At 40.0% G+C, this 72,089-nt stretch overlaps 1 protein-coding gene and 2 long non-coding RNA genes across 7 annotated transcripts; 2 read left to right on the top strand and 1 right to left on the bottom strand.

Moving 5' to 3' along the window:
* Positions 1-9,220: 9,220 nt before the first annotated feature.
* LOC112588295 (uncharacterized) lies at positions 9,221-13,746 on the bottom strand. Its single transcript, XR_003112745.1, has 5 exons — positions 13,651-13,746; positions 13,363-13,522; positions 13,110-13,243; positions 12,482-12,810; positions 9,221-9,445 (listed from the first exon to the last, which is right to left on the bottom strand). It is a non-coding gene; the product is annotated as an uncharacterized LOC112588295 (long non-coding RNA).
* A 102-nt stretch (positions 13,747-13,848) lies between these two features.
* LOC112588296 (uncharacterized) lies at positions 13,849-14,222 on the top strand. The gene is made up of 2 exons (XR_003112746.1): positions 13,849-14,018; positions 14,103-14,222. It is a non-coding gene; the product is annotated as an uncharacterized LOC112588296 (long non-coding RNA).
* A 32,500-nt stretch (positions 14,223-46,722) lies between these two features.
* On the top strand, positions 46,723-70,843 carry LOC105192557 (UDP-glucuronosyltransferase 2A3). Of its 5 annotated transcripts, none has more exons than XM_025297767.1 (6): positions 46,723-46,741; positions 51,931-52,464; positions 65,534-65,950; positions 66,811-67,042; positions 67,656-67,884; positions 70,276-70,570. In XM_025297767.1, the coding sequence occupies exons 2-6, from the start codon at positions 52,060-52,062 to the stop codon at positions 70,568-70,570; spliced, it is 1,578 nt and encodes a 525-aa protein (XP_025153552.1). In that variant the 5' UTR covers positions 46,723-46,741; positions 51,931-52,059. The 5 variants fall into 5 exon arrangements, with proteins under 5 accessions (XP_025153552.1, XP_019695684.2, XP_025153550.1 ...); XM_019840125.2 differs by lacking the exon at positions 46,723-46,741 and adding an exon at positions 50,550-50,642; XM_025297765.1 differs by lacking the exon at positions 46,723-46,741 and adding an exon at positions 50,552-50,666.
* The last annotated feature ends 1,246 nt before the right edge of the window (positions 70,844-72,089 follow it).

A 72,089-nucleotide genomic window follows, 5' to 3' on the forward strand; every position in this document is an offset into this window, starting at 1 on the left:
ATACGGTGGATGGAGCAGCAGTTCGTAGCCCAATTCGACCAATTTGACCGTGGCGAGGGCGGAGGTGTGAGCCGGTACGTTGTCATGGTGGAAGAGCACTTTTTTCTTCGCCAAATGGGGCCGTTTTTTCTGCAATTCGGCGTCGAATCGGCCCAATAATTCGGCATAGTACAGCCCTGTGACCGTTTTGCCCTTCTCCAGGTAGTCGATGTAGATCACACCTTGTGAATCCCAGAAAACGGTGGCCATCACCTTTCCGGCCGGTCTTCGCCTTCTTCGGAGCACGTTCGCCGGGTGAAGTCCACTGTTTCGACTGTTCCTTGGTCTCTGGTGTGTACCAGTGGATCAATGTTTCGTCGACGGTCACGAAACGACGCAGAAACTCCTTCGGATTGCGCTTAAACAGCGTCAAACACTGCTCTGAAGTGGTCTCACGGTTGCGCTTGTTGTCCGGAGTGAGCAAACGCGGCACCCATCGCGCCGACAGCTTTCTCATGCCCAAAATTTCATGCAGGATATGACCCACGCGGTCTTTTGAGATGCCTACTGTCTCAGCTATCTCGCGCACCTTCAATCGGCGGTCTGCCAATACGAGATCGTGGATTTTTGTCATGTTATCCTCCGTGGTAGCCGTTTTCGGGGCACCTGGGCGTGGCTCATCAAAAACCGACGTGCGACCACGTTGAAACTCGTTAAATCAATTTTTGACGGTCGCCATCGAAGGAGAAGAGTCACCGTACACAGCATCCAAGCGCTCTTTGATTTCGCTGCGCGATTTCCCTTCCAAAAACAAGAATCGAATCACCGACCGATATTGCTCTTTTTCCATTTTTCTAAAATCTGCGGACACACCCGCTTCCACACGCGGTCAAAACAAAATTACGAGTCCGATTCGACTGAAATTTCGACAGTAGCCGTTTACGAGAATGTACTACACGATAGTAAATTTCTCTTGCGATAGTGGCGCCATCGGGCGGTGAGGCTAAGTACTTATCGGACCGCCCTCGTATATTAATTTATGTTAAACATTAATTGACATGCACGTACTTATATATGTACACACATGCGCATGCGCGCACGCGCGCTCACGCACACAATACGCGCGCATACACACGTACACACACACGCACGCACACACAGACAAACACGCGCACACGCACACGCGCACACACACGCATACATTGTCATAGAGAGCAAGGTAAGCGAGCAGAGAAAGAGAGAAAGAAAATACAGTACAAAATCTTATATGTACTTATGTCTAACATACTATTATTAAAATTACTATTAATATTACCGTTATTATTAACACGCTGACGCTCAATTACTGTCAATTATGTATACAATTTATATTAAACGTACTATTATAGTAACTTTTTGCGCATATTTCATTTAAATAAAAGGAAAAAAATTAAAAACATCTACTTCCAGCGACTCTTGTATTCATTCGACATCGATTCGCACCTATCAAGAGACACGGCAGTGTCTCGCGCCAAGTGCACACGATAACGACACGACGTGCATGGGCCGCGGGACCGGCCGTGTATCTTTACACGAAGCACTTAGTTGATAGGAGGCAAGATTATTGTACTACCCAAACGGCTAATCTGATCGAATTCTAAGTGCGCTCAATGGATTCTTTAGGGTCGACTTACATAACAAAACTGTCTTTACTTTTGTCGTACGTGCACTGTAAGTCGAAATATTTTAGTTAAAGTACGAAATCGTGAAAAACTATCACGTCCGAAATTCGTCGTCAAAATGTCCAGTTCCATCAGACCTGTATAGGTGGCGACTATGAACACGCTTGTCGCTCATCTGAGCCCGCGGTCATGTCGATCGATGCTTAACCTAACTTTTTTGACAGTTGGATGTCGCTTATCTTATCCAAATGTATTCTACATGTATTCCAGGGATTACAAACTCCTCGTATTTTAGTGGTGACGGAAGTGATTAGTTCGTTTATTCTTTCGGTACGTAGGCCGAGGGCAGCACAGTCGGTTCCCCACTACCACTCGTCGGATGCCATATTGGATACTTACTGTTTACTAGTTTTCTGGAGCAGTAGGAATTTTGTGCATTTTGTGCGATAGCAAGTGATAGCAAGTGATCATTAATTTAGTGAGAGGTGTTTATTTTGAGATTAGTTACAGGTTATTTACGGGTTATTTACAGGTTATTTTCAGGTTATTTACAGGTTATTTACAGGAAGAAGAGCCGAGCAAGGAGAGAGAGCGTGTGGAGATAAAATATTTCTATTTCTGTAAGTAAATATTTATATGTAAATATATAAATCGGTTTAAATTATTTCACAACGTTGTTCGTTGATCTTTCCTAAGGTCTCAGATAGCACAAATGTTTTAAACACATTTGATTTATATTAAAAGACATATTAAAAGCAAGACGTCTCTTTTTTATACGCTTTTAGACGTATCTTATTGTAGGTCGATTTAAGAGTGAATGTATGAATGCTTATGTGCAGTGATGCACATATATGGTGCAGGTTGTTAGTGCATCAAATTTTTTTAACTACACCAGGTATATGGCAGAAGAGTACCTGACAGTCCGCAATTTGCAAGTGGGACGGGAAAAATTTGATGCATAAAATTTATTGTAATTATTTTTCATTAAACTGTATAAATAATTTCATTAAACTACATATATATACAGGGTCATCGAAAAGTATCGGACTCCCCTAATATCTTCAGTTAGAATGCATTTTGGAGAAAATGTCCAAGAGCAAAGTTGTATGGTTTCAAGCGGGAAGTAAGATGATGACCTTGACTTTGACCTTAACCATGTCCTTCAAGGTCATTTCAAAGTCAATCTTATTTTTTTTAATAGAACTCCCAACATTTTATTACATATTCTCATAGCTTATCTCGAGAGCTTTCCAAAACATTATAATAAAATATTTTTTCATTAAATACTTTTTGAGTTATAAAGATTTGAAGTTAACAATTTGTTAAGTGGTGTGTGATTCCGGCCAGTTAAAGCAAGAGTGGTGTGTGATTCCGACCAGTTAAGGCAAGAGTGGTGTGTGATTCCGACCAGTTAAAGCAAGAGTGGTGTGTGATTCCGTCCAGTTAAGGCAAGAGTGGTGTGTGATTCCGGCCAGTTAAGGCAAGAGTGGTGTGTGATTCCGGCCAGTTAAGACAAGAGTGGTGTGTGATTCCGGCCAGTTAAGGCAAGAGTGGTGTGTGATTCCGACCAGTTAAGGCAAGAATGATGTGTGATTCCGACCAGTTAAGGCAAGAGTGGTGTGTGATTCCGACCAGTTAAGGCGAATTTCATTCCAATTGGTCAGCTTGGGCAAAATATTCAATTGTACCAAACAATTCACAACAAATGTTCAAATTGTTGCCCTTCAACAGCCTGACAATGTGCCAATCTGTTATAAACAGCTGAAACCGCATTCCGGAACGTTTCCGGCGGTATTAGTTCTATCTCTCGAGTTATTCTCCCTCTTAAATCATCTAAATCTTAAGGCTTGGTGGCATAAACTTTACTTTTTAAGTAACCCCACAAAAAAAGTCAAGTAGGGTCAAATCCGGAGACCGAGGTGGCCACTCAACCCCTAATATGACCCCTACACCCTATCCACCTGTCCTGAAAGACCTCATTCAAATATTGACGGACAATGACACCATAATGAGGTGGAGCTCCATCCTGTTGGAAATAAATTTCATCCATATTTCCACCAGCTATGTCTCGAATAGCTGGAACAATTTGTTCGCGAAGCATGACTGTGTACGTCTTGTGCATGACTTGTGCTGTCAAATTGCCTTCAATGAAGAAAAGGCCAATTGGTCTACCATTAAGAATACCAGCCCATACGTTAACTTTTTGTGGATATTGGGTATAATTGTCTCTTCCAGTGAGAATTAACGTCACTCCAGTATCTACAATTGTGTCTATTTACATTTCTAGTCAGTTCAAATGTTGCCTCATCAGAAAAAACAATATTATTAAGTAATAGAGGATCGTCGACAATCATCTCCATCATAAGATCACAAAATTCGATGCGTCTATCAAAATTGTCTTCGGATAACTCTTGAACCAAATGGAGTTTGTATCGATGCCATTTATTCAATTTCAGAATTTTACTGACAGATGCATGACCGATTTCGTGTTCTTGTGCAACGCGATTGATGGAGATGAGATTGATGGGGACTTTCAACGAAAGACTGTAAAACATCTAATGCCTTATCATTATTTGTTGCTGTTTTACGTCTACCAGATCTTGGGCGGCTTTTAACACTACCAATGTCCTCGAAACGTTGAATAGTATGGATTACAGTACTTTTGGAGATCTTATTATTTTCATTCCGAAAATTTCATTAAATAATCGCGTTACTGTTTTATACCCTCTTTGTTGATCTCCCCATCCTCGCATCATTAACAGTGTTATTCGATCTCTTTCAGAAAGCTCCGCCATTCTTAATTAGAGCAAAGAAGAATTAATCAGGTAAGTGATAGGAAATTGATCTAAATAATTAAGTAGAGAAAAATATTAATTATTAAGTGTTAGTCCTACTATCGATTTGTTTATTTCAACCAGCACTAGCAAAAAGCTCGTTGAGCAACTGAAAATCTAATAGATCAATTAATAATATTTACGAAAAAATTCTGGGCTATTGGAAACAAAATGAAGATGTTTGGGACAATCAATTGAAGCGCAATGGCTTCGTTTGTTACAGAAACAATTTTTGGGGCTGTTCATTTACGCCCACGAGGTGACTGCTACTCGCTAAGAAGAAGACAGCACTACATCAAAGATTCAAATCAGTGATCCGCATTGTTTGCTCAAGAGCTTGTATTACTATTGGTGTCTGCGAGAGTGAGACAATAAAGATCGGCCCCGCCAACGTTTTCGGGCAGATTCCCGCTAACGCCTTCGGACATCACGCATTCGAGCAGCTTCTCGCGATCACCTTCGGGCAGTTTTCCGCCATAGCCTACTAGCATAACCGCTTGAAGCCGTACAACTTTGCTTTTGGACATTTTTCCAAAATGCATTCTTACTGAAAATATTAGAGGGAGCCGATACTTTTCGATTAATGTATTTTCTTTAAACTAGACCAATTAATTGGTCTCATTATTTCGCCCAAAAAAGTATTAAGGTTATGATTACTGAAAACTAAATAATATTTTACAAGATATTTTACATTTTGTGTCAAAACATTGTTAACTTCAAACCTTTATAACTCAAAAAGTACTTAATGAAAAAATGTTTTATTATAGTGTTTTGGGAAGCTCTCGAGATAAGCTATGAGAATATGCAATAAAATGTTGGGAGTTCCATTTTAAAAAATAAGGTTGACCTTATTTTTTTAAATAGAACTCCCAACATTTCATTCATTTTTGCTAGTGCTGGTTGAAATAAACAAATCGGTAGTAGGACCAACACTTAATAATTAGTATTTTTCTCTACTTAATTATTTAGATCAATTTCCTATCACTTACCTGATTAATTCTTCTTTGCTCTAATTAAGAATGGCGAAGCTTTCTGAAATGACCTTGAAGGACATGGTTAAGGTCAAAGTGAAGGTCATCATCTTACTCCCCGCTTGAAACCATACAACTTTGCTATTGGACATTTTCTCCAAAATGCATTTTAACTGAAGATATTAGGGGGGTCCGATACTTTTCGATGACCCTGTATATATATATATACCATTGTACCTAAAAAAATATATATGCATAATACGTTTATAAAACGAAAATTGTATACTGTTTATTTTAATAAAATTTACGAACCCTATTATACACACATACACACAGCACAAAAAATATATATATATTGAGTTGAATAATAAGTAATTTCTTTGTTTTCAGGTACAATGGAATAATTGTATGTTTATGTATATTTTATTATGTATATTTTTTTAAATGGAACTCCCAACATTTTATTGCATATTCTCATAGCTTATCTCGAGAGCTTCCCAAAACACTATAATAAAACATTTTTTCATTAAGTACTTTTTGAGTTATAAAGGTTTGAAGTTAACAATGTTTTGACATAAAATGTAAAATATCTTGTAAAATATTATTTAGTTTTCAGTAATCATAACCTTAATACTTTTTTGCGCGAAATAATGAGACCAATTAATTGGTCTGGTTTAAAGAAAATACATTAATCGAAAAGTATCGGCTCCCCCTAATATTTTCAGTAAGAATGCATTATCATTATAATTTCATGAAACAATGTATGCGATATATTGAATTATTGGGTTCCTCACAAAGTCCTTGCGTTCATTAACATCGTTGATTCATGTTAATTCTTTGTATAAAATTAAATTTTGAAAATCACTGAAAAACTGCAATGACTTTTTGAACAACCCAATATCATCTACCATCTCTCGTATACATTGCTTCATGAAATTATAACAACATACAAGTATTGTTTAATTTTACCAAAAAAATACAAAACTAGTTCCCAGATAGTACCAAATCTTCAGAGAATGTTCTTAGAACGTTCTTAGGATGTATGAATGTCCTTAGAACGTTCTTAAAACATCCTTTCAAGATTTGTGCTATATGAGTTATTACACGCTTAATATATATATATATATATATATATTAAGTTATATATATATATATATATGTTACATCCTGTAGATTTAATTAGCAAACATTCTTTCTTCTCGCGGATTTATATTCTCCTAATATAACTATAATAGGAATATATACATATATAAATATAAATTAGGAAACAGACCCATCTGGCGAACAGCCGTCGCGCCAAATGAAAGGCGATTCGGGAAAATTCCATAACAGGAAACAGTGCCCTATTGTAAAAATCTACGTCTTCGTTTAAAGTTTATATCTGGGTAGTGTTCGCCAAGTGTGTCCGTCGTCCTAGCTATAAAAATTTGAAACTCCGCGCTAACAAACCTTCAGTAAAACAAAGCAACTCAGAGCATTCCTGCTCTAAAACTTGAAACTTACATCTTCCCAATCCAAAACCATATGAGCCCTATCAGTCAACCAATAAAGCCTACTTCACTGATAGTCGTAAAATATGACCTCAGCCTTTGATTTACGGCATTTTGATTTTTCCAGCCGGCCACTTGTATACATTTCTCTATCTCAAGAATCCACCACCTCCACGCTTGTCGCGCCTAATTCATTCAGCCAATCATATCATATCCACCTAAAACTATGAGACACCCACGCTCCACCCTTTAGCCCTTCCATATTCATATCTCCAAAAACTAACTGTCTCCTTCCACGATGTCTTTTAACTTCGCTAATGGCTAAGACTTTTTCCCACTACTGTCAACCAGGACCAATAATAAAAATTAGTAACAAAATCTTTAACTTCATTTGGTTCTCTTTAGGGCTTCACCCCTCCCTAAAAGGGCCATCTCTCTACCCACCCTGATAGCTTCTGTCTCCGATCATTGATATAAAAACCGCGGTAATCCGCCTCCGCGCCACTACTCTGAGAGACAGAAGAACACGGAAACGAAAAAGCTCATACTCGCACTCTCATGCAGATATTCAAAACTCAGATATTCAGAACTCGGATATTCAGATCTTGAGCATTAGGACTCAGATTCAAATCTTCATAATTCCAGTTCATTCAAATATTTAGTATTCAAATATTCAAGAATTTGGATTTTGGAAAAAGTGCGGGCTTCCTCTTTATATAAGTGAACGACTATTTGGTGCCTCAATCGGAATACGAATATTGGAAACGAGAACACCTACGCAGATCTGCGCCATTCTCACTTCTGCTTGTGTCAACTCATCCTGAATCAGTAGTAAGTTTCATTTTCCTTACTTTATCTTCCTACTTCTATTTTATTTATTCCACCCTTGAACTTCCTATTCATATTCGTTCCCTTTCCCATCCCTTTCTTTTTCCATTTCATACACTCATACACACACACATACTCTCATTCATCTAAGTATAATTGTCATGTTCAAACCATTCAATTACATAATTTTGGGTCTCTATTCATCTTAATAAACCTGTAAAAATTCAATCCGCACCGTTATATCCTATTATTAATAAATTTGTTAATTCAAACCGTGCCGTTATATAATCTTGTCATCTTTATTTTAATAAATCTGTTAATAGTTATTATCACCCATTAATTTCAAAATCACCCCACCTTCCAACAGTCAACTCATGGTCCCCGGTAAAGGGACTCGCGTCCTTGACCGAAAAACGGACCGCTCGTCGTACGTCGGTGTCCGAGTAAAGGGACCCGTCGGGTCCCTGACCCGTTCACTGGCACGCGGTTACGAACGAGGTTCGCCTTACTCGCGAACGGAAAGTTGCGCTCCTCTTCTAGGACGTAACATATATATATATATATATATATAGTGCTGCGCCCGTGTCTTTGGGGGACATGATATCCCCACGCTCCTGGGAGTGGACTGCAAAAGAATCGAGCAGAGATTGTTTGATAGCTGTTGTTGTCAAGGAGGTTGTTTAATAAATAAAAGAAGAAGAGATGAGAGAGAGTCGCCCGAGTCTTGTCAAGACGAACGGACGTATTAAAATAAAGCTTCTTTCGTTTTGTTAATTCCGTGTTATTTTTCTTGCGCAAGGGCGCAACAATATATATATATATATAAGGCCTGTTCTTTTTCGCTGCACTGTTGCACTGATGCAATAAGTTAGAGTGAGAAATATATATTTGTTTTACTCTAACTTATTGCATCAGTGCAGCAATGCAGTGAAAAAGAACAGGCCTTATATTTATATATCAGTATACTGGATTTAAATGTAGCGCGTTTCCCCACTCTGTATCACGTGATCTATTTTATTTCCACCAGTTCCGGTACGTATCATGGTGGCGCTCCAAAAACCCGTCGCTTAAGGCCATTGCACGTACAAAAGTTTTAGTCGTAACCGTAAGTCCGTAAGCAAATTGACCAATCACGATTCGTATATTTCGAGATGCTGGATTGTGATTGGTCAATTTGCTTACGGTCTTACGGTTACGACTAAAATTTTTTTACGTGCAATGGCCTTTAGTGTACCTCAAGGGAAAGTACGGACATTGATCCTGTGGCGGCCGGGATGTTTTGGTCCGGGAAACCGGAAATTTAGTTATATGCGCGGAATGTTGAAATTCTACTAAAAGAGATATCAAGCAAGATATTTATATTTAATTTTGATGACTTATAAATAACATTAATGTTATTATAATTGTGAGATAGAGGACTTGTAAAATTGAAGTAGAAATATAATAGAGTTATTATTTTATATATAAAAAAATATTATTCGTACATGATCATAATATAATTTCACAAATAGTAAAGTAATAACTTAATGACATCGTCTTGATATTGGAAACGTCAAGAAAACGTCATAAAATATAATAAAAAAAATTTTTTTTCTTTTGCTGTCGTACCGTATCTTAAACCTTCTCCGACAATATTTGTAGCTGTCAGAAATTTTTTCCTGTAAGTTACTCCATTCTATTTCCTGTAATAAAGAAAGTATTTCATAGTCTCTTCCCTTCAGATCTATTAGGTTGTTCGGAAAGTTCGTTTCAAATTTCGCGCGCTCCACATTTCTATGTAATCAGTAAGAACGAGGGCGCTCTAAACGATTTTATGTTTGTCAACAAACATTCCCGGATCTATGAGCCCGCTAAGGAAACTTCGCAGATCTTCCTAAGTGCAACTATTTCGTCAGAAATCAGTTTGAAAAATGGAGAACCAAAAAGTCCATTTTCGTCATGTGATGCTATATTGCTTTAAACGTGGCTTCACGGCTTCGCAGACCCTGAATGAGATGTTCTCAGTATATGGAGATGCCTGCGTCACTCACCAGACAGTTCGAAAATGGTATCGAAGATTCGAAACTGGCGATTTCAACATGGAAGATCAAGCTCGCTCAGGCCGGCCTCAGGAGGTTGATAAAACGCTTCTTATGGATCTCTTGCACGAAAATCCTCGAGTGACAGTTAGAGAACTCGCCGACACTCTGCACAAGTCTGTTTCCACCGTGCATGACCATCTGAAGAAGCTAGGATTCTCAAGTCGACTGGATGTGTGGGTGCCACACGAAATGAATGAACGGCAGTTGCTGGAACGTGTGAACGTCTGCGATATGCTGCTTCAACGGCACCAAAAAGAACCGTTCTTGAAGAGGATCATAACAGGCGATGAAAGTTGGATCCTAAACAATTATGTTAGCCGCAAGAGGTCGTGGGGAACCAGCGACGCGTCTACGCAAACAGTGGCCAAGCCGGGGCTTCGCGCGAAAAAGGTTCGTCTGAGTATCTGGTGGGATTTTAAGGGCGTGGTATATTATGAGCTTCTTCAACCAAACGAAACTATCAACGCGGCGAAGTACAGCCTTCAACTGGACGAACTGAAGACTGCCATCGCACGGAAGCGCCCTGAATTGGCCAACAGGCATGGAATTGTTTTCCATCATGATAACGCCAGACCTCACATCGCAATGTCTATCCGTAGGAAGCTGTTAGACTTCGAATGGGACGTTCTTCCTCATCCTCCATATTCTCCCGACCTTGCCCCATCTGACTACTATCTATTTCTTTCTTTAAAAAATTTTCTTCGGGACAAGAAATTCGAGTCTTTGAAAGTCCTCAAAAGTCATCTTGATAAATTCTTCGCCAATAAGAAACCTTTATTTTGGAGCAAAGGCATCATGCAGCTTCCTCAAATATGGGCCAAGGTCGTTGAACAAAACGGTACATATTAGCTTCAATAAAGTTACTCTTTGTGTAAAATATTGCGCTCTTAATTTATTTCAAAAATTTGAAACGAACTTTCCGAACAACCTAATATTATATTATTCACGTAGAATCCACAAAATCACATGGATTTCACATGAACACAACGTTCCTGTTTTCATGGGTATTGACTCTATAATAATGAAGCGGATTCATTGATAATACTTAAAATAAAAATTTCTTAATAATGAAAGTTAAATAATATTTAATGATAACGATAAATACAAATAATATTATATAATATACAGGGTGTTATAAAAGTCCCGGAAGAGCAGAATAACTCGAAAAATATGAGTCCTAGAAAAAATACGAAGTACTGAGTTTTTATGATTTTTTTCCTGACTATCTGACGGTGACCTTGGATTTGACCTTGAAGGTCATTTCAAGGACAGGTCAATTTTTTTAAACGGGACCCCATACTTTTGACCCCAGAAATGAAAAGAGTGGAAAATTTTACGTTCGGATATGACCTTGAATACTGCCAAATTTGACCTCTGAAGGTCACATAAAGGTCTAAGCTTGTTTTAGGCTGAAAACGCGAATATCTTCGAAAATGCACCTGCTAGGGAGCAATGTTACGCATAAGAATAAGAATGTAGAGGTCAACGAGGGAACCGAATCCGACGTCGGATTTCGCAAATTCAAGATAGCCGATTCAAGATAGCGGTCGATATTTAAGAATAACAAAAATTGGATTTCGTTTAAGGAGTTTTTGAAGTCGTTTCTAAAATCGAATCCGACGTTGGATTTTACAAATTCAAGATGACCGATCCAAAATGGCGCCCGATATTGAGGAATTACCAACAATCGGAGTGTGACCTCGTACGTAACGTAAAATCTCACTCTTCACATTATGGGGGGGGGTAAAAGTATGTTTCTAGCCTAAAAAAATTAATTGACCTTGATACGACTGACACATAATCTTAAGAACAAGGTCAAGGTTGAAAACGTCATATCCGAACGTAAAATTTTTCAATCTTGACACTTTTAGGTCAAAAGTATGGATTTTCAGTCCTAAAAAAGTCCGGTTTGACCTTAATAATAATCTTAACTCATGAGAATAAAGGCAAGGTCACAGCTGAATGTCTTTCATTGACCTCTACATTCTTATTCTTATGCGTAACATTGCTCCCTAGCAAGTGCATTTTCGAAGATATTCGCGTTTTCAGCCTAAAACAAGCTTAGACCTTTATGTGACCTTCAGAGGTCAAATTTGGCAGTGTTCAAGGTCATATCCGAACTTAAAATTTTCCGCTCTTTTCATTTCTGGGGTCAAAAGTATGGGGTCCCGTTTAAAAAAATTGACCTGACCTTGAAATGACCTTCAAGGTCATTGTCAAGGTCAAATCCAAAGTCACCGTCAGATAGTCAGGAAAAAAATCATAAAAACTCAGTACTTCGCATTTTTTCTAAGACTCATATTTTTCGAGTTATTCTGCTCTTCCGGGACTTTTATAACATCCTGTATATTATAAACATGCCATATGAACATATAATATAAATATCTTTTCAAAGACACCAGGTAAAACCTTAAAATGTTCTAAATGACGAGTTAGAGTTCGAAGAGAAGGCAATGGGAAATTATTTCGGAGTAATTGTTCATACCCATGCGATCTACAAACAAATTTTAAACGATAAGCCTTGATTAATATGTTGTTACACCAACGCGGCATTTTTTTATAAGCATTAGTTAAAACTTTAATTTGATCTTCATTAAATAGCTTATTTAACATTTTTATATCTGTCCTTGTTCTTACTTCCTGCTGTAGTTTCTTCAACTTAATTTTCAAGTCCTGCAATTGTTTCATCATTTCTTCTTTGCTTTTTTCACTTTGAAATAAACGTTTTTCTAATTTTTCTAATCTTTTTTCATATTTTGGAATTGTTTTGGAATTACTTAACGTCAACGGTTGAGTAGATTGAATTTCAGTCTCAATTTCAGTTTGTATATTTTCATCTTCTTGTTTCATACTGTTATTTTGCTCCGATATCTTTGTTGTATCTATTGTTGATTCCAATATTTCGTTTGTATTTGTATTCCCTTGATTTACACTTGTTGATAAACTCTTTTCCTCGATAGATAGTTCTTAAAAAACAAATAGCATATTATTGTTCATCTGTTATAAATAAACATATTGCTTATATATAAATAATGTTATATATATTATATATAGATAATGGAAAATATTCCACTACTTTTATATTAACGTCACACATTTTACATTTAACTGTATTATGGCTTTTAAGGCTCATCCACGATAACTGTAAAAATATGGCTGTAAGATTGTAACGTAGGCTGTCAGCAAATAAAAAGAATTTATTTCGCATCTTACAGCTTTACAGCCATATTCTTAAGTCATTGTAGATAAATCTTTAATTGTATACCTTGCTGACATTTTTTTTATTACATCTATTCGAATTTGAGTATCTTCCCCAAATAGTGTTCGTACAGCTTTTCATTTTAACTTTTTTTTGCCATCGACTCTCATTGTTTCCCACTGATCATCAGCAAAATGAAACTATGCGAAGAACAACATAAAGTAAATAGGTATTGAATATAGAAACAAAGAAATTGTGTATATATTAAAACAGACAACATAATTATATTGTATATATATTAACAGACAACATAACATACCTCACACAAACGTGAATCCTTTCTCGGCTGCCAGTTACTTCGACCTATATTTCTTATCCACAACATTTGCATTTCCCTTTCTTGTGGAAAAGAACACATTTTAATTCCCTTGGTTGATGTACTCTTACAATTTTTTGCAATACATTTAGGCATTTTTATGCTATAATAAAGAACAGATTATATAACTTACACCTACACGTATATTTACACAATATATTGCTACATATATTTTTATATTATCTATTTTATAAAAATATTAATCACAATATATAAAACACAAAAACTCACTTTTCTTTTAACACACTTCCACTATGTATACTTCTTTTTCTTTTTCTATAGCAGCGAACATAAATGCCATTGGCCGGTTATAGACGACATATAACCAGGCTTGATAAACTCTTATGGGAAAATTCTGACCAGTGTTTTAACGCCATCTAAAAGATAACCCCCAGGAAATGTGAACTACGATGCCAAAAATTCAATATGGCGTCTGTTATAAGACTGGTGCATGTATATGTTACTTATGTTCGCTGAACGCAGCCAACTATATTTCTACAATAAATATTTGAACGTTGTTTAACACTTCTTGTAATTAAAGGAATCTTTTTATGTGTGGTCATCGTCGCTCGCTCCAAACTACCATATATACGGTGAAGGTAAAGACATATTAACACGCTTGTTATTTAGACGTAAGTATTTGTTACGTTACTTTTTATTTGTAGCATCGAAAATGTTTTCAGCGTACGTTGCGTCATAGATTTTAAAAGAACGTCCCTCTAAGATATTTGAGCATAGATATGGGGAGGACATGTTGTGTTCCTGGATGCAAGTCTGGGAAAGAAGTGCCTTCACATCGATTTCCCAAAGATCCTGAAAGATGCTCAAAATGGGTACAAAGTTTGAAATTGAAACATTTAGAAAATTATCCAAGCAATGAGATACAAAAAAATAAAGTGTGCCATAAACATTTTCGTCCAGAAGACTATAGTCCATGTTTGCATAAACGTGTGTTATTAAATGTTGCGGTTCCTGTATTGTTTATACATAATACAAATATAGATGCTTGGTGTACACATATCAACATTTTATGTAAAAAGATAACAACAAATAGCGATAATTATATGTATAAAGCAGCAATGCGAATATCAACAAAATATGGAAAAAAAACAGTGAAAAAAAATAAAATAAAGAATGAGTATACATTGTTTTAAATTGTTTATTTTTTTAAAATTGCTTTTTAGTTATTCATTTTGTTCCAAATCCAATAAATTGATTAAAATTTAAATATAAAATTAAATATACTAAAACGAATAAGAGCTCATCTTTATCGATCGGTAAGTTACTTTGCTACGTAGTTCATATATTATTGGGGGTCATCTTTTAGATGGCGTTAAAACACTGGTCAGAAATTTTACATGGAAGTTTAACAACCCTGCATATAACTTTAATCGTAATCAATTGATCCTTTAGCTCATATTTCTTGCTTCTCCGCCTGTTACCTGGCAATGTGCACGGAACTTTACCGGAAGCAGACCCAAACATGGCAGAACCAATCAAAACGCTGACATACGGTGCCGTACTCTCCCTTGAAGTACAGTACCGTCGCTCGGTTTCTAAGAAAGGAGTTTGTACCCCCTGATGTATTCATACGTTAATTGCAGAAAGTATGAGTTATATTTATTATTATTATCCAAGAAATATTATTCTGTTATTGTTACAGTTGCATTTAAAGTAATTAAATATGTGTACTAAAAACTTACAGACAGAAAATTACTTTTAACCTTCTAACGTAACAGCACTACACAATGGATACTTATTATTTATTGATAAACTTGCTATCACCATTACTAATTCTACAAAAATTACTTGTTACCACTCTAGTAATTTAAAGAGTGAATGAGCTTTTATTTTAGTAAGTAGTGAATTTGTATCAGTGATAGTGAGTAACCACTGCATAATGTTGTTACGTTATAGAAGATTGAAAGTTATTTTTTGTCTATAATTATTTAATAAAGACATTAGTCACTTTAAATGCAACTGTAACTATAACTTAATTATATTTCTTGGTTAATAGTATAATATAATTAAAACTTTTATGGTTATAAATGCATGTAGAATATAAATGAGGTAAGCGATATTAACCTGTCAAGAACAAGATCTTCAAAATTTGCTATCGCCACTACTAATTCTGTAAGAACTACTTGTCACCACTCTAATAATTTGAGGAGTATTATGGGAAGTATTGAGTTGATATCGATGAGATTTTTATCAAGTTTTAAAGATTCTGTTCTTGACAGATTGATGTCGCTTACTTTATGCACATACAGGGTTCTCAAAAAGTCTTCGAACGATAAAATATCTCGAAAACAATCAGTTTTTGCAAAAAATGTTTCAGGCAAAAGTTGTAAAGTTTAAAATGATCTATTTACTGATCTTATCAGTTTGACTTTGGCTAGCGTCAACAAGGTCAGGGCAAAGTCACTTTGAATTTTTTAAGTGGAACGCCTTACTTTTTTTGGTATATTCTTATAACATATTTCCAAAACACTACAACGCGCGCGCGCGTGTGTGTGTAAAACGCACGCGCACATACACACACACATACACACACACACGTACGCACGCACGCGCGCACGCACACACACAGATACGCATGCCCGCGCACAGAGGTGTAAATCCGATCGTGCAACCTCTACGCGGTACACCTTGGGTAATGCTAATGCCGACGGTACTGTAACTTTGAAGCTTCATAACTCGGGATGTACTTAACAAAAAAATACTTTGTTGCAGTGTTTTGGAAAGCTCTTGAAATATGTTATAAGAATATGCCAAAAAAAGTAGGGCATTCCATTTGAAAAGTTCAAGGTGACTTTGCCCTGACCTTGTTGACGCTAGCCAAGGTCAAACTGATAAGATCAGTAAATAAATCATTTTAAATCTTACAACTTTTGCCTGAAACATTTTTTCCAAAAACTGATTGTTTTCGAGATATTTTATCGTTCGTAGACTTTTTGAGAATCCTGTATATTCTATGTACATTTACAAGGTAATCACAAGTTTTAATTATATTATATTTCTTGGTTAATAGTATAATATAATTAAAACTTTTATGGTTATAAATGCATGTAGAATACAAATGTATAAGGTAAGCTATATCGACTTGTGTTCGCGAGTCCGCTTGGAAGTATGAAAAACAAAGAAAAAAAAAAGGTAAACGACGTTCAACGAATATTTTCGTATCGCTGCCGTGTTATGATGTTTTGGGATAGCAGACAGAAGAAACCTTGAAAAAGCGACTCAATTCCAAAATAAACAGCCGAAGCATTACGTCCAAATTTGTTCGATCGCTCTATTGTACTTGGAACATTGTTGATCTCAGCGAGGTAACGACACGGCTGAATCTTCTGGAAGTTCGACATCCAAGCTCGTGCCTAGACTGACACGAGACATTGGCGGCGAGAAAGAGAGGAGCTATACAGGGTGTTTGATAGCTGATCATGCAGACGAAAGTTGGAGATAGATTGGGTGTAGCCGAGAAGAAAAGACATATACCATAATGTCAAATTGGCAATAGTTACCGAGTTATTAATTAAAACATGTGAGCCAACGAGCACGTAGAGAGCGGAGGGCGGCCGCAGTAAGCACGTAGACATTTGATACAGGCGGAGTCAGTGAGTGGCGGTAGACCAGCGCGCGCGGCGAGGGGCAACGTAAGCGACAAGAGGCGATCGCGCGCGACGAGGAGCGAGCGAGCTTTTTCTTTATAGCTTTTTCCTTATAGTTCGCTCGCTCTTCGTCGTTCGCGCTCGCTCGCTCTTCGTCGTTCGCGCTCGCTCGCTCTTCGTCGCGCTCGCTCGCCTCTTGTCGCTTGCGCTCGCTCGCTCCTCGTCGTTCGCGCTCGCTCGCTCCTCGTCGTTCGCGCTCGTTCGCTCCTCGTCGCGCGCGTTCGCCTCTTGTTGTTTACGTTGCCTCTCGCAGCGCGCGCTCGCCTACCGCCACTCGCTGGCTCCGCCTGTATCAAATGTCTATATGTCTTACTGCGGTCGCCCTCCGCTCTCTACGCGCTCGTTGGCTCACATGTTTTAATTAATAACTCGATAACTATTGGCAATTTGACATTGTGGTACATGACTTTTTTTCTCGGTTACACCCAATCTATCTCCAACTTTCGTCTGCATGATCAGCTATCAAACACCCTGTATATATACAGGGTGTCTCATAACTAATCTGGCAGAGCTCGTGGAGACATAGAGCGGGTTAAGACAAATATAAAAGTCCCATGCCGTTTTGTGAGATTCGCAATAATTATCGAGTTATTAATGACAGAAATTAGAGGAATGAGCGCGCACCGAGACGTTATGGGAGGAGCATCTAGCCGCTCAGGCTAGAGAGCACTGGCCAGTCGACAAAGGAACTGTTGCCAGCACGCGGCGAGGGGAAGGACAACGCACCAATGTTTATGTCCTTACCTCGCCGCTCCTACATCCTGCCGCACCGCGTCTATGCTCGCGTCGAAATGGCTACTGAATATTCGCGATTACAATTACGAGATTATTTTATGAGGTACCACATACAGCTCATATTGAATTATAAAGTTCAAGGTTCAAAAGTTCTTTGATCAAAGAAAACATCGAAAAGGAGAAAGCGATTGAGAACGATGAGATCTACAGAAATTCTCATTGTTTTCTATCGCAATCTATCGTTTTGCTGCATCGGATCCGAAAGAAATGATATCGCGTAAAGACAGAGTACGATGAACACTTTTCATCGTATTCTATTGTACTCTATCGTTAGGAGAATATTTAATTGTTAGAGTATGATAGAATTCGCGTAGAGACTCATCGTGTCCTATCGTTTTATTCAAGTCTACACGGAAAATATGTTTGGTTGAATGAACCAATTTTCTGACGAAATGAGAGAGAGAGAGAGAGAGAGAGAGAGAGAGAGAGAGAACGATTAAGAAATTTCGATTGAAAATAGCACAATTTTGTTTAAGTTAACCATAAACCTTGATGAATTAGATTCAGTGTTAATATTTTCAGTTAATATGTCTCTGTATCGTTCATATTTCATTTGCAAGCTGTATCATGGATCAAACATTTTTATCATATATCATGCATAAATTCATGCATGTTGTCTTATATCGTAATTCTTGTCAGTGGTATATTAACGACATAAGAAACTGAAAGTTCTGTATCGTACAATTGCGAAAAGAGGACCATCGTTGTCAATGGTGCACCAACGATACTCGGCATAAAATTGATTCCTAGGTATAATCGCGATACAACGCAAATCCGAGTGTGTTATTTTGACACGCATAAATGTATGATTGATTGACGCTTTCTTTACACGTTTCTTGTCGTTGAATCGTGCAAAAAAAACATTTTATAGTTAAATATTTCACGCATCTCCCTAATTTTTTAATAAGATACTTACCGAAGGAGAACATAAAGAATCAATCGTTAATTCACAATTCCTAAAGTTAAAAATGACACGAAACGACAAGAAAATCCGATGCGATAAATAATAAACTTCCGAAAGGGCAATTATTTTATTTATTTTATTTCAGGGTAGTACAAAAACTATCATTTCACTTAAAAATAAAACGCGCCAAGCTATCTACCGAACAAGGTGGTGGCGACCGGTAAGTCGCGGCGCGATCGACCTCGCGCTATTCGGCGACGAAACAACCTGTCAAAAATAAGATCTTCAAAACTTGCTATCACCACTACTAATTCTGAAAGAACTACTTGTCACCACTTTGATAATTTGAGGAGTATTATAGGAAGTATTGAGTTGATGTCGATGAGATTTTTATCAAGTTTTGAAGATCCTATTCTTGACAGGTTAATGTCGCTTACTTTGTGCACATGTATTCTATGTGCATTTACAAGGTAATCACCAGTTTTAATAATATTATACTATTAATTAAAAATTTTGTGGTTTACTTGTGAAACATTTTTTTTTAGTCACGCAGGGGAAATCCATCATGGATACCCCCGCCCCTTGGGGGGGCGGGGGTTATGTCGGACTCCTACCGACCAAAACCCCTGCGGGATGTCTACCTGTCGGACCGGTGAAGGGGAGTCAGGGGAACTACTCCCGTATTCCCTCCCCAACCTCCCGGCCCCAGGGCTCCAAACTGGGAGCCCCTCGCCCTTGAACCTCGCTCCCCCTTTCCCCGTTCCGGGGAAATTAGTGGGAGGGCGAGGTTCCCGGCGGGTTGCACCGCCAGTTGCCCTTCTGGTTTCTTCTGAGGAGAGGGGGGCCATCCACCCTCCCTCCTTACCCCCCTCCGTTTATCGGAGGGGGAGGATTTTGGGGGAGTGGTCCCAGCCCCAACTGGGGTGCTACTTCCCCCTTTCCCTACCTTTTCGACCGCTCGGGGGGGCAGGGATTCCCTCCTTACTCCCCCCCGCGGCCGGAGGCGGGCCCGAGGCGGCCAAGGAAGTTCCCCGCCCCTGTGGGCGAGTACCCTCTTCTCGGCCGACGTTACCTCGAGCCCGCTGCCGATCATCCCCCCCTCCCCCCGGGGAGCGTTGGCCCCGGCGTCGCCTTCCGCGACGCTTTCCTGGCCGACGCACAGTCGGAAAAGGTCGGAAAAGGCATAAAAACGGCAAAAACTGTGGGAAACTTTCATTTTGAGCAGGATACTTGAAAAAAGTAGGTTTTAATAGGATTTTGAACCTCTGAGTCGATCTAGACTATAGCCAAGTTTATACGAACAACCGGTTTTAAGTTATAGCTTTTATTTCAATATAAAGACGGGTGATAGAGGAAAAATAACACCAAAAAGGGTTTAAATAATTAAAACTACTTTTTATTAATAGTATATTGTTCGGAACTAGCCCGAACTTATGATAGCTCCGGAGAGCTGGCTGGAAGTACGGGATCGCAGAGCGACGTCCGCCTGCGTCTAGGCTCGCTCGAGTCCGCTCGGTGACCGTCCGGTCGTCCTGATCAAAGGCCGGGGCCTCGTAAGGCGACCACAGACCCTGCTGATCAGGCAACGTCGCGCGCCGACTGGGCCATGCCCAGGGACGGCGGCGAGAACAAGAGAGAAGAAGCACGCGCACGTGCCGACATAAAGTGACACGCAGTGTAAACGCAATGGACGCAATAAACGCAGTAGTAACGCAGAAGAGAATAACGCAGAAGAACCTAAACGTAGCTATATACAAGCGAAACAACGTCGTTTACGCAAGTCCCGCAGGACACACGTCCGTGACGTCAATGGTGCGCGGCACCCGAAGCACGCCAAGGACGTGCAACGAAACGACCTCCGTCGTTTCGGATGGCCTGCCCTTCCGGGCGTAACGGCCAATAGCCAGCCACGGTCCCGAGGACGCGTGGAAATGGAGCGCCGAGAGCTCCGGCTCGCAGGACGACCAAGTCGCTCCTGCGAGAAAGCCAAGTTCCCAATGGACACTTGGACGAAGGAGCGCGAACGCTCTAGGACTGCGACCGAGCCGCTCCAAAACCGCCAAGGCCCCCTACGGACACTTGGGCAATAAGGGAGCTCGAAGCTCCGAGGAGACGGTCGAGTCGCTCCTAAGATCACGGCAACGCCGTGAGCCCGAGATCACAAAACGAGATTCGAACCATTAGCCTCAGCCCAGCAGGGTGTATCGGCGCCACCTTCAACTCAGCAGAGTATATAGAGCAGTGATTCGAATCTGAAACGAAATACCGATCGCCCTAGGAAGCCTAGAAAGCGCGTCGGTAATCACCAGTACACGATGCACTAACGCGTAGCACTACTTGCTACCTAAACTGGCCAGGCAGAAGACAAGGCAAGGCAAGGACCAGGCATCGCGCGCCTGGTTATATATCCGGGCGGTCGAATCTTGCCCGCGGGCAGCGGAATCGCGAGCCGCGCCGTGTAGCGGCCGCGGTTGGACCTAGTGGGGGTCCCGCGCGCTCGCTCGCGAGAACCCGAGTCCCCCGCCGCCAGCGAGAACGCCCCGGGCACCAGGCCGCCCGCCTTGCAGCGTTGACTCGCACCGACTTTCCGTACGGCATCACGTGCCGTACGGAACATATATAAAAAAATATATATATAGAAAATGAAAAACAAAGAAGATATAATGAAACACTAAAACAATCCACTGTGTAAAAAATAAATCAAATGAAGAAATTGGTGAAGATGAAGGGATTATTTTAATATAAAAGATTTTTAGAGTCATCATGAAGCTCTAATTTGTTTTTTGTTTTTGGTTCGGCACGAAATGTATTTATGTATGGATCTGACGAAACTGTGAAGAAATTGAAAACATCTTCATTTGTGTTTATTCTGGTATTTTTCCGGGAGTGTTCTCGTCGATACAATCGATAATCTTTGTTTCTTGCTTCTTGGGCCTCTTCTGTTAGCATTCCTATGGGTAATGTAGATGCAGAAATTATGGTACCTCCATGCCACAAAATCTTGTGCACAGTGTTCGGCATGTAGTACCACTTATATAGCTCTACGTACAAACGCAGTTTCCCGGCAGTAATTTTCAAACTTCAGTGGATCTATTGCAGCTCCGCTATTTATAGTGTCTAGGATGATTCCGAATCTGTGGATTAAGTCTTTGTTCACACCAGTAATTTCAGAAGTGATGGCAGGATCCTTCAAAAATCTGCGTGATGTGTTTCCATCGTTGGTGGTACCCATTCCTTGCTTCACCACATCAATGTTGAGTCCCAAAATTCGTTTGAATTTTCCTTGAATTTCTTTCTTTGCATTTTCTTTCACTTCCTTTGTTTTGTTACTGCTCCTCCATTTTTCAAAGCCCATATTGTACGCAATGTGCAGTATGCACTCCATGAATTTGATGCGTGCGTGCAGTGGTGAGAGGCCAAGTTGAATTGCTTCTTCATAAACGGGTTTACTTTCTAACAGTTTTAAGTCATTCATTTCTGTGGATTTAGCTTTACAGATAGGACAAACTGCCATGGACGCTGTGTCCATGAGAGCTTGTGCCACCTTGCCATCGATCATGGACAGAACTAGCGTATGAGTCACTGTAATTGTTTTATCATTGAAATTAAGTACTGTGTCCTTTAAATTCGAAATTTCATATTTCATCCTGTTCACTTCCTCTCTTATGATATCGGGTGTTTCTGTTACAAATGTAAATCGAATCGGTCTGCAGAATCGTGTAGATGATGGTCTCGGATTATCCCAAACAAGCGATTTAGTATCTGTCAAACGTAAGGGTACGAGAGATATCAGGAACATATTCGCATCGGTCGCGCCTTCATTTTCAAAAGTCTGCTTAAATGTATTGTGCCCTGAGGAGCCATCACACTCCCATTTGGATAAGAGTACGAACTGGTCGCCCATTGAGTCCAAATCACTTTCGGATTTCGTAAGGAAAATCCGTTCAATAGTGTGGTCAAGCAACGCTTGCAACTTCACTGTGGCAGAAGTTTCCGAAACTCATACGTAGGGTCATACGTAGGGAAAATATCGCTCCCTAGTTCTTTCGATGATTGCCTAAGTACGGTATAATCATGTTTTGACAAAGAAGCATCTATTAGTAGGGCCAAAGCTCTTTTGGGAGAGTATGAGACAGTTGGACTTTGGCATTTCTTCGACGCAGCAATTAAGAGTTCTTTTGACACATTGTCAAGAAGTTGTCTAATTTTATGACGTTTGGTTCGTTCGGAGCATTCCTCAAAGGATTTTTCAGGACGATCACCCTGCGCGGAATTGCATGGTTCGACAAGTGTGATAGAGAAGATGTGTTTGCGAGCCAATCCTGGTATTTTTTACGAAAAGTGTTTTTATTCCGACCAGCCTCTTGCCACCTTCTACGAAAACGGGGCACAAATGTATGGCTTAAATAACTTTTTATTTCCTGTAGGTGAGCGGAGTTGAACTGAGGATTACAAGATTTTATTGTCGCAATGCATTTTTCAACGTCATACTTGCTGTCTACTACATGGGCTGAAAAGTCTTTGGCCTGACATATAGATGGCGCCACAAACTAAAAATCCTTATATTTCCTATAGAGTACCAACCTTAACTTAGATGCTGTAAAAATTTCATGATATTTCGTTGACTCGTGTACAAGTTATAGCTTTCGAAGTGACGTTACCTCTGAATTTATCTTTACTATGGAAAAAAGTGAATTTCGTGTTTTGATTAAACATTACTTCCTGATGGGAAAAAACACTGTTGAAGCAAAGGCATGGCTTGATAAATGTTACGGCACATCTGCCCCACCGAATTCAACCATCAAATATTGGTTTGCTGAGTTTCGTCGTAACCGTACGAGCACAAATGATGCACCACGTTCAGGAAGGCCAAATGAGGCAGTTACTCCAGAAAACATCCAGAAAATCAGTGAAATCGTGTTGAATAACCGCAAAATGAAATTGAGTGAGCTAGCTAACATCATAGGCATCTCAAAGGAACGCGTTGGTCATATCATTCATGAATATTTACACATGAAAAAGCTTTGCGCGCGTTGGGTGCCGCGTTTTTTGACAATTGAGCAAAAAGCGGAACATGTTCGACTTTCAAAGCAAAATCTGGCCCTGTTTAACCGCAATAAGAAGGAGTTTTTGCGTCGATTTGTCACAATGGATGAAACATGGATCCATCACTACACACCGGAGTCCAATCGGCAGTCAGCGGAGTGGTTATGGTGAAAGTCGTCCGAAGCGCCCGAAGACACAACAATCAGCCGGCAAGGTTTTGGCCAGTATTTTTTGGGATGCGCATAACATAATATTCATTGATTATCTTGAACAAAATTATCTTGGTAAAACTATCAATAAAGAATATTACTGTAAATTATTGGATCGATTGGACGACGAGGTCAAGGTCAAACAGTCACATTTGGCAAAGAAAAAAATTTTGTTTCACCAAGACAATGCTCCAGCTCACTCGGCTCGCGATACGACTGATAAATTAAAGAAATTGCGCTATGAATTGGTCCCGCATCCCCCGTATTCTCCAGATCTGGCCCCCAGCGACTATTTCCTTTTTCCCCGACTGAAGCAGTGGTTCGCTGGTAAAAGATTTTACTCGAATGAGGAAGTCAAGTTGGAAACAAATGCCTATTTTGAGGGACTTGACACCGAGCACTATAAGACCGGCATCGAAATGTTAGCGGACCGTTACACTAAGTGCATTACTCTAAATGGAGATTATGTCGAGGAATAAAACACTTTTTTCATTAAAAAAATCGTTTTTTCATTGTTAAGCCAAAGACTTTTCAGCCCATGTAGTAAAACTAACTGCATTAATTCATTGTAAGAACAGTTAAAATTCGCCATTGCGTCTTCCGCCCCTACAAATTAATAAAACTTTTATTTATTTATGTGTACTAATTTTACCTTTGTTCGGTTATGTTTGAACAGCTTGCTTGACAGAACAAACCTTAACAAAACACTGGCGGGAAGGATTAAAAGATAATATGTAGAAGTTAATTCTCCAGAAGGGCCTACGATAGAAATAGAGAGAGAAAACAACACTGACTAACGAGAGCGAGTTGACAACCGAGATTCGGGGAAAGCGAACGCGTGAACAACGGCCGAGCGGTTCGCGAAAATGCGGGGAAAGACGAGTCCGGCTCGCGGATTGGTGACACGCGCTCGGTGACCACGAAGGCGAAAAAAAGAAGAGAGCGAGAGACAATTTCGGCTGAGGACGCGAGCGATACACATCTTCCTGAGTTAAGAATATATATTTTATTCATTAACTATTCATCGTTGAATTGATTTCGCCCTACATCACTCATCCTCATCTTGTATCACGCCCCTACAAATTAATAAAACTTTTAGTTATTTATATGTAGGTACTAATTTTATCTTTGTTCGATGATGTTTGAACAGCTTGCTTGACAGAATTAGCGAGATAATTACCAAAGCCGCAGGTTTCCGCAGCTGGTCCTTGCTTTTATCGTTAATATAGGGTTAAAAGAACATTGTAATTTCAATCACACCTTGGCGCACGTTGGCGCAAAGTAGTTACACACTTTTGACCCTATGAAAATACGATATTCCAGAAACTCTTGAGAAATACTTGTTCCAAACTTATTTCTAAACTTATTTCAACTTCTTTCAACAAAACATACCCTACTCAAACAATTCTACTCAACAGGACACATAAAATATATCTTCTGATTTCTAACCAAGTGGTCAATTATTGTCGTGAAAATAGGCTGTTTATTGTATAACAACTTCACATGGTTATAGACGAATTAAAATCCGGATATTCAAAGCCTAAACTCTTGAAACATATTAGTTAACTATCCCTCACATAAAAAGTATAGTTAATTTGCATTTTCTGACCAACTCGAAAATCGGAGTTTTTGCCGCTACCAGACTACTGTGCGACGCCCCCACTCGGCGGTCTCCTTCTGGGACATTACTGTCCTACAAAAGGAGACCGCTGACCACGCCTCCTCGCTCCCGCACATGGCTTTCACCAAGCGCGGGAGCGAGAGCTCCCCCCTGCGGCATCCCAACGCCCTGGCGAGGACACGGCGCTCCCCGGCCCATGCTGGGCACGCGGCCAGGGTGTGATGCGCCATGTCCTCGAGCACAGGGCAGTGGTGGCATCGAGTGGTGGGCTCCTTCCTTATCCGGTGCAGGTACCTATCGAAGCATCCGTGCCCCGTCAGTACCTGCACCAGGTGGAAGGACATTCCACATCCCCTTCTGTTTGTCAGTTCAGACAGACAGGGGCGGACAGCCTCGGCCGTCGCGAGCCCGGGTCCCAAGGGGTCAGACAAAACGTCCCTCCACCTCTCCTGGGTCCCGGCACTGGCCTGGAGATTCAGGGCCGCCAGGCCCCTGGCCGTGAGTTCCCCCTCCTCGCGGAGCTCCCTCACCCTCCAATAGAGGATTCGCCTCTCCTCGGCAAGGAGCTCCACGGGAGGGACACCGGCCAGGGTGGTCGCCGCCATATACGACACGGTTCGGTACCCCCGAATCGCCCTGATTAGCACAGATCTCAAGGCTTGCCGCAGCACGTGTTTTCCGCTGCGGCAGGCCAGGAGCTGCGACGCCCATATGGGTGCCCCCGTAGGGCGATCGAGAGCAACGCCGTGAGGTACAGGCGGCGAGCCCTCCGGCCTGGGCTCCCTTGGGCGCGCATCAGACTGGCCACGGCCAGTCCGGTCTTGCGCACCCTGGGGGCCAGCTGCCTGAAATGCGGCCCGAATCTCCACCGGCTGTCCAACGTCAGGCCGAGATATCAGGTGTAGTAAAAAGAAATCCATTATTTATGCATGAAATTGAAGGCTTTAATTACCATAGTTAGAATAATCCGATTTAGGTCAAATATGCGCCGTTTTGTTCGATAACTTGTTGCCATTTTCAAGGTAATTTCATTATGCCTCTCTCATAGAAGCCCTCGTCCCTATTGGCAAAAAATTGAGACAGTCGATTTTCACAAGCCTCTCTTGAAGCGAATTTTTCACCAGCAAAATTGTTCGCCATGGACAGGAACAGATGGTAATCACTTGGTGCCAGGTCCGGACTATAAGATGGATGTAGAAGAACCTCCCAACCATGCTCCCGGAGCTTCTGGCGAGTCACTATCGATGTGTGTGGCCTGGCGTTGTCCTGACGGAACACAATTCTTCTCCTATTGGCCAAAGCTGGCCGCTTCTGGGCGATTGCTTCCTTCAGACGGTCCAATTGTTGACAGTACAGTTCCGAGTTAAGAGTTTTGCCGTAGGGGAGCAGCTCATAGTAGATAATTCCCTGCCAATCCCACTAAACACACAGCAAAACCTTCCTGGCCGTCAATCCTGGCTTGGCCACCGTTTCCGCCGGCTCACCGCGATTCGACCACGACCATTTTCGCTTGACGTTGTCGTAAGTGATCCATTTTTCATCACCAGTGACCAACCGCTTCAGAAATGGATCGATTTTGTTGCGATTCAGCAGCGATTCGCAGATGGAAATTCGGTCCATGAGGTTTTTTTTCGTTAACTCGTGTGGCACCCATATATCGAGCTTCTTTTTGTATCCAGCCTTATTCAAATGGTTCCAAACGGTTTTTTGTGCAATCTTTAGCTCTTGGGCAATCGAAACAGTGCTTACATGACGGTCGGACTCGACAATGTCCATGATTTTATCGATATTTTCGACAATTGGCCTTCCAGTGCGTGGTGCATCTTTGACATCGAAATTACCGGAAACTGTCAAGGGGAAACTGTCAAGAAAAGGATCTTCATATTTGATGAAAATGTTACCAACAGTAGTATTTATACTAATTCAAATGTGTGTAAAAAAGATGTGAAACCCAAATAAAATTATTTTAGAAAACGAAGAAGAAGCTCCAAGTACATGCGTTCCAGCGTTTGTTCCGCAGATATAGATTTAAAAAAATGTTATAAAAGAACAAGGACCAAGAAAATAATATGGGATGTTATATTTTAAAAATTCCCCAAAAATTATTTCATTGCATAGAAAAAAATATTCAGGAAAAAATTTAATGCAAGTTTGTACAAAAAATGTTACTTTTTAATCTTTTTAAAAAAAAGTAATTAAATCAAAAAGTTACGCCAACTGATAATGCGAAGATATGTTGTTCAAGACATGAAAAACGAAGCAACGAAAGCAAATAAAATTAAAAATAATAAAGCAATGAAAAATAAAATTAAGATTTAGACAAAAACATTTGGTGTACCCAGGATGCATTAAAACAAAAGTTATTATAGATTATACATTTCAATCTTCTAATAATTGCGTTGATACATTTTATAATTATATAATGGCAATCTATATTTCTAAAAGTTAATATTGAATGTGTTAACACTATATATTTGACAGTTTATGATATCTAGGTACGCCAAGTGTTTTTGTCTAAATCTTAATTTTATCTTTCATTGTTTTATTATTTTTAATTTTATTTGCTTTCGTTGCTTCGTTTTTCATCTTCAATTACCACCTGTACACGAAAATCATATTTTCGTACAATTATCGGATGCAAATATTAATAAATATCTTGGTTCTTTAGATACGGTTAATTTGTGGACTAACTTATTTGACTACTTTTTTTTTGGTCACGCAGGGGAAATCCTCATGGATACTCCCGACCCTTGGGGGGATCGAGGGTTATGTCGGACTCTTACCGACTAAAACCACTGCGGGATGTCTACCTGTCGAACCGTGAGGAGGGGAGTCAGGGGAACTGCTCTCGCATTCCCTCCCCAACCCCCCGGCCCCAGGGCTCCCTTTCGGGAGGGAACCTCTCGCCATCTGTGTACCACCATGTTCCACAAAGGGGATCCAGGGTGCGGTCCCCGGCGGGTTGCCCTGCCGGTTGGCCTTCTGGTGCTTCCATTGAAGGAAAGAGGGGACATCCACCCTTCCTCGTTACCCCCTCCCTGCTAGTCAGGGAGGGGAGGGATCTTGGGGTAGTGGACCCAGCCCCAACTGGGTGTTCCACTCCCCCCTGTCCCTACCTGTCCGACGTGCGGGGGAAACCAGGGGATCCACCTCGGACGAGTCCTTCGATGGGCTCGCCCTAATCGGATTCCCCGGATCCCCCCCCCCGGCGGGCTCGTGGCGTCCGAGAAGGAGAACTTGGCCTCCTGTTATCCAGGGATCCTTCCTCTTCCCCTTCGGCCGGTGCGACCTCGGGTCCGCTGCCAATACCCCCCCCCGGGAAGCGCCGACCGCCCGCCTCCTCCTGAGGCGGTTCTCCAGTCGGCGCTCCCACTCGGCGACCTCCTTCTTGGACATAACGTACCTGCAGAAGGAGGCTCCCTCCTCCTCGCTCACCGCACATGGCCCGGACCAAGTGCGGAAGCGAGATGTCCTCCTCCCGGCATCCCACCGTCCCGGACAGGACACGGCGCTCCTCCCTCCAGGCTGGGCAAGCAGTCAGAGTATGGTACGCCGTGTCCATAAGCACGGGGCAGTGGTGGCATCGGGTGATAAGCTCCTTGCCGGTCCGATGCAGGTACTTTCCGAAGCATCTGTGCCCCGTCAGCACCTGCACCAGATGGAAGGTCAATCCACACCCCCTCTTGCCTGCCATTTTGGACCGGCAAGGGCGGACAGCCTTGGTCGTCTCGCGCCCGTACCCCCGTGGGTCGGACAAAATGTCCCCCCACGTCTCCAGGGTACGGGCCACGGCCTGGGATCTCAGACCTCTCAGGGCCATAGCCGTCAGCTCCCCCTCCTCGCGGAGCTCCTTAGTCCTACAGTAGAGGACTCGCCTCTCCTCGGCGAGGAGTTCCACGGGAGGGGAACCGGCCAGGGTGGTCGCCGCCATGTACGATATTGTGCGGAACCCTCGTATCGCCCGAATTTTTTTGTTCTGTACGTAAAATAACTCATCAGACTTGAATGTACATTGGCCTCAGCGCCTGCCTGAGACGGTAGATGCAGTCCCGACAGGCGAGAAGCTGGGACGCCCATATGGGCGCCCCGTACATGGCGATCGAGAGCACCGCACTCACGTACAGGCGACGAGCTCTCCATCCTGGACCCCCCTGATTGTGCAGGCGGCTGGCCACCGCCAGCCCAGCCCTGCGCACCCTGGCGGCCAGTTGCCTCAAATGAGGCCCGAAATCCCACCGGCTGTCCAACGTCAGGCCGAGATACTTCATCGTCGGCCCGACGCGGATGTGGACGCCATCGACCAGGACCTGCGTCTCCGGTGGCGCCCCTCGACTGCCGTCGTGAAAAAACACGGCCTGTCTTTTGTGGCACCACCTTGAGACCCAGGTCCCCGGTGGTACTCACCACCGATGCCACCGCCACTTCCGCGTAGAGGCGGGCTTCCTCCCAGTTCCTTCTCCCGGCCGCCATTAACGTGTCGTCCGCGTAGCAGACGACGTGGCAGCCTGGGGGAAGGGGAGTGCGCAACACCCGGTCGAACGCGATGTTTCATAGCAGGGAGTCGAGGATCGACCCCTACGGAACACCGCGCTCCATTGCGCGTCGGCCTTGGACCCCGCCCTCCTTAGGGAAGGCGAGGTCCCTGTCCCCGAAGTACGCCGAGAGGATCCGCCGGAGATAGACGGGCACCCCGTGGTGTTCGAGGGCCCGTCCAATTTCCGGCCAGGGCAAGGTATTGAAGGCGTTCTTTATGTCCAGAAACACCGCCAACAACACCCCGCCTCCCCTCTCTCCACGACCGTCCTGGTCAGGTCCCGGAGGTGTTGGATAGCGTCCAACGTGGACCTACCGGACCTGAAGCCATATTGACGGTCGTGGAGGTTCGGCCCCTCCGAGGACAGAGGCTGGACGAGGCGGTCGGCAACGATGTGCTCCAGCATTTTGCCCGCCTCGTCCAGCAGGCATATCGGCCTGTAGCCCGACGCACTCCCGGGTGTCTTGCCCTCCTTGAGGAGGAGGACCAGTTTGGTCCTTCTCTACGCTGGGGGAACACTCCCTCCTTGAGGTATCCGCTGAATACCCCGCGTGTGGCTGCGGACAGGCTTCCTTCGCCGAGGGCGAGCGCCCAGGCGCGGCCAGGAATTCCATCGGGGCAAGGAGCTTTCCCCTTACCACCGAGTTTCTTCCTGGCCCTGACGAGCTCCTCCGGACTCACAGCCAGGTCCTCGTCCCAGTCTCCCTCCTCCAATTCTGGGGCAGGGATCCTGGGGAGGGGGGGGCCTTCCACCCTCGGAAAGAGGGTGTCCAGGAGTCCCTCGAGGGCCTGGCTGTCCAGCGTTTCCGTAGGTGGAGGCGCCCAAGGGCGGATCTTCCCCATCGACTTCTTATACGGGCGCCCTCACGATCCTCGTCCAGAGAGCTCGTCAGTTGCTCCCACTCGCTTGACCTCGGCGATGGCATCGCGGAGGGCTTTCCTGGCGAGCAGGTAGTCCTCCTTCGCCCTCGTGACATCCCCGCCTCGTCACCGAGTTCGATAGAAATACTGCTTGTCCTGTGCGGAGGAGTCACGGAGTTCCGCGATCTCCTCCGTCCACCAGTATGCGACCCGGCGCCGGCGGGGATGGGCTTGGGGCAGCGTCGCACGCCGACGCTACAATGCCCACGATTTCCTCAGCCCCTTTCAAGGGGCTGTGGGCCCACTCACCCGGCTCCTCATCGAGATGCCAGGTGGCCACGAGAACGAACACCCGAAACCTATCCGCGTCCAGTCGACTGAATGCCCACCTTCCGGGGAGGGGAAAGTCCCCCTCCGCGAGGCAGCGAGGGGCCCGCACCCGTGGAGGTTTGGGGAGCCGGAGGGCCCACACCATATACCGATGGTCGGATAGTGTTTCGCCCTCCACCTCCACCTTCCACTCCTGGAATAACCAGGCTGCCGAGGGGGTAGCCCAAATCGATGACCGACTCCCCCCCCCGGCCGCACACAGGTGCTGGCCGACCCCTTGTTTATTAACAAGAGGCCCAACCCCGCTGCTCAGTTGATCACGATCTCGCCCCAAGGGTCCCGCTGCCGGGGACTGCAGCCCCACCCTTCCGAGTGAGCGTTAAAGTCCCCGGCGATGACGACGGGTCGGGGGTGGCACCTACGCACCACATCCCCAATCCCGTCAAGGACCCCTTTTATACGGGCGAGGTCTCCGAGACCGACTTTGTTTCCACGGTGGTGGCGATACACCCCCACTACCGTAACGGGCCCACAGTCGACCGCCACGAACGAGGACCCCCTTTCCCTTAATTCACAGGGAGGGGTCCTCGCTGCAGGGTTCTCCACCACGGCCACCGAGTCGTCTCGGCTGCCGAACCAACTCACGCTGCTCACTGGTACCCGGTACGGCTGGGCAGCGACCCCCAGCCCGGCGCTCAGCTCTAGGATCCTAAGCAACCACAGGTCCTGAGCCTGGGCGCCGTGGCCGAGGTTGGCCTGTAGGACCCGGAGAAGCGTGAAGACTAAGCCTTCTCCGCTTCCTCCGAGCTACCTACAACCATCCCCTCTTGGGAGACCTCTGGCGGCGGAGCCGCTTCGGTCTCCCCCGAGGGGGCCCCGGTGGCCATGGTGGCCTTAGACACGGGTACCTCCAGTGACGCGGAGTCACGGGGGGTCCTACTTCAACGTCACCCTCCCCTCGGGAGTATGGGGGAGGTTCGTTATCTTGGGGAGTCGGAGGTGGCACTCCCACTGACTCCCCGGTTTCTACAGTTGTTGGAGGTGTCCCTACTGGATCCACCCTCCTCACCTTCCTAAGATCCGTCTCCTCTTCGTACTGGTCCGTAGTCTTCCTCGACTCCGGGTCCTCCGTTCCCCTCCTCTTCCTTTGAGACAGGGCCGTCAACTCCATCGGTTCATCCTCTGGCGGGGCGGGGGATGAGCTCCACCCATGCTCCTCCCTCCACTCTTGTGAGAGGAGGACTGTTGAGGCAACCTCCTCGTCCATCTGGTCACTTGTTGGAGAGTGAGCAGGCTCCGTCACCAAGTCCCTCGTTGAAGAGGTGCTCACGTCGGCACCTCCCTCCTGCAGCACCCGGTCCAGTGGTGCCACCGCGAGGGTTCGGGCCTCCCCCGCTTCGGCTCCTCCCTTCCCAGTCTGCTCCTCTCCCTTCTCTTTTCTCTTCCCCTTCCTTTTTCTCCTGGGAAGGGGCTTACAGGCAGGCCCCCCGATCTTGTGACCGGCGGGCCTGCCTTCCTCGGCGCAAACGGAGCAACGTACCGCCGCCTGGCACCCCTTGGCGCGGTGACCGGGGTTACCGCAGCGGTAGCTAAGACCGCTGCAGTCGACGGCGCTAGTGCACCGCTCGTGCACATGCCCCCGCTCCAAACAGCGGTAGCAGAAAGTTGCGCGAGCGGGCAGCGCCGTCACCCCGGCGCGGGTCTACCCCACCGGGACCCGCTCCGCAGCGGCGACTTTTGCAGCCGCCGCTAACAGACACCGCACCACCACCGTGCCGACGCCCCTCTGGGAGACGCTCATACCTCCCATGGAAACTTCCTCGGGAGTGCATCCCCCAGAGAGGGCCACGGCGGCCGCCACCTCATCGGCCCCGGTTGTCGCGTCCAGCCCGGAGATTCGTAAAGCTACGAGTTTCTCCGGCCTTCGGACGCGAAAACCGGGGCCTTTTTCCACCAGCTTGCGGAGCTCCTCCGCAAACCGGTCGACGGACGGCCCCACCTTGAGGCCAGGCACCTCGACAAGCATAGCCCCGTTAAGTGCTTGGCAGACTCTCAGGGGCACGTTAATCCCCAAGTCCACCGGCTTGATGCGGCGCCTGGCCTCCACCATAAAGTTATGTTATTCACCGCTGATTATGACGGCCGCCGAGCGCGGCAGCTTCGGCTTGCCCCGTCCGGCATTCTGTGCCCCCCCCAGGTACTCCTTTGGGAGGATCAGGGGTTTCCCCGTTATTCTTTTCCTCCCCTTGTGTCCTCTACTTCCCCGCCGGGTAACCTACGCCCATGTCTCCTGTGGCGGTTGTTGTCCTTCTGCGGGTCTAAGCGCCTGCCAAAGGCCTCTTTCCAAGGGATCCCGGCCCCAGTCCTTTAGGTCCTTCTCCGGGATCCCCATCTTCGGGATCTCCTTCTCCTTTCCGGTTTGTGGACCAGGAGCCAAGCCCGCCCCTCCACCTGTCCGGGCTCGTTCCTGCTCCTCCTTTCTTCTTCTCTTATCCTCCTTCTTCTTCTTCTTTCTCTTGGCCTTGCCCTTTTTCCCTTCTCCCTTCGGGGCGTCTGCCAGTTTTGCTGATGGTGGCGGAGCCGGTGTCCCCCCTGGAGTGGACTTCCCCCTCTTTTCCCGGACCGGAGTTGGTGTTGGGGGCCCTATCCCCTCGGGCACCCGGCTGCCCTTTCTCTCCACATCCTGACGAGCCATCACCGCCCTTAAGCGGTCAAGCTCAGCCAGGATGCCGAAAGAAGGGCCCGGATTGGCCAAGGCAGCGTCCAAGGCCCCCCTCCACCCCCTCCGGTCTTTGCACTGGGGCGGGGGCCTCCTCCGGGAAGTTGTCGTTGAACGACGGCACCTCCTCGAACGAGACCTCCCTCCCCACCTTCCTTTCTTCCTCCTTAGGAGAGGAGAACGAGGGATGAGTCTTGGTCCTCCTTTTCTTCCTCCTCTTCCTTTCCAGGGTCTTCGTGTCTCTTAGTTCCTCCTCCGTGGAACCTTATTTGACTATGACGAATTAACAATCAATATGCGTCAACAAAGAGATACATCTTATTGCGATTTATTATCCAGAATTCGAATTGGTTTACTGACTAAATCTGATTCAGAAATTCTAGAAAATAGAAAAATATCTTTTAAATGCATTTCATTAGAGCCTAGATTAAATTAATTATATAACTTTATCAATTATTTGCCACTGGACACTGTGTGCTCATTACCTTGTCATATGTGCGATATTCTAAATCTTGCAATGTTAACTCGTATATCTTCAAAAGAAAATTATTGATTGCTGAAGATATTATTGAATGTATCCTATATGTAAAATAGGAAGTATTAAAATTATTTTCAGATAATGATGATAATAATTCTAAAACAGCTGGCCTTTCAAAACAAATTATTATTAAGGTCGGAGCAAATGTTATGATACGGCGTAATGTTGATACTAGTTTGGGTCTTGTAAATGGTACAATTGCTACTGTTATTTCAATTGGAGAGGACACGTCAACCAACTATATAGAAAAAATAAACATTCTCTTACCGTCAGGAATAAAATATTTAATTGAAAGAGTAAGCGTTAAGTTTGAGGTAATGGATGGAGCATATGTCATTAGAAAGCAATTTCTATTGTCTTTAAGTTATGGAATTACTATTCATAAAAGTCAAGGACTGAGTCTACAAAATGCTATTATGGATATAGGTAACTTTGTATTTAGTTGTGGCCAAGTTTATGTAGCATTATCACGAATAACATCTATAGAGGGATTGTATTTGATTAACTATGACCCTTCATCAATAAAAGCTAATAAAGAAGCTATTATTGAATATAATTGATTAAGAAAGACATATAAAGCAGAGGCAGCAATGATTACTATTTCAAAAAAGCGTCATCGTAAAATAAAAGATGTCTTATGGACATTGCCAAACGTTTTTTTCTCTGTTCAAGAAACATATAAAAAACTCCACTCACAGCATGGATCATAAATTGTTTTCAAAATACAGATAAAGTTTCGTGTTATGCAAATGCAGTACTGCAATGTTTGTTACATTTAGGTGATATTAGAAAACAATTATTCATTTCTGATAAGCTAAATTTTTTTCCGCCGGTTTCTTCTAAGAAAACCCTGTTCAGCTCTGTCGCAAAGTCTTTTTATTACTTTCCTATCAGGATGGCGTTTGTCTGGAAATCTTTCAGCATAAAGCCTTTCTGCTGCCGAGTAATTATTCCTGGCCTCACCCAAAATGCGAATCATGTCCACAATTTCATTTGGTGGATAAGCAGCTATAATTATAAAGAAAAAAAGCCCCAAAAGACCAAAAATTCCTGTCTTATCAAAAAAAAGTCAATGGATAATAATATGCGTCTATCTGAGACTTCGCCAAAATACCGACAGTTGCCCAAGTAAGAAATTTGAAACAAAACTTCTTGATATTTGTTTCATTAAAAGAATTGACAATTGTACTTTCACAATTGTTACAGTTCATTGATTATCAGGCAATACAGGATCTCGTCTTGACTGGCTGGATCATGCTCAGATCTTGCCCTGACTGGTTGGATCATGCTCGGATCTTGCCTTGACTGGTTGGGTCATGTAAGATAAGACTATCGGAAAGTGAATGTTTTACAAAATATGTTGTATTTTTATCAAACTTTTGTAAATTTGGAGCTTTATAACTCGAAAAATACTTCACAAAAAAACATTTAGTTATAGTGTTTTGAAAAGCTCTCGAGGTCAGCTACAAGAATATGTAATAAAAAGTAGGGGGTGCCATCTAAAAAAATTGAGGTAACCTTCACGTGACCTTCAAATGACTCTTCAAGGTCAAATCAATGGTACCATCTTATGGCCTCCTCGAAACCATACAAAATGTGTCTGAACCATTTTTCTCTAAAATCAAAAATAAGAGATATTTTGGGTGGACACTTAAAATGTCCCATTTAACCTGACACATCGTAATATCTGGAAAACTACATGTCGGATCAAAAAAAGTGGGTAATGAAATTTGTTCGCCTCGAAGGGGGACATCCAATGATATCAAACTCGACCTCCCACCCCACTCCCGGGGGGTGGGAGTGGGGGGCAACTTTGAAATCTTAAATGGGAACTCCCATTTTTTATTGCAAATTCGGATTCTACGCCACAAAATACGTAAGTTTCGTCCGAAACTTTTTTTTGATTCGTGATAGATGGCGCTGTAATCGCAAAAAATTAAATTTTCTGCAATTCTCCAGAAATGATTATTGGATTGAAAAATAAAAAAATATCTGTTCAATATTTTTAAAAATATTTTTAAAAAACAATAACAGTTATTCCCCCCCATCCCCTCGGGGTAGGGTAGGTGGTAACGCTCAAATTTTAAATAAGAACCCACATTTTTCATTGCAGAATTAGATTTTACGTGAAGTTTTTATGGAAACAATTTTTTTTCATTCGTGATAGATAGCGTTGAATTTTTCCGAGAAACTACTTTTAGCGTTACCCAGGAACAACGACAAGGATGTAGTAGCTTTCTGTTGCCTTCGGGATGCTTGTTTTAGGTGGGTCCCCTCGCCTCTCACCATCGGGGTGCTTGTTTTAGGTGAGTGAAAAAAATGAAAAAAATTTTTTCCATAGAAACTTCACGTAAAGTCTAATTCTGCAATGAAAAATGTGGGTTCTCATTTGAGATTTGAACGTTACCACCCACCGTACCCCGAGGGGTTGGGGGGGAATAACTGTTATTATGTTTTCTAAAAATATTTTTAAAAATATTGAACAGGTATTTTTTTATTTCTCAATCCAATGATCATTTCTGTAGAATTGCAGAAAATTTAATTTTTTGCAATTACAGCGCCATGCATCACGAATAAAAAAAAAAGTTTCGGACGAAACTTACGTATTTTGTGGCGTAAAATCCGAATCTGCAATAAAAAATGGGGGTTCCCATTTAAGATTTCAAAGTTGCCCTCCACCTCCACTCCCCGGGAGTGGGGTGGGAGGTCGAGTTTGATATCATTGGATGTCCCCCTTCGAGACGAACAAATTTCATTACCCACTTTTTTTGATCCGACATGTAGTTGTCCAGATATTACGATTTGTCAGTTTAAATGGGACACCCTGTATTATAGAATATTATGGAATGTTATTTTTTAACCTGCCATAAACTGTATTCTTGCATAAAAAGAATGTTTAGGGAAAATTATTAATACGATTGTACAAAAAAATGTTACTTTTTAATACCTTGTAACAAAAATAATGAAATAAAAAATTGCGCCAATTGGTAATGCAAAAGTATGTTATATGAAACATAACAAACGATGAAGCAAAAAAACTAATAGAGTAAAAAGTTTCTAGAATTAAAACATTTGCGTTTTATAACCAAGAATAAAGAAATTATTATATTATACAAAGAATATAATCTTAAGAAAGTCATATTTATTGACATTACAAAAAGTATCTATTGACTAAAACTTAAAAAATATAAAAAATAAAATTAAAAATATAAAATAATTAAAGAAATTGATAAATAATCAAATAATGAATAACAAAAATGAAATAAACAGAATAATAAACATAATAGACATAATAAAAAAATGAAAACTAAAATTAAGATTTAGACAAAAACACTTGGCGTGCCCTTGTATATATAAAAATAACGTTAATATTATATTACTAGAAGATTGAAATGTACAAATATAAGAATATATTCAAATGTAAGAATATATTCTTTGTATAATATAATAATTTCTTTATTCTTGGTTATAAAACGCAAATGTTTTAATTCTAGAAACTTTTTACTCTATTAGTTTTTTTTTGCTTCATCGTTTATTATGTTTCATATAACATACTTTTGCATTACCAATTGGCGCAAATTTTTTATTTCATTATTCTTGTTATAAGGTATTAAAAAATAACATTTTTTTATACAAAGGTATTAATAATTTTCCCTGAACATTCTTTTTATGCAAGGATACAGTTTTTGGCAGGTTAAAATATAACATTCTATAATATTCTATAATATAATTATCTTTGTCTTGATTTTTTGTAACGTTCTTTTGGAATTTGTTTTTAGAAATTAGTCCTCTACGGGATTTTCTATATGGAACGGTTAATTATATATCCGAGAACTGTTATCTTCGTCTTTATTTCTTTGTAATATTAAAAACAATTTTTAAAAAATCAGTGTTTTTTATACGGATTTTTATACGGAACAAACGCTGGGCTGCGTGTACTTGGCGCCTTTATTACTATTTTTTTTATATAAATTTACTAATGTTGGGTCCGCTTGCTATATCGAGTGATAAAGTAACCAATAATTAAAACATATGTCAATCTTTATTTATCTTGAAGAAAAAGCCGTCAGAAGAAAAAGAAGTCAATCTTTAACTATTTTGAAAAAAAGACATATAAAGAAGAAATACGTACGACAGAGATATGAAGAAATTTTCTAAGTCCCATAAAAGTGAATTTTTTTCGTAATTTTGGCGTTCCGACGGAAGTACTCATAGCCCCCACAAGAGTTCTATCGAATATCCTTACAAATTGCCGCGCTGCAACCGAAGTTAAGGAAACAACAACTACAAACGCATAAAGTCCGAGTTTTCAGATATTTCCTAAATTCCCAAAAGCTGCATTTTTTCGCAATTTCGCAGTCCAGACGGGAGTTCTAGTAGCCTCCCGAAGAGTTCTATCGGTTTTCCTTATGACTTGAATCGATTCGAGTAGAAATGAAAGAATTGTAGCTCATCAAAGTATCGCAGATGCCGAATTTTCTAAGTACAACTAGGGGAAAAATTTTTTTCGAAAATCGGTCAATTTCTTGAGGGTTCTGATAGCCCCCCGAAGAGTTCTATCGGTTCTTCTTATGACTTGAATCGATTCCAGCAAAAATGAAAGAGTTCTAGCTCATCAAAGTATCGTCGATGTCGAATTTTCTAAGTCCAACTAGGAGAAAAATTTTTTTCGAAAATCGATCAATTTCTTGAGAGTTCTGGTAGCCCCCCAAAGAATTCTATCGGTTTTCTTTATGACTTGAATCGATTCGAGCAAAAATGAAAGAGTTGTAGCTCATCAAAATATCACAAATGCCGAATTTTCTACCAAGTAACACTACCCAACTGATACTCAGCAATTTGAATGAAACTTAACATACTTATTAAACACCGAAAAATATTAAATACGTGTTTTTTTGTTTCGGCTAAATACGCTTTTTAAGGGTAGAAAGCACCCCTCAACTTCTGGAGGTGGAAACAGTTATGGCTAATTATTTCTGAAACGATACATTTTCTGAAAAAAGTGCTTAGAACCAAAGTTGTAGAGTTCAAAGTGATGCACTTGATGGCGACCTTGAAATCGACCTTGAGGTCGATTTTCAAGGTCAATTAAATTTGGAAATAATTAGCCGTTGCCGGACTTTGACCACCACATCCTGTATCTATAATCAATAATTTTATGCGTTGACTAAATCTGTCTTCAGAATTGATTTGTTGCATTATTTTCCTAAAAAAAGGAAAAATTTGACATAATGGGAAAATAGGCGCAAATTTATAGAAAAAATAAGGAGAAAAAAGTTTTGTAACTTCGGAATAGAAGTAAAGATAAGAAAACATAAAATGTCACTCTAATTGTAAGTTAAACATTACCTTCATGCTATATTAGAAATTTTCAAATTTTTTAAAATTTTTATTGCTACTCTGGAGTTATCCACAATACCTTTTATTCTTTATTTTGTATTAGGATTTCATTCGGACATGATCAATTATTATTTTCCCGACTGTCGTTGAGCAAGCATTTTCCAAAATTACTTCTTGATCACTTATTTGCTATGAACTATCTTGCTCGTGAATTTCGTTCGAATATACCATCAACCATCATTTTCACATCTGTACTTGGGAGAATGTTCATTGTTTATAGTTTTACGTCAATTGTTCTTACGACTGCTGTTTCTTGTGATTGTTTTCAAAATTCTTTCGGAAAGTATTTACTGCAGGTACTTTTCCATCATTTGTTCCTACGACTATTTTTGTGTTAATTTCATTTAGTCTTATACAATCATAAACTCTGCTTTCTATGAATTTACTTTGAATCTCTGTTATAATATTATTAAAGCATTGTTAATCTGTAAAATTTCATAATGTCATTAAACCCAAAAAATATTTTAAAGTTATTATGCCTCACTTTCGAGGACTCAGTGTACAATATAGAATCTAGAATAACAGATAAAGAAAGATCAATCGCTTCTCAACTTGCAGATTTGATAAAAGAAAACGCTATCAGTTTTGATATATTTAAAGAGACTTATGATACTTTGAACTGTACTAATGCTAGTGTGATTCCTGATGCTGTTTTAGTTAAAGACAATTCAGAAGATGCTTCGAAAGTTGTGCAAGACGATACAAAAGTCAGAGAAATTGTAGACATTGATTATAAGGAGAGAGTAATTGAATTTTGGCGATCTGGATAAAAGAAAAGAAGGAATATAGAATCAGTTAAAAACCGATTTAAGAAAGTTATAAATATAACACAATTGTACCGACGGGAAGCACAAGTTACTGAGAGTGAGTCAAGGACTGATAAATTATTATATCTATAGAGTGGGTCAAGGACTGATAAATTATTATATCTATAGAGTGGGTCAAGGACTGATAAATTATATATCTCTCAATATGTTCTAGAACAATTTAACAGTGCATCTGATCGAAATCTACCTATTCACGATTTAGATCTACAGAGATGGGCCTTGAAAGCAAAAGAGGTAGTTCATTTGCCTTCTTAATTATTTGCGGCTTCATCAAAATGGATACACAACTTTAAAATACAACATGGTATTGTTTCAAGAAAAATAAATAAATTTGTGACACAAGCGTATCTTTTAAATAAAGCAGAACTATTGGGACAATCTTCCAATTATGTGAGTCAAGTTAAACTAGAGATAGGCTTGCTAGGAACAGCAAATATTTACAATTCAGCTCAATCAGGGTTCAATTTGGAAACACATGCTGGTCGTACATTAGCCTCAAAGGGTTCTTTGAAAGTGGAGTGTCTTGCTCAATCTTTGAATTCCTTGACTCACAGTTACACAATACAACCTTTAATATTTGCCGATGGTATCTTGAAATCCCCCTTATTAATAGTTCTGCAAGAAACAAATGGCCGTTTCGGACCGATAATACAGAAGTCAATGTACAAAGCAGATAATACCCTCGTTTTCGTCACAAAATATGGAAAATTGACATCCGACATTGTTATTAAATGGTTTGAAGATATCTTCTTGCTTAATGCTGGGAAGAAGTCTATTTTGTGTTTGGACTCTTGATCAGGACAAACAGAAAAGAAATTTTAAAATATAGACAAGGGTAATAAAGAAGTAAAAATCCTTACAATTCCTGCGGGAATAACTGGCTTCACTCAACCATTGGATGTCTACGTATTCAGACCGTGGAAAAACTTCCTGAAACAATTTTTGGACTTAATTCTCTTATACAACTATGATATTAACCTACATTTGAGGAATAACATTCTCAAAATTCAATCATTAACCCACAATTAATTCTCATTACCTCGATTCCAAAACATGATTAAATATGCCTGGTGGAAAAGTGGATATATTGAAAAAAAAACAGATAGATGTGAAACGCCTGTTGATTTCTGTTTAAAGAATTGTGGGACAGTCTGCAAAATCTGCAATAATATTGCATTAATAAAATGGTGTACTAACTCTCTGTGCATTTTTTTGCGAAAGAAGATAAAACTATTCTTCATTATTGCCATAAATATAAAGAATAATGCCAATTATCATGGAATTTATACTCATAGACTATGAAAAGAAATTATGAAATCTTGCCTTCACTGGCTGGATTTCGCTCACATATTGCCTTCACTGGCTGGATTTCGCTCACATCTTGCCTTCACTGACTGGATCTCGACCATATCTTGCCTTCACTGGCTGGATCTCGACCATATCTTGCCTTCACTGGCTGGATTTCGCTCACATCTTGTCTTCACTGGCTGGATCTCGACCATATCTTGCTTTCACTGGCTGGATCTCGACCATATCTTGCCTTTACTGGCTGGATCTCGATCACATCTTGCCTTATTTGAATGAATAATTAACTTTCAATTCCTTTATTGATCGAATTATTGACTGATTTTGCCTTAATTGGTTGGATCAATGAACAATTTTAAATTGCAGAGGCTTGTTTTATTTACAAATGTTCTGACTGTAAAATTTTACGCTCTATCGATTCTCGGGATGAAAAGTAAACTTCTCCCTTTGAAAAACATGAAATGATTTTCAAATGACCTTGAAAATCGACCTCAAGGTCGACTTCAAAGTCGCCATCAAGTGCATCACTTTGAACTCTATAACTTTGGCCCTAAGCACTTTTTTCAGAAAATGTATCGTTTCAGAAATAATTAGCCATAACTGTTTCCACCTCCAGAAGTTGAGGGGTGCTTTCTACCCCTAAAAAGCGTATTTAGCCGAAACAAAAAAAACACGTATTTAATATTTTTCGGTGTTTAATAAGTATGTTAAGTTTCATTCAAATCGGTGAGCATCAGTTGGATAGTGTTACTTGTACAAGTACAAGTACAAGAGAAAATTCTTTTTCAAAAATCGGTCAATTTCTTGAGAGTTCTGGTAGCCCTCCGAAGAGTTCTATCGGTTTTCCTTATGACTTGGATCGATTCGAGCAGAAATGAAAGAGTTCTAGCTTATCAAAATATCCTGAATGCCGAATTTCCCAAGTCCAACTAGGAGAAAAATTGTTTTCGAAAATCGGTCAATTTCTTATGAGTTCTGGTAGCCTCCTGAAGAGTTCTATCGATTTTCTTTAAGCGTCAAAGCGCTAAAGTTCAAGCTAAAAAACTTATGGCCTTTAAAAATTTACGCAATTGTGAAGTTGGCCCCCTCCCCCCATAACTTTATTTTGTGTTTTGACGACTTTAATCAACGGAATTCTTTTTTTTATTGATAGAGAACTCTAGAACTCTTTGGGAGGCAATCAGAACTCTGCTCATTTTTTTCAAATTTTGAAAAGGTGAGGCGAACTTCACAGAGGTCAAGAGACTACGACGCTTCTCCAATCATCCATCTCAGCGCGCTTATTCGTCAGATTTCTGTAATTAATAATTCGATAATTATTGCAAATCTCGCAAAACGTGTAGGATTTTTATGTTTGTCTTAACCTAATTTACCTTCACACTTCGGGTTGGCAGCTAATTACCGAACACCCTGTATACACAGGGTGTCCCATAATTGTAATACACCATCTCCATAGGGGCGTAGAGCTAAGCGAGAGGAACAAAAAAGTCCTCTTCCATTTAGTGATATCTCGTATATTTTTTAGTAATAACTGCGTAAAATTAGTCACGCCTATCGCGTCCTATAGACGCTCTGACTTCTTGGCACGTTGATGCCGCGTGACGGTTAATATTATCGCTCAGCTTCGACGCACACAGCTCATCCCGGAGTGTCTATAGGCCGCGATGGGCGTGACAAAACGCCAAACTTTACGCGGTTATTACTAAAAAACTATATGAGGTATCGCTAAATGGAACAGGACTTTTTCGTTTCTCTCGCTTAGTTCTACGCTCCTATGGTGTGTTACAATTATGAGACACCCTATATAGACACATATACATATATACACATACATATACACATCCCAAGTAGAACAGAAAATCATGATGACATCAAAATGACGTCAAAATAATGAAGAAATTTCATCATAATTCAATCATTTTTTCGTCATTTTGATGCCATTGTGATTTTCTGCCTGAGATATTGACCAATAAAAGCATTTTTTCTGCAATTTATTTTTTATTTTCTATTTGAAGTGTACAACAAATTCTATTAGCACTGTCCCATTCTCTAACACAATATTTTAAAATTTCTTTCTGGTTGCATTATTGAAATATTTGTATAGAATGACTGTAAATTATTTGATGATGTGCTAATTCCAAAAATGTCTAATATCACATATCTGACTACAAATTGTAAACTATGCTAGGAAATGGAACAGAATGGATGGAATTTCTGTACATCAAATATACAGGAGGCCCATATAACTCTTAACAGCTGAATATTTCGGAAACTATTTGTCAAATCAGAAAGTTGTTCATGAGAAAGTTTTATGTATTCGAGGGGCCTTTCTAACTACATAAATATAAAATATATAACTACATAAATACATATGCCCCCTTTAAGGGGGGCAGGGAGTAACTTCGCAATTTCAAACGGGACTCGCTATAAAATGTTAGATGATTGGGTTCTACGATAGAAAACAAGTATATTTTGTTCAAAACATTTGTTTGTCAGATGTTTCTGTTAAAAGATATGATGGTGTAAAGTTTCGAACCTACAGGAAACGTAAAAACGTCGCGTATCTTCGTCTTTCGTCAGTGATTCAAACGTAAACAAACATTCATACATTCATTGAGGTTAATTTAACTATTCATGAAAATCTTGTCAGTTGTATGTTACTATTCAAAAAGCTAGCACGGTGAAAATCATAGCTATCACTATGTTTGATACAGAAGTGAATATGTTATTATTAGTATTAGGTGAATGCCAAAAGAATTATCAGTGTGCAGCAGTAATGTTTTTTGAACGTTGTGGGATTAAAAAATCGTACATGTCATTTTTTAATGTTATTTTCTTTATTATTATTAGTTGTTGTACGCAATGTTCACGAAGCCGCTTTTCTACATTAAAAAATGACACGTGCGATTTTTTAATCCCATAACGTTCAATAAATATTACTACTACACGCCGAATTCTTTTGGCATTCACCTAATATTAATAACATATTCACTTCTGTATCAAACATAGTAATAGCTATGATTTTCACCGTGCTAACTTTTTGAATAGTAACATACAACTGACAAGATTTTCATGAATAGTTAAATTAACCTCAATGAATGTATGAATGTTTGTTTACGTTTGAATCACCGACGAAAGACGAAGATACGCGACGTTTTTACGTTTCCTGTAGGTTCAAAACTTTACACCATCATATCTTTTAACAGAAACATCTAACAAAAAAATGTTTTGAACAAAATATACTTGTTTTCTATCGCAGAACCCAATCATCTAACATTTTATAGGGGGTCCCGTTTGAAATTGCGAAGTTACTCCCTGCCCCCCTTGAATGGGGCATATGTATTTATGTAGTTATATATTTTATATTTATGTAGTTAGAAAGGCCCCACGAATACATAAAACTTTCTCATGAACAACTTTTTGATTTGACAAATAGTTTCCGAAATATTCAGCTGTTAAAAGTTATGTGGGCCACTGTATATAACAATTTCCGGCAGAAATCCTAAAAATGTCCTACACGATTATTTTTGGGACTTCTTAAACACCTCCACCGACATCCTGTAACCGTCTCGAAGATGTCTTTGTGTTGTCCTGATTATGTCCTCTGAACCACATGGAGGACGTCTGAAGGACGTTCTCGGGATTTTCTGAGAACCTGCTGAGGTGCTCATTTGCTGTACCATAGAATGTCCTGAAGACGTCCCTGGACTGCTATGCGATATTTTCAAAACGTCCTTATATCCTGTCCTGGACGTCCTGAGGATGTTCTTGTGCTGTTTGGGTTTTAATGAAATTCTAGATAATATTTGTATGATCTTTCATGAAAAATATATTTAGCCATTCATATGTCTCTCTAACTATGACTGCGTACAAAAATCGAACAGAAAAATATTGATTTTAAAAAACTTTTAAAAAAATCTCGTTTTTTGGAGGAAAAAGACTAATTTTTTGAAAATTAAATCGAGATCACTTGTCAATATTGAGGAACGACTTAAAATGTTGCGAAATATTTTTGCATAGGGAATCTGTCGGGCAATGGCAGGATACGAACACAAACTGATATATACAGGGTGTTTGATAGCTGATCATGCAGACGAAAGTTGGAGATAGATTGGGTGTAGCCGAGAAGAAAAGTCATGTACCATAATGTCAAATTGCCAATAGTTATCGAGTTATTAATTAAAACATGTGAGTGACGGTATGCAAGCGCGCGCGGCGAGGAGCAACGTAAACGACAAGACGCGAGCGCGCGCGACGAGGAGCGAGCGAGCGCGAACGACGAGGAGCGAGCGAGCGCAAGCGACAAAAGGCGAGCGATCGCGACGAAGAGCGAGCGAGCGCGAACGACGAGGAGCGAGCGAGCTATAAGGAAAAAGCTATAAAGAAAAAGCTCGCTCGCTCCTCGTCGCGCGCGATCGCCTCTTGTCGCTTACGTTGCCCCTCGCCGCACGCGTTCGCCTACCGTCACTCGCTGACTCCGCCTGTATCAAATGTCTATGTGCTTACTGCGGCCGTCCTCCGCTCTCTACGCGCTCGTTGGCTCAGATGTTTTAATTAATAACTCGGTAACTATTGCCAATTTGACATTATGGTACATGACTTTTCTTCTCGGCTACACGCAATCTATCTCCAACTTTCGTCTGCATGATCAGCTATCAAACACCCTATATATGGATACATTTATTGATATAATAACACAAATAAGAGTATGTACATTATAATGAATCGGATCGTCAACGTAACAAAGATACGAATGTCCGGCGGACTGACTCAGTGACTGACTGGCTGTGTGAACGAGCGTACAAGAGAAAGAACTAAACTATGTGTTATCTATGTGTTACCTATATGTTGCACTATGTGCAAACTACAATATATGTGTGAACCGGAAGAGACGCCAACTTACGAGTGATATGGACCTGATTAATGTGATTATAGCGAAGATGCGGAGAACGATAGAATTGAATCTCTAACAGAATCAACCTGTAATGAAATTTATAAAAATAAGCAGATAATTTATTCCTATTTAAATCTATTTCTAAATGAGATATTGATTTATCCTTTAACTTATCTTTTAATTTAATTGCTATGATCTTGTGGCCTCAAGCAATAAGAAGAGAAAAAATGAATTATGGTTTAATAATCTATGCATCTATGGTTAATAATAAATCTATGCTTAACAATAATCGACACGTGAGGAATTTATCGTCAGATTTTCTGTTAAAATATATATTCGCGAATCTAAAAAAAATAACCTGGGAATTTTGCTCTCGCATATCTGCTTTGTGGAGTGTTCACTCGTGATCTAAAAGGTTTGTGCACTGATTTTTTGTTGACTTTGGAACGCGTTCTAACTTCAGGAGAGAGACAACCACTGCTTCATACGCCTGCGCTGTCACTTATTACGAGAGCAGAAGGATGGCATATATGTAGTGTCAAATAAGTAGTGATTGTGGTGTAGAGACAAATGTCTTGGAGACGCTTTGAGTTATAATTGAAAAAATGAAGAAAACAAATAGAGATTGTGAAAAAAAACCACAAAATGTTTCGTAAAATTTGTAAAACAGCATATTAAAGGAAAGTATTAATTATCTAATAATATTTTAAATGAAAAATATTTTTAAATTTGAATATAAGTTAAAAAAGTTATAAACCATAATTTCTTTAATGTTAATAATTTTATAGCTATAAATTGGCCATCAATGTTAAGTATAAATACGAATATGTATGTTTCTACGAATATATATGTATGAATGCTATCATTTGTATAGGTGGGAAATTATGTTATTGCGCTCATAAAAAATAAGCAGCAGACCAAGTCGATATTTTTTTAACAAGATACTCATATCATTCAACTTAGTCTGCTGCTTACTTTTGTTGAACACAATAATATAATTCCTCACCTACACAAATAGTAGCATTATATACATATTAATTTAATGTCGATGACAAATTTATAGCTTTAATTAACATTAAATATTGGGAGTACAAATTAGTTCAGTCCGTTTTTTATGTTAAAAGATGTATTTATTTCAAAATAAAATGAATGAACAGATCAATTAAAGTATTTTCCATCGCTGGCTACTAATTTCTCCCATTTCTCAGGCAATTTTCGAATTCCATCTCGAAAAAATGACTCGTCTTTTGAGGCGATTCAAGTTTGGAGCCAATTTTCGATATCTGCGAAAGAAGTGAACCGGTGACCTGCCAAATCGTGCTGCATCCTTCGGAACAACCAGTAATCAGAAGGAACAATGTCCGGAGAATACGGCGGGTGCGGTAAAACATCCCATTTGAGCGTTTCTAAATATTTTTTTACGACTTTTGCGACATGAGGCCGAGCATCTTTCGGTTTCAGTTCATAAGGCATCCAATTTCCTCGTTTTTGAATAATTCCCATGTCTCTAAATCGTACGGAAACGGCTTGTTGAGTCATTCCCAATGATTCTGTAAGCTCCTCTTGCGTTTAACTCAGATCTTCTTCGAGTAATGCCTCTAATTCTTTGTCCTCGAAATTTTTTGGCTGTCCAGAGCGAGGCTTGTTTTCGACACTGAAATCTCCATCCTTAAAACTCGAAACTATTCCCTACATGATTTATCAGTTGGAGCAGCGTCGCCATAAACTTCAACAAGCATTCGATGGGCTTCGACTACACTTTTCTTCCAATTAAAGCAGAAAATTAAAACCTCCCGCAAATGCTGCTTGGTTAACACAAAATTCGACATTTTCTATACTGTAAAAAGCAAGGTATGAAACTCAAAGCGATATAAACTGAATATTATTGGCAGATGTCTAACTTCTCTGAAACCGCCAAAATCGGCAGTCACTATAAACCATTCATAACAGCCGAAGCCATTTTTTGAAAACGGACCGAACTAATTTGTACATCCAATATAAATTATTAAAATTATGATTTATAACTTTTTTAACATACATTTAAATTAGAAATATAAAAACGAACTTATTGTGTCTCAAAGAATAAGTGAATCTCATAGTATCATTTTACAGGATATAAGTATAACATATTAAGAATAACAGACATAAGATGATGAAACAGTATAAGCAAGATATTGCTGCGCCCGTGTTTTTGGGGGATGTGTTATCCCCACGCTCCTGAGTGGACTGCAAAGGAATCGAGCAGAGATTGTTTGACAGCTGTTGTTGTCAAGGAGGTTGTTTAAAAAATAAAAGAAGAAGAGATGAGAGAGAGTCGCCCTAGTCTTGTCAAGACGAACGGACGTATTAAAATAAAGCTTCTTTCGTTTTGTTAATTCCGTGTTATTTTTCTTGCGCAAGGTCGCAACAATATTATCGGTCAAAACTATGATGCATATAACGTTTTGCCATTTTTATCCACGATCACTATTTGTTTCTTCATTTCTTCAATTATTACTCAAAGCGTCTCCAAGACATTTGTCCAAGACATTTGTCTCTACACCACAATCAGTACTTATTTGACACTACGTATATGCCATCCTTCTGTTCTCGTAATAAGTGACAGTGCAGGCGTATGAAACAGTGGTTGTCTCTCTCTTGAAGTTGGAACGCGTTCCGAAGTCAATAAAATATCGATGCACAAACTTTTTAGATCACGAATGTTCATAAACTGTGCTCTGAAGTCCAGCCAAGTCTTGTTTGCGTCATGTCTGTGTGTAACAATGTCATGTGTCAATGTCATGTCTTCGTATACGAAAGAACTATATATAGTAAAACGATGAACTTTTCACGTGGCATAAAAATCTTAGCAAAAACAGAGAAAAAAGAGAAAAAAAGAACTTATATAATACAGATATAAATTCTAGTGTAATGGGTTGTGGAATAACGATTAAATTATTTTACAATGATAATTTAAAGAAAATTGACAATTGACTGGAAGAAAAAAATATGTGATGATATTATTATTGCTAAATTATAAGACTACACTACAATATATTATATCATATAATATTATGCTATAGTATTATTTAAATGAGACGAGGAATAAGAATTTCTTCGGAGAGGTGAAATGTAATGAAACAAATAAACATAATTAATTACTAACTATAGAGACAATATATTTTAATTAAGCTCGTCCGAGAGGGCCGCGATGTTTCAGCGAATCAGCGATTAGCATGTCCGATCATGATTATTGTTGAAAATTACTTCGGAAAAAATGATGTATGGCCAAAAATTCATATCTCATCGAAAATGATTGCAAAATGCAAGCTATAGAAATTAAAAATATAACGAACAAAATTTATCTCTCCTTATGAGAAAGGCGAGAACACAACCGACTTTCCGGTTGTTTACGTCAAACTGAACGAGAACCGGTATCAGATTCTCCCACTCGACATTCATCTTTCTTATTATTGCGTATCTGCTTTCCAGCGGGAGAAGCCAGAGTAGTACTAAATTGGCCGTGACATTACTCGTGCATGCAAGAGCGTACACAAGAGCGTTTAGTGCACATGGACAGAGATATACTTTATGTCAGTGTCCTTTTTTATCGATAGGTAGCATTTTTGCATTCGTTATATTATCAGTACAGTGAGTCGTAGAATGTGCCGATAGACATGTCGTATATTACATGTCGTGCATTTTATACGCGGTATAGAATGTTGCAGTCAGTTGTTCAGTGATATTGAGATCAGAGTGTTCATCACGCTATTACGTTTTACACACAATTATACGTAATTACATTCTACGCACAAAGTTACACATCTACTGCTATCCTCCAGGAATAATTAGATCGTATCTTTATGTTTTTTATCTTTTTAAAAACGTGAAATTCTATGGAAGATATAAAAACGCATTAATCTCCTGTTTCTTTGAGAAACTCCAAATTTCTTAGGATGAAACGTCATTCGAAGCGAAGAAATTTTTCACTCATGCAGAGTGAAAAGTCCCTTGAATCTTCCGCTCTGAATCGTCGAGTGAATATTTTCCTTCGAAATTGCGTTTGTGAATCTGATCTATTTGTTAGAAACGTTCATTTGTATGCAGTCAAAAGTCATTCTGAGTTTGAGTGAATTATTCCTTCATACGATTCAGAGCGACATTATTGTTCGCTTCGAGTAAATTTTCACTTCTTTTCAGTGAGATTTCGCACTAAGAATTTCAGAAAGAATGCGCTGGCATTTTGTAGACATTTAGTCAAAGAGATTCGCAATTGTGTTCTTCTTTATATTGGAAGAAATAGGAAAAATGAAGTACAACCTTTTGGTATAGGAAGATAGGAGGAAGATAGGAAGTAGGATAAAATAGATAGATAATCTAAATAAAAAGATAGGATAAAATAGATAAGTAATCTTGCTGTGTCAGGAACATGTATGCGATATCTACAATTAGTAGATCTAACGTGTGATATATTAAACATGACAAATGCAGAAGCAACGTGAGAAAAGAAAAGGAAAACCTTAATCTCTTTTGTATTCATTTTGAAGAATCGTTGTATTATAGAATCGTTACGTCGATTTTTATTTTGAACATCAGAAATATAAGCAATTTTTAGCGTCATAGTTTTCATTAAAAACGTGCATAAATCTCTAAAGTAATTAAACCCAGGAAAGAAAAAGAAAATACAAGTTCTACTCGATATGCTTTATCACACAATGTAGGCCATTGCGTATTATATAAATTAAATATTGCGTTGTACGTGTTGCGTAAACGATTATCGATTATCATACTTCTTAATAGCTTCTCAACATATGAGAAGAACGTAAAAAATAACGTAATTATTGCATCTTATCTTTCTAACATATTATGATATCTTTACAGATGTAGCCGTGTATGTGACGGAATTGGATAATCATAGTTTGTCCAGTGCATATATACAGACACAGCGCGAGATATTACGTAAAGTGTGCTGTAGAATTGTCGTCAGACAATTGCTCCACTTAAATCAATATGAAGTTACTATCAATTGTTCTCGTGATTTTGGTGAGCTACGATCAAATCGCAGTTGCCTACCGGATCCTCGGCATATTCCCACTTCATGGACCGAGTCATTGGGTCATGATGCAACCTCTGATGAAAGGTTTGGCGCAACGTGGCCATCAGGTAGACGTTGTCTCGCATTTCCCGCAGAAGAAGTTGATACCAAATTACACAGACATTAGTTTGGTCGGCTCTATCCCCGAAGTTCGGAACAACGTATCCGCATCTGAAGTTTCGTTGTTCGGCAAATTTTCCATGAAATATCTGACCCAAATGGCCGGGAACAATATTTGCGAGTTACTAGGCCACCCAACATTGCAAAATCTGATCAAGAATCCACCGCAGGATCCTCCCTACGACCTCGTTATTACAGAGGTATGCTCAATAGACTCTTATTCGAAGACACAAGAAGCCACATACATTTAGTGATTCCGTTAATTATGTACATTCAGTTTTAATAAGGCTTACGCATGTACTAAAAAGTCATTAGCTTTTCTAATCGTACGCGTTATACCCAAAATACGCATTATTGTGTAAGATATGATATCGTATCGCACTATGTCCAAATGCGACAAAAATATGATAAAAACGCAATAAAATTAGAAACGAGTTTTAGTTCAATGAATGTAAGTGGCTTTGTAGAAAGTGGAAGTCGCTTAGTACATGAGTATCGCTATAATAAAATTTCAATCAAGTCCCCATTTGAGTGAATTTTGCTTGAGATCGGATACAAATTATGCATAAAATTACATTAATCCTTCACACACGAGTCACTTCATGAGAGCTTCGACTTTGTCCCACTTTGAAACATAGATATCGTACTTGTATATTTGCTATGTCTACATATCAAGAAAAGTAGAATTAAAAATTTAATCGCTATATACATTTCTTAACACAATTTCTTCTGATTATAAAGATTACTAGAAAAAGAAACTCGTCCGAGAAGTAATAACACAGAATAGTGAATAATATGATAACAAGTTTCATATAAAAACGATGAAAGATAACGTTGCATGTTGAAAGATAGCGTAATGTTACAGTCTGTAAAGTAAGAGCGTGTACGGCATAAATGGCAGTTGGCTTCAAATATCGTCCTAGTTTTTTGTGAGCCGATAGATGAAATCTTTGTCGTGAATGTCGTGAATTGTCGTGAATGTCGTGAATGTCGTGAATTGTCGTGAATCTTTGTCACAAAAGATTCAGTTGGCGTCGAACTCTAACCTGAGAAACACGTTAACCGCCATGAATGCCGCATTCGCATCGTCGCACGCTACGAGGCTGTGTTCCTTTGTTCCCACCCCAAGAGACCAAAAATGTCATATGCAGTGGCTGCTAAATACATGGGAAAGTCAAAATTCGTCGCTAAGTGGGTTCAGCAATATAAGAAAATCAAAAATGTCAATCACTTGCCAGAACGTGGCTCGATAGGCAAAGTGACGCCGAATATGGAAAAAGAATTGTGAATTTGTTTAAGCGGAACCCGACCTTAACAATGCGACAAGGAGCAGCAAAATTAAAACAGAAGGGTATAGAAATATCACATACAATTATTCGAACCCGTCTCCTTGCGCATAACCTCAAATATCGAAGCACAATGAAGAAACCACTGTTAGACCTGTTAGAAAAACATGTGACGAAAAGACTCGCGGATTTACACCTCTTGTGTGTGTGTGCGTGTGTGCGTGTGTGTGCGTGTGTGTGCGTGTGTGTGCGTGTGTGTGCGTGTGTGTGCGTGTGTGTGCGTGTGTGTGCGTGTGTGTGCGTGTGTGTGCGTGTGTGTGCGTGTGTGTGCGTGTGTGTGCGTGTGTGTGCGTGTGTGTGCGTGTGTGTGCGTGTGTGTGCGCGCACGCGTGTGTGTGTGTGTGTGTGTGTGTGTGTGTGTGTGTGTGTGTGTGTGTGTGTGTGTGTGTGTGTGTGTGTGTGTGGTGTGTGCGCGCGCGCGCGCGCGTGTGCATGCGTACGTGATCTACACACACACACACACACATACAAGAAGTGTAAATCTGATCGTGCAACCTCCACGCGATACACCTTGGGTAATGCTAATGCTAGTGCCGACGGTATTGTAAATTTGAAGCTTCATAACTCGGGATGTACTTAACAAAAAATATTTTGTTGTAGTGTTTTGAATAGCTCTTGAAATACGTTATAAGAATATCCCGAAAAAAGTAGGGCGTTCTATTTGAAAAGTTCAAGTTGGCTTTGCCCTGACCTTATTGACGCTAACCAAGGTTAAACTGATAAGATCAGTAAATAGATCATTTTAAACTTTACAACTTTTGCCTGAAACATTTTCTCCAAAAACTGATTGTTTTCGAGATATTTTATCGTTCGTAGATTTTTTGAGAACCCTGTATAAGACTTTTAAATATTTCTGTATCGTTCTTCCTAATCTCCAATTTCTATTGAACGTTTCAACGTGAGAAAACAATTAAAAAATTATGCGAAACCAGGAAATATGTTGTATTATTTATCTCTTTAAATATTACTCTTACTTATTCTGCTTTATTCCGTAATATTTATTTCTTAGTTTCATTTTTAAACATCTTTTCTAATTCAATGAGGCTTGACTCTTGTCGGTAAACGGTTGATAAACTGTCATAACGAACACGGTGCAGAGTTAGTTGCATTTGTCATAACTGGAAATACAGCAAATATCATTATCAACAAAGTCAACGAGTGACTTTTTCCAGAAACCTCTGCATTATCATCCGAATAAGAGCAAGCATCATACTGACCTGTATGTTGCTGTTACACCCTGTACTCTGTGTACACATCGTTCTATAATTTTGCAACAAATATATGAGTGAAAGTCAACATGATATTCTCATCTATCCTGTACCGTTGGATTCGTTTATCGATTTCGACAACTTTGACTCTTCATATCTCCGAAACCATTCCTATACTCAACTTGAAATTTTCCCAGATTAATATATCATCATAAGCTATCATTTAAACCAGAGCTCGGCAAAATATACACGCGACGGCCGATTTTCGACTATCTCCGCCCACCGCTATTCCCTTTACCTCGCCGCTTCGCGCGCTGCCTACAAGCCGCTCGAGCCTCAAGAGCGTGTTTTCAATAGTTTTCACGTCACCCATGAGGTACTTGTTGACGCGTTTTTCTTTAAGTGGTATCCCCAGTAGGCCTCTTCATTTTTCAAAAATGAAATTTATAAAAAATGAGAAGTGTTCTTTAAGCGACGATTCCTTACCACGTCTTATGCGGCTCGCTACATGCAATATCTAAATTGACGTTTCCACTCTTACCAATAAAAGACGCCAAAAATCGAATTGAATATTCTTCATTTAACATATTTTATTTCGCTTCTGTTCAATTAGTTACGGGTTGTTACAGTCATCAGTGGATCAGGCTTACTGGGAATACCACTTAAAAAAAAACGCGTCAACAATAGTACTTGGGTCGTAGCACCCGTGACTACGACCACCATGTGTGTCCCCATGTAAATGTCACCTTGTGTGCGTATGCGTGCGCGCGCGTATGTGTGTGTGTGTATGTGCGTGTGCGTGTGCGTGTGTGGGTGCGTGTGTGTGGGTGCGTGTGTGTAGGTGCATGTATGTGGGTGCGTGTGTGTGGGTGCGTGTGTGTGTGTGTGTGTGCGCGCGTGTGTGTGCGTGTATGGTATATAATACTAAAGTCGGCAGTATACTAATGGCAGAGATTTCCCACAAATCCTAATTCTAATAACGAAAATGTAAAGGTTTCTTTAAGACGCTGTAAAATCGCAAAAAAATAGAGACTTGAATTTTTTTTTATTAAAGGGGAAGAATCAAACTTTCATTCTCCGCAAATGAAATTTTTGAAAAAAAATTACCCAGCCCGTGCGTTTTGTCAAAGATTGCAAAATTTTTAAATCAAAAACATGCCATTGGATTATGGGATCGCACGCTGTAGGAATGAATTGGATCTAAAATCAACCGAAAGCATGTCAAAGTTGAGACTTCAACCTTTAAGTAAAAAAAAAATTCATTGTCTTACGACCATTTATCGCTGAGTAATCATTGGTCAAAGTTGAGCAATTTTCAAAGCAAATTTTTTGATGCCATAATTTTTTTGAGTAGTGTATATAAATCACGGATAGATTGAAAGCGAATATTCGGCCTTGTTAAGTTAACGTTTTTATCATTTTTTGACGAGATATTAATGAGTTGACTCGTGTCATCTGATATATAGCGCGATGAAGTTATTAATTAATCATTATAATTATTCACTACGCTATCGCGAACACGAACAACGATGCTGTTAGCCTTTGTTCAGATTCGAAGTTCGGCAAACTTATATCATTCCTCAATCGAGAGAACAAAAAATATTACCTTGCTTCGCAATAAAAATAATCGCAGCGTCATTGCAAACTATTAGGTCATTAAGTATGAAATGTACCATCTTAACGGTAGCTTATTCATGCGAAGAAGCGAAGAAGCCTGAAGAGCGAGTGACGATGAAATCGCGGAAGGCGTTGTCCACATTTTGTTGAGAATTGAATATTTTTCCTTGCAAAAAGTGTTTAAGTACCTGGAAGAAGTGGTAGTCAGTTGGTGCAAGGTCTGATAAATATGATGGGTGATAGAGAGTTTCCAAGTCCAGCTGCTATAGTTTGAGCAACGTTGTTTGTGCGACATGTGGTCGAGTGTTATTTTGCAAGAGGATTGGCCTGTCTCTATTGACCAATCTCGGCTGCTTAAACGCAAGCATCCTCATCATTTCGTCCAGTTGATTACAGTAGATATCCGATGTAACCGATTGACCAGGTTTCATGAAGTTGTAGTGGACAATACTAGCGCTGGACTACCAAACATATACCATTAATTTCCTTTTGTGAATCGGTTTTGGACTGTGTTTCAGCACTTCATCTATATCCAACCATTATGCTGAACGCTTATGATTGTCGAAACGAATCCATTTTTCATCACACGTAATAATATGATGTAAAAATGGTTCACCTTTATGTCATGATAGTATACAAAGGCAAGCTTCGAGACAATTTCTCTTCTGACGCTCGTTTAATTTATGCGGAACCATCCAGCTTCTTTACCTTGCTGATTTGTTTCAAGTGACTCAATATTGTTAGAATAGTAACGTTAAATCTTGTTGCTAATTCACGCGTACTTTGAGATGTATCCGCTTCCACTACAGCTTTCAACTCATCATATCTACCTTGGTCTACGGGTCGCCCACGTGGTTCATTTTCAAGATTAAAATCGCCAGAACGAAACTTCTCAAACCATCGACGTACTGTGCATTTATTAGCTACATATTCATCAAACACTTCGTTGATATTTCAAGTTATCTGCATTGTATTGGTTTCACGACGGAACTCATATTCGAAAATAACACAAATTTTTAGCTTATCCATGGTTATACAAAAATTGCTGTAACAAAAACAATTCGAAAGATAATCACAAACCAAACATGCGTTTGAAAGAGTGATGATATACTTTCACAACAGAAAAAAATCAAGAACTGTTAAGATGAAATGTCAGAGATGTCGACCGTCAAACTTTAGTACTTAAGGAAATCGGACATTTCATATTTAATGACCTAATATTAATTTTAAGTGACCTCTTCGAACGTCACGCGTAATGGTATCAAAGTATCAATAATCCATGTGTTAGTGTATTGTATCAAAATTAGAACTGAAATAGACGGGCTATTCGACGATAATTGATGACCTTCGCTAGTCCGAGAATTAACATACTTAAGTTCTCGCGCTGCTATTAGAATCGCAAATAGTATCGGTGATACTACTAATATATTATTCTTAAACTTCTAAAATGTGATGCAAGGACAAATTGTATTGAAACATAACTCACGAGGCGAATACTCATGTGTACGCACGAGTGTTGAATAATGTATGTGAATTTGACAATATTGCAACGGCTAACAAAAAATATATCGCTATAAGTTGCTATATAATTTATGAAGCTCCGATACAAACAGTGGCAAGTTGTAAGTTATAATTATTCAATTTACATTCCCATGTGATTATCTTGGTGGAATAGATACGTCTGTGTTTAACAATACGTTAATTGCGATTAAAGACTAGCACGAATCAAGGATATGACAAATCGTTGAAATCTCACCAGAATTGAATTGGTCCGTCGAAATTTATCTTCAAATTAGCACCATAATTAATAATACGACATAATTAATAATACGACTTGTAAGAGTTAGTGTATTAACACGAATAATTTTAAATTGCGATAGAATGACGACATACGAACACATGTTATAGAAATATTCCTCTAGCTGTACGCGGCAATGTATGAGGTGGATCGACTTTCTGCATCAATTTATATCCTCGCTCCAAATTAGAATTCCATTAGCTCTTGTTAATTATTGAAATCTGTGTTAATTGATTCTTTTTGATAATTATAAAAAATATTACTTTAGCCAGAAACAGATCTCCTTATTTGCTGGCTGTTAAAAAAATCAATAAATGCACAAATTAAATATGATTTTCCGATAATATACGTATATTCCGGCAATATACGACATTTGTATTTCAATTTGCACAATATAGAATTCTCCGAATCAGATTGATTTGAATTCGAATAGCTCGCACATTTGTTTACCGTATTTCTAGTAACTCATGCTTGAGTTAAGCATTAAAATAATCAGTGAAGATCAACGTGATAATCCAACGTGTTAATTTTTATATTACTAAGGTCAATTGTATTGGTCAATAAATGACGAATAATGTCCGTCGCAAAACGATTTCTAGGCATTAGAAATAACTACAGCAACTGCTGACGAAACTATATCACTCATACTATAACAAACCAGTATAATAGTTTAAATATTTATTCGACGTATGATTATCGGGATTTTTTATCGTATGCGAAGTTTTTACACGTTGGAATATCATAACTATTGATTTATTTGACGAGGCGCCAAGGCTGTGTAACATTTCCATTATTCTTTTCTTTACCCTTTTCACTTTTGTTTTACTATATTTTTTGTTTTTTTTATTTATGCGTATTTATTTATTTTTCTTATTATTACTCTTATTATTCTTATTACTCTTTTCTTCCATTATTGTTCCACCTTTTCACATGCGACTTTATATTTTAGATTATAAAAATGTGATTTCTGGATAACAAAAACTAAAAAAAAAGATCAATCGAAGTAACTTAAATTGAATTACTTGAACAAACTCAATTTTAGGGTTTTATGTGCTACATAAAAAATGTACAAAGGAATTATGTCACAAACACATAAACAGTTCAGTTTCGTTAACTTTTTTTACTATTGACCAAATTTTTAAATTTGATTCTTCCTTTCGTCAAGTTGTTAATCTGATTCGCTTTTTATTCAGTTTCACTCGATTGCAGTTCGTACAATAAATTTTGCGTGAGATTGTGAGATTTGATTCTTCCCGCTCGATTTTTTGCGTTCAGTAATGTAGGAAATTATACCGCTCCTGCAACTTCCCCCGTAAGAAATCCATATTGCGCTTTGAAACGACATAACTAGGCTTTCAGCCGAAATGTACCGTGATGATAAAATTAAATAGCTATTATTATTAATCGATTGATATAAATCGATTTCGAAGTTACGCCTGAGAACAACACAATTCTCACGACAGATCCATCCGCGCGCATCCGTCCACGCTGTCTTATGCTATAAAACAAAATGGTCTAGTATATGGACTTTCAGGACAGATGAAGAAATGAGGCAAGGCAGAAAATGCAACTCTATATATACAGGGTGTTCCATTTTAAAGGACCCACTCAAATATCTCAGAAACACTGCGTTAAATCGAAAAATGCTTAAGACAAAAGTTGTTTAGCTTGAAGGGGGACATAAGACAGCGATAGCATTTTGTTTATAGATGGATCCACTTTCAAGATATTCACTGATCATCAATTTTTTTAAATAGAAATCCAAATTTTTTATCACACCATCTTCTCCTACCAATTAATTTGAACAACTTTCGTCTGAAACATTTTTTTATTTGCTTAATATTTTTTGAAATATTTAAGGAAAGCTTGGAAACTTTTTCAACATTTAACTTACGATATCTCGCTAACTATTCGTCGAAAGAAAAAATAGTATTAAACTTTTTTACTTTATTTACTATCAAGAATATATTACTGTAATGGTGTCCTAACTTTTGTGAAGTTATCGATTTTTGGAAATTTCAAAATTATTAAATTAATAAAAGTTAGGGCACTATTATAGTAATATATTCTTGATAGTAAATAAAGTAAAACAGTCTAATACCTAATAAAAAATTAGGCTTTCTATTTTAAAAATTTAAGTTGACCTTCAACTGACCTTAAAAAAAATAAATAACTGATAATGCCATTTTCTTTCCTCTTCGAAATCTTGGAATACGTGGTTTAGCTTTTTTTTAATATCTTTCATTCAATTTTCAAGATTTTTTACCTGTTATGGTTGAAATTTAGCAACCTATATATATATATATTGGGTGAGTGCAAAAGTTCGTGCGGAGTTTCAATAGATGGAGTTATAAGCGTCGTAAAGTGTTGTCATTAATACTTCCATCTACATATTATATAACGTTGGAAAGGACGTCTTCAGCTGTTATTAAAAAAAAATCATTTGTTTTCATACAAACTGCTTCGAGAAATATCACTTTAAAAATGAGTATCGATAAGGTGCATTTACGGCATGTTATGCTTTACGAGTTTCGGAAGGGAATAAACGTTGCCGCAGCCGTAAAAAACATTCAGGATGTTTATCAGGATGAAGCACCAGCTAAACGAACTGTGGAAAAATGGTTTGCTAAATTTCGGCGCGGAGAATTTAACTTTGAAGACGAGCCACGCTCTGGTCGACATTCTTCTGACATTGATGACGATGTTTTGCGTACTTTAGTGCTCAATAATCCGCGAATTTCAACAGAAGAAGTTGCTACAGCACTAAACGTTGACCGATCAACCGCTTTTCGGCGTTTAAAAAAGATGGGATTCGATTTGAAGCTCGATATATGGGTGCCCCATTTGCTGACCGAGAAGAACAAAATCAAGCGAATTTCTGCAGCCGTTTCTTTACTCGGGCGGCTCAATAACGAGTCGTTTTTGGATCGACTAGTGACGGGCGATGAGAAATGGGTCCTCTACAACAATGTTCAGCGCAAACGGACATGGAAACAATCAGGTGAGCATGGTGACGCAATGCCAAAGGCCAGTTTGCACCCGATGAAGGTGATGCTCTCTGTTTGGTGGGATTGCAAGGGCATAATCTATTTCGAGCTTCTCCCCGCTGGCGAAACGATTGATTCGGACAAGTACTGTCGCCAATTAACCAATCTGAATCGAGAAATAAAAGAGAAACGTCCGATTTTGTCAAATCGCAAGGGAGTCGTCTTTCATCACGACAACGCCAGACCACACGTTTCGAAAAAGACGCTGCGCAAACTGAAGAGCCTGAAATGGGATGTCTCAACGCATCCACCGTATTCTCCTGATATCGCACCATCTGACTATCACTTGTTCCGGTCATTGCAAAATTATTTAAATGGAAAAAACTTTGACTCTTTGGAGGCCTTAAAAAACGGCGTCTCTTCGTTCTTCGAATCTAAACCGCGCAGTTTTTATGATCGAGGCATCCGTATGCTGCCAGAACGTTGGGAAAAGATTATAGAAAACGATGGAGAATATATCATTGATTGAATAAAGATTTTTGTTTGCCTAATCACTGTGTGATTTTTACTCACAAACTCCGCACGAACTTTTGCACTCACCCAATACAATCAAAGTTAATAAACAGACAAGTCTAAGCAAAGAAAAGAGTTTTCCGTTTATCTGCGAAATCTGATTATTTCAGACTGCAAAAATAAGTTAAGTTATCGTAAATAGCCGAAAAATATAAAGTTTCGAAAAGTGCAGTTCATAAAATTTATACAAAATATTTACAACATAATACTGTCGAAAATGTACATGATCTGGGATGGAGACATAATACAAGTGCATACAATGACAGAAGAATTGTGAGAGAAACTCAACGTAACCCATCGACAACGTCACGAAACATTGTTGAACAACTACAACTAAACATATCTTCAAGAACTGTGAGACGAAGATTAAAAGAGGTGGGTTTAAAGAGTTATGTAAGTAGATGTAAACCATATATTAATAAAGTGCATAAAAAGAAACGTTTAGCTTTTGCAAAAAAATATATAAATAAGCTATTATCATTTGGGAAACGAATAATATGGAGCGATGAAAATAAATTTGAATTATTGAATAAAAAAAGAGAGCACACGTATGGAAAAAATCGAATAAAGCTAAAGAAGCAATATGTTGTATCAACAGTCAAGTACGAAGGAAGTGCAATAATGATATGGGCCTGTTTTTGGTGATATGGGATTGGAAATTTAGTAGCTATAGATGGAATCATGAATGCTGATAAATATATTGACATTTTAAACGAAAATTTAGAAGAATCAATTCTAAAAATGGATCGCGATAAGGAATGGATGTTTCAGCAAGACAATGATCCGAAGGATTCAACAAAGGAAACGAAACAATTTTTTCAGAAACGTAAAATAGAAGTTCTTGAATGGCCTCCACAAAGTCCAGACCTTAACCTAATCAAAAATGTATGGAGTTTACTGGATGTAGAGATTCCATTAGAAAAACGCAATAATAAAGAAGAGTTTAAATGAATTGCAACTAAAATTTCAAAAAATTGATAAACATTATCTGGAAAAACTTGTTGAAAGTATGCTACGACGTTTACAAGCAGTAATGAAAGCAAAAGGCTACAATACAAAGTATTACTAAGTGCGCAACTAAGTTTCCGGGTTTTTTTGATCAATGAAAAATGGAAAATTTCAAGAGAAATACAAAAAATGGTTTATTCAAAGTATCATCCCTCGCTAGCTACACATTTTTGCCATCTCTCCGGCAATACATGAATACCGCGACGATAAAACGACGCGTCTTTGGACCGAAACCATTTATCCAACCAATTTTGCATTTCTTCGAAATTGGCCAAGTATTGTCCAGCCAAGCCATGCGCCATCGACCGGAACAAGTGATAATCGGAAGGGGCCAGGTCTGGCGAATACGGCGGGTGCGGTAGCAGATCCCATTTCAGCGTTTTGATGGTGTCCTGGATGATAGAAGTGCGATGGCACGGAGCGTTGTCGTGCTACAATATCACTCGTTCATGTCTCGTGTCCCATTCTGGTCGTTTTTCAAGCAATGCATGGTTCAAATTGATCAGTTGTTGTCGGTAGCGATGCCCATTGACAATTTCGCCCGGTTTCAGCAGCTCATAGTACACGATTCCTTTCTGGTCCCATCAAACGCAGAGCATTGTCTTCTTTCCGAAGCAATTTGGCCGTGCCGTCGATGTTGATGCTTCGCCAGGTGAAAGCCACGATTTTTTGCGTTTGGGATTCTCGAAATATATTCACTTCTCATCGCCAGTAACAATTCGATGCAGGAAACTCTTTCTTTCATGCCGCAAAAGCAAAATTTCGGAAGTGGCTCTTCGATTTTCCATCTATCTCTCAGTCAACTCATGCGGCACCCATTTTCCTTCCTTTTGAATTTTTTCCATGGCATGTAAACGTTTGGAAATACCTTGGCGAGTCATGTTCAATGCCTCCGCAAGTTGATCTTGTGTCAGCGTATCATCTTCATCCAATAACGCTTGCAGATCGGCGTCCTCAATTGTTTTTGATTTTCCGGAGCGCTCCTTGTCTTCAGTGTCGAAATCGCCACTTCTGAAGCGTTTAAACCAATCTTCACAGGTAGTTTTCGATGGTGTATGTTCGCCGTAGGCTTCCTCAAGCAAGCGACGTGTTTCAGTTTTTTTCAAGTTAAAGCAGAAAAGCAAAGCTTCCCGCAAATGCTGTTTATTTGGCATAAAACTCGACATCTTCGTTAGAAAAAATATTTTTGCGTTGCGATACGTGTTGGTTATTGTTAACAGATGTCCAAGCTATAAAAAAAACACAACTTCAGACACGTATGTCTATGTCTAACGACATGTGTCATTAGCGCCATCCATGTGTGAAACCCGGAAACTTAATTGCGCACCTAGTAATACTTACTTTGTATAGTGTCTACTTAATTTTGACCATGTGCAATTTTATGTTATTATCATTAATCAATAAAAATTCTAATATAGTATTTGTTACAATTGGTTTTTCTTTATATTTTGTCAAATTATTCGTTAATTTAAATAAGCAATAGAAGTTTTATTTTTTGACATTATTAGTTAAATTAAATTATCCTTTCGTTATTTATGATACCTGTCCACTTAATTTTGTCCATGATTGTATATAACAACAGATATAATAGGTTGTGAAATTGCAACGTTCACAGTGCAACAAAATGTGAGAACGTTCGAATCTGTCGATTAAGAAATTGTGTGGTATATTTATTGTGCAGTGCAATTCGAATTCAAATTTTTTTCCAGAGAATCTGCGCGATATACCATCACGATCGATACCGTCGCACATCTTATCAAATCACGCGTAAAAGTATTATTAATTATATTTGGAAAATCGATCTGTATGGCCGATAAGTAGCCAATAAAATCAAATGAATAATATATGTGTCTCGATTTACATTTATTTACCATATCTTTGATAATTGAATTATTCGTTAAATAATGTGACGGGTTACTGGTGACTGATGCATTAAATCTCGCATAAAATACAATTAATTACATTTGAAAAATTGTTCGTACGGCCAATGGAGAGCCAATGGAATTAAGTGAATAATACATGTGACTCGATATTGTGACTTTATATTTATCATATCACAATTAAATTATTATTTGAACACCGGTAACAGCATTATGATACCACTATGCACTCATCAAGCTGTGCATAAAATATAACGAATTTGAAGAAATCGGTAGTATGGCTGATGGAAAGCCAGCGAGATGTAAAAAATAACATCACGTGCCTCGAATTACATTGAATTATTATTGATGAATCAATCATCAGTTGAACCTCCGCGCTATAAGCGGAAATCAATGTGCCGGTGAATGTGTCATATGGTCCTCATCATAGATCTTCATCGACATTAATAATCGACGTAAGTGCGTTATGTGTCTACCGTCATTCCGTCATTTCAAGCACTTTTTCGTCGTACATTCCATACGGTACGTCGCATTTATCTCTGTCGTCGCTACCATGATATAAGTGTCATAATAACAGACCAGTCCCTCTTATGCAACAAGCCGACTAACAAGTGCGACTCAATAAAAGGATATCGCTAAGTGACAGTTAATCTATCCATCCACACGCGCAAAACCCGCGCATTTTTGTCCCGAAATAAGTGCAGCTTGACCTATATTTTCAGCGATCGCGTACGATCAAGAGTCATGACTTCTCGTTTGCATCGTCATTGTCGTCGTCATTGCCGTCATAATCTACGACGACGATGACTCGGCGAATAATGATTAATAGAATGATCGACATTGCACACACAGGTGTTTATGGCGCCATGTTACTTGGCCTTCGGTCGTCTGCTCAAGGTCCCGATGGTAGGCATAATAACCACCTCCTTCCACGACTGGCTCAACGAAGTGACCGGCAACCCATTCAATCCCGCCTTCATCCCGAACATGTTTTCGACGTTCGAGCAAAACATGGATTTCAAGGAACGGCTCATCAACTTTCTCATGATGAATATGATCTCCATACAGATTCACTATTACACAAGCTTCCAGATAGAGTATGTGAAGAAGTACTTTGGTATCGAAGACACGTCCATCAGGGAACTGTACAGCGATATATCTTTGTTTCTGGTGAACTCACATCCCGCGCTGCACGGAATCAGACCGTACACGCCGGCCATAATCGAGGTGGGCGGTTTGCACATTGAGGATGATGGTGAATTGTCGCCGGTACGTTTGAACAAATTGGCTTTCTCAATTATCCACAACGCGCGTATCCCGGAGTCTTCCTCGGCTACAATGAAGTGTGACCGGAGAGCTGAGATGATTTATCGTTAGTATCGTTGCACACAATGCACGCGTATCGAACGTAGTTCCATTTGTCTCTGCTCTTCGGCTAGAACGACGAAATATCGGGACGTGCGATAGATGGAAAACGGTCGCCGCTCCGTTGAGCAAACTATAAAATTCGTCGTTTAAACCGATAGAATGTAGAAACGATCAAACGGAGAGAAAACTAGAGCCATGTGTGTGGGAGTATTCCGCGGTTAAAGATAAAAGTTATAGATTAAAAATAAGAATTGTAAAAGACAAAAAACGTGCATTTCGATATTCAATAGAATATTTCTCTTTAATCCGTGCACCGATAACAAATGGATTATTCGTAAGTATTCATGTAGAACACTATGCAGAAATTTTATTAAAAATCGCGGAAAATATCGCGTACCGTACTGGTATGTTAATAATCCGCGTATAAATGGAGCTTGAATATATTAAAAATTATCATTTTACGATAACCATAAAAAAATGTCATATTTTTCACGATTTATTCAACGATTTTCTTTCAAAATCGTTAGAGGATACACTGGATTTTTATTCTCATTATAAAAATTTCAAGCGACACCTGAGAGTTCTATTTTAAAGATTCTTCACGAAGAAAAAATTGACAAAGCAGCTATTAATTAAATTCCCTTTCCGAAGATTTTCTTATTCTTTGAACGACACACTTGAAGATCTCATGATAGCCCGTTGTAGCCGGGGCTTAGGATTAATTGTCGCGAATTATTCATTCTAAAGAGATTTGTCTGCAGGAAGTGCAGAAATGGCTGGATGAAAGCAAGGACGGCTGCGTGTATTTCACGTTCGGCTCTATGGTCAGGATCGAATCTTTCCCTAAAGAATTGATGGAAACATTCTACACATCGTTCAAGAAGATTGCGCCGGTCCGTGTGTTGATGAAAGTTGCAAGGAAGGAAGATCTGCTGCCGGGATTGCCAGATAACGTGATGACGCAATCATGGTTTCCGCAAGTCACCGTTCTCAGTACGTAATTACCGGGTCTGTTGCGCGATCGCAGCGTCAAGGTGATAGATTCCTGCCCGTTTCTTATTAATCGTCATTAAAACGGTCATTTGTATGCCGTATGAATTGGCGCGTTTTCAACGCGACATTTGCATATAAATTAAGCAACTTTACAAAAAATATCACTCTTTGGCCGAGTTCCCGCACGATGAAAATCCCGCAAAAATTTTAAACTCTGTATTTATGGCGACGCGCCCGCGACGAGTTTTCAAAAAACGCGACTGCGAATTAAATGGAATCAGCGTTGCAATTTAGTCATTCACAAGGAAACTAGCGGGCGCTATATTTGCGGTCAGAAAGAAACTTGAATCGCTTTCACTGTGCTTGTGAGAGAAAAGGAGAATCGAGAAAAATGTCTGGAAAATTAATGCTTGAAGTAACGACGCCATGCGTCCGAAGTTTATTCGCGAAACAGCTGAATGTCCCGGGAAGAAAAAAACGAGAGGATCCTTTTGGTTTCGTTTAGATTGTTCTCCATTGTTTTTGCCGTTCCCGCCCGATATCCGTTGGATGTCTGATCGCATGATATTTTCGTCGCACTGTAAAAGCAACCCACTGTTCTCAATTCTCGCAGAACACAAAAACATACGGGCTTTCATTACGCACGGTGGACTCATGGGAACGCAGGAAGCGATCTCTTATGAAATCCCCATGGTCGGCATTCCCTTATTTGGCGATCAACGTGTCAATATCCAGTCTTATGTGAAAAAAAAGGTGGCTATCTCGCTAAACTCTATATCGGACGTTACCGAAGAGAAATTAACATCGGCACTGAATACTATTCTGAAGGATCCCATTTATCGGTGAGTACTCGAAGACAATAGCTGCTAGAAAACGTAGGCGTTATACATTCAGCTACTAATTGTAGCGTGTTCAATGAAGATTAATGAAATCATAACATTCATCGTAAACATAAATACAATAATGTATAATTGAGGTCTCATCAAGCAAACAAACAGACACAAACATGTCGATTATCGTAAAATGCGGTGACGTCATAAGAGATAATTGTAACTTCTCATTATGTTCTCTCTCTCTCTCTCTCTCTCTCTCTCTCTCTCTCTCTCTCTCTTTCTCTCTTTCTCTTCTTCCTCTTTTTCTTGTCTGCTGTCAGTTTATTTTCGCTTTCCTCCGATTTCGTTTCCCTTCCGACATGTTTCTACTCGTTCGACTTCACGGCCGTGAGCTCATTCCCGCCGGCGAATGGAATAACTTTATAGCGGGAGGAATGCGACTCCACTCTTGATGTAAGTTAATTCAGTAGTAAGTAAATCCAGTGTAAGTAAATCCAGCAGCGGCCACATATTAAAAGGATCTCAAAAGTCTGGAGGCTCGTTAAATCTTATTAGCCCGCCAGTATCGATCCGCAACCGGTTGCACCGCATTACACATCGCCGAACGAACAGAGCATACTCGCATGCTATTGTAATCGAATCTTGTTTAACTCTCGGATGCATATCGCGCATCAGCTCTAGTCCTAATCGGTATGCACCTTAAATTCCGATCGATCGCTTATCCTCGTCTGTACGGTCGCGGACATAAAGGTTGTCACTTTCTTTTTAATGACTTTCGGGACGCATCCCGACTCGAGAAAGATGAGAGCTGCTGCTCCGCCTGCGGAGCACGCCTACGCAGCAACTCACAACAAAAGGCGAGAAATGAAATATACGTGGTATGACATACCATAAGTATGTCAACAATTATTGCGTTCAGCGGAGAAAACCGCTCAATGAGCGATTAGTGACTAAATAAATATGATTTCACTTAAAATTTAATATATAATACATACCTGTTCAATACCTTGCAAAAGACGCATCACCATTTGAATGACTTGCACTATGTATCCATCCCTCCGCTGCTGATTTTTCAAAATGTAAGAATGGGGTGCGTTCACGACACTCAACGGTTGAGCAACTGTTGAATAATATGTCAACGTTATTGGTCTGAATGTAAGGATCTAACAATAAAGACCAATAGTCACTAATCGCTCATTGAGCGGTTTTCTCCGCTAAACGCAATGATCGTTGACATACTTATGTCATACCACGTATATTTCATTTCTCGTCTTTCGTTGTGAGTTACTGCGCAGGCGTGCTCCGCAGGCGGAGCAGCTCCCATTTTTCTCGAGTCAGGATGCGTCCCGAAAGTCATTAAAAAAAAAGTGACAACCTTTATGTCCGCGACCGTACCTTTGTAAATAGGCTGTGTGAAGGCTCGTCTACATTAGCTGTAAAGCCAGCGGCATACGGTGTTTGTTTTCGTGCTGGTTTGCTTGCTGGATGAAAATACTGCGTTCTGATTGGTGCATTTCCATCCATCTTCGGAAATGTACCAATCAGAACGCAGTATTTTCATCCAACAAGCAATCCAGCACGAAAACAAGCACCGTGTGCCGCTGGCTTTAGAGTAAGGTTGTAAGGTTGCAAGATACGAAATGAAATATTTTCATTCGCTGACAGCTTACGTTACAACCTTACAGCCTTACTCTTATAGCTATTGTAGACGAGCCTTGAGACGCGTAGTGTATATTCCACGCGAATAAAAGGCGAAATGCTTTATCAGTGCAGAACGAGAGTAGCGGCAGGGAAATAGAAAATCTAGCAGAAGATTCGACGTGCTTTCAACTCGAGCAGACACCGAAATTTCGCTCGGCATCGGACAGACGACGGTCTCAGTGATGTTGATAAAAACACATCGCGTCGGTCGTGAGCTCTTCTATTCTATATCAATATTTTCGACGATTCTACGTTTCGCGAAACGACATGTGCGCATTCGGGCGAAGCTCGGGGAAGTTGCTTTTCCCGAAACCGTCACCGTCACCATTACTTATTTTCAGAAGTATCTATAATTATCCTTATCCTTACTCACGATAAATAACACAGGTTGTTACGATATTCCCGCTACTTTTTCAATCTTCGATCTTGCGAAGACCCTTCATGTCTCGCCCGCATTTCACGTGGGTGGATTCAGCATGCACGGAGTAACGGGGTTGCATTCGCTATCATTGGCCGAAAAATTACGTCGTTGTTGTCATTTCTAACGAAAAAAGAAAGGGGAAGGAAACTTGTCCTCGGCACTTGGTTATCCAAAACATTACTGGGAAAAGATAACATGCAACGCTAATATTCCCCAATTCTGCGGCCAAATCGATCTCTGGCGAACTTATCTCTCTCTCTCTCTCTTGCTTGTTTTAGTGAGAACGCACAGAAACTTTCGAGATTGTTTCTCGATCGTCCCATGAGCGCTTTGGATACGGCTATATATTGGGTGGAATACGCTGCCAAATATGGTAACTTCCTCCAATCACCAGCCGTGCGTTTCTCTTGGTGGCAACGTCGCTTATTAGACGTTTACGCTTTCTTACTGTTCGTGGTTAGCGCGGTGCTTTTGGCCGCGCTGTTTATTCTGCGGAAGATCAAGAGGCTCTTGTTCGGGCTGCGTGTGTATGCAAAGGACAGTACGGTGATCAAGTCGAAGAAGAACAAGTAGGCAAAACAGAGGCAGAACTTTTTTAGGAATTTTATGCAATGGTTTGCCGTTTATGCGCTTCTCGCGAGAGAGGAACAATAGCCGGCAACGAATTGTTAGGAAGGAGAAAAATATTTTTCATTCTCTCTCTCTTTTTCTTTCATATCGTGTATATGTATCCAGAGGATTTTAATAAAGTGTATTCTTAATTAATTGTATTATATAACAAACGTAATTTCTGCTGCGATTGTATTAATTTTCATGTGGAACAAAATTGCATCATTGTGTATGTTTGAACAAGCGCGCGTATGTGCGTGTACCTGGTCGTACCAACAAATACATGTTATAACGCTGATATTTTCATTTCAAGATATATATAATATGTGTCACTTGGAAATGTGCACGGAGCGCAAAATCTGACTCGATCGAAAGCGGTCGAAGTGCGTGTTGACAGACATCTCTGATCTATTAAAGCCAATCTACATAAGATGCAGGACGTGAGTCGCAGGTCGCAAAACTGGACGCAGCGTGACGTGTTTCCAGTCGCTACATATCGTAGACTTCAATACATAAGATGCACAAAAATTAACCGAATTTTAATTTTCCGCGTCCCGCGTCTTGCGACTAGCCAATCAAAATATATTTTGTTAAAGCCAATATAAGGCTACATAAGACGCAGGACATTCTATTATTTCATTGGCACAGAGAGAGTGTTTGCTGCGTATCTATGATAGACTATGTAGACGTAACAAATCTTGCGACCAAGCGTTATTTCTTGCGATCTGCGATCTGCGATCGCGTCCTGCGTCTTATGTAAATTGGCCTTTAGTGGAATTATGCAAATATCCAATTAGTTGCCATGCTCAATTGTAAGCCATTGCCGAGTGAAATAAAGTAAGCAGGTCTGATAAAATCAATATAAAGACAGTACTCGCAGCGTTGGATATAAAGACGTCATTCGCGACACTTCTGCCATGCGCGTATTTTTACCTACGATTTTTGCCCACTCCGTGGGGACTTTTCTTATTCGTACACGTGAAATATACATTTACATACGCATAAATGTGTGTGCGTGTGCGTGTGCATGCGTATATGTGTATATTTTACCTGACGGCAGCATCGTGTTCATGTCCTTCAGCTTTGAGCATTCTTAACGTTATCTAGGGAGAGGAGAGTGTCGTGAGCGTGGAACGTCAGGTAGCTCAGTGATTTAAAGCAGTTGCCCGGCAAGTGAAAGACCCGGGTTCGATTCCCGGTCTAGCGACTACCGCGCTCTCGATATTTTTCTCTCTTCGGAACGAAAATAAAATGCAGGTCCCGAACGCACGACGTCCCGTCACCACCTAGTATGCCCTTCTTCTTTCATGCGTTTATGAGAATTTGATGGAGTTCCTCGTCTAACAGCGTGCTTATTCATCGTCGTCTTTCCCGGAATCTGTTGAACAAAACGATGCGTGGAATATTAATGAGTTAAACCCTTTGCACAATGCCAGGCAACAGGCAATAAGAATAAAAATAGACCAATTACAATAGATTATTT

The sequence above is a fragment of the Harpegnathos saltator genome, unplaced genomic scaffold (assembly GCF_003227715.2).
Source record: "Harpegnathos saltator strain DR-91 unplaced genomic scaffold, Hsal_v8.6 scaffold188, whole genome shotgun sequence".
Classification (NCBI taxonomy): Eukaryota; Metazoa; Arthropoda; class Insecta; order Hymenoptera; family Formicidae; genus Harpegnathos; species Harpegnathos saltator.

What these genes read in the sequence shown, in the direction of transcription:
- LOC105192557 (XM_025297767.1), top strand. Translation starts at nt 52,060, where the DNA reads ATGAAGTTACTATCAATTGTTCTCGTGATTTTGGTGAGCTACGATCAA. An exon ending in ACGACCTCGTTATTACAGAG is followed by an intron (nt 52,465 to 65,533) that starts GTATGCTCAATA and finishes TTGCACACACAG; the next exon opens with GTGTTTATGGCGCCATGTTA. An exon ending in ATGATGGTGAATTGTCGCCG is followed by an intron (nt 65,951 to 66,810) that starts GTACGTTTGAAC and finishes ATTTGTCTGCAG; the next exon opens with GAAGTGCAGAAATGGCTGGA.